Source organism: Conger conger, chromosome 12 (assembly GCF_963514075.1).
Source record: "Conger conger chromosome 12, fConCon1.1, whole genome shotgun sequence".
Taxonomy (NCBI): Eukaryota; Metazoa; Chordata; class Actinopteri; order Anguilliformes; family Congridae; genus Conger; species Conger conger.
In genome coordinates, this window is record NC_083771.1 from 103,470 (window position 1) to 170,684 (window position 67,215).

Consider the following 67,215-nt stretch of genomic DNA (forward strand, 5'->3'; position numbering starts at 1 on the left):
GCAGGAGATGCCTGAAATACGGGCACATGTCAAAGGACTGCAGCTCTTTTGTTTGTTTGGCATGTGGGGAGGAAGGCCATGCGGCACGCGAGTGCCCCAGAGGAAGGAAGTGCCACCTGTGCGGGAGCCTGGAACACCTGATCCGGGACTGCCCCGCCCGGAGGCGCACTTACGCCGAGGCAGCCGGAGGACAGCCAGCTCCCCCTGGTGGAGGGGAGGAGGAAGCGCAGCGGGGACGGGAGCAGGGCAGTGCTGCTCCTGATGATGCAGCGCCCCCTGGAGGAGCGGAGGACGAAGCCCAGGGACAGGGAAGCAAGGCAGCAGGGGAAGAGCAGAGAGAGGATACAGAGCTGGTGTTGGAGGCAGCTCCTGTGGCAGAGAAGGCGGTCGAGGAGGTGGTGGAGGAGTCGGAGCTGGAGGCCTCGGCTTCAGAGGTGCCGTCATCGGGAGAGGTGCCCCCCACCCCATGTCCTCGGGGCAGGAGGAGAGAGGCGAAGGCAGGCAGAGCAGTGCCGGCCCCGGGTGGAGCAGAGGTGGAGGGCCAAGCAGAGGCTGCAGGAAAGGCACCCCCAGAGGGAGCCCTTGTGTCAGGGGCAGCTGGGGCTGAGGAAGGAGGCCTGGAGGGAGGGGTGAAGCGCAGCCGCACCCTCACGTGGGCGGAGGCCACAGAGGAGCTGGCGGTGGAGAGCACCAGCGGGGAGAGCGGATCTCCTGGGATGGAGAAGAAGAAAAAGAAGAAGAAGAAGGTCAGGCTCGGCGTGGTCAGGGGGGGATTGCACCTGGACTCTGGGGACTCCACTGATGTGTCGAGCAGTGAGAGCCTGGTGTGGGACATGGCTTCCCCCCTGTCCGAGTGCGGGTACGACGAGGGGCCGGTCAAACAGAGGGCCCCGAACGAGGTACCGTTTTTAGATTGCGAGGAGGGAGGGGGAGGGAGGGGGGGGGGTTTGGCCTGTGAGAGGGAGGTTTATTGTTTGGTTTCCTCAGTTCTGTATCATGGCAGAAAATGTAACGGTACTGACATGTAATGTGAGGGGTCTGAGGAACGATGGAAAGAGAAGGGGGGTTTTTCATTTTTTGTCACGAAAGAGGTTTTTTGTTTGTTTTGTGCAGGAGGTGCACCTGAGGTCCAGTGAGGACGCTCACAAATTTTCTTTTGAGTGGAAGAAGGGGTTTTCTTTTTGGAGTGTGGGAGGGGCTCATTCTTCCGGGGTGAGAATTTTGTTTGGAGGGAGGGATATAAGAATAAGAAATGTGTTTTCTTGGGTTCAGGGGAGGGTCCTCGTGGTGGACGGGGATTGGAGGGGAAGAAGGCTGAGGCTCGTGAACGTATATGCTCCAGCCTTGGTGCAAGGGAGGAAAGATTTCTTTGTGTCCCTGGAGCAGGTGTGTGCCACGAGTAGGGTGGTAGTGATGGGGGGGGATTTTAACGTTTCTTTTGAGGCGCCGGATTTCACGGCGGCACATCTGAAGGGTGTGTTGGGGAGGTTCTCCTTAAACGACAGGTTTAGGGAGGTGTGGCCAAGGGACCCGGGGCTTACCTGGGGGAACAGCAGGGGGGCCAAGTCCCGCCTTGATTATGTTTTTGTTTCGGGGGGGCAGAGGGTGAAGGCGGCGGAGGTGATCCCGCTGTTTTTTTCGGATCACAGCGGGGTGGCGGTGACAGTGGGGTGGGATGCGCCAGCTTTTGGGAGGGGGTGCTGGCGCATGAACACGCAAGTGCTAGAGGAGGAGGCCTTTTGCGTGCGTTTTGGGGAGGCGTACAAGGGATGGAGGGCGCTGAAGCCCTTTTTCAGTACCGCGGTAGAGTGGTGGGAGGTAACAAAGGCCCGAATTAGGGCTTTTGTTATCAACTACTGCAGGGGAAGGAGGAGGAGGGAGCAGAGGTACTCCCTTAAGCTCCAAAGGGAGCTAGAGGGGCTATATGTGCGGTGGAACAATGGGGAGGAGTTTGATGAGGGGAGGTGGGAGGGGTTAAAGGCAGAGCTAAGGGCGCTGCACGAGGGGAAGGCGCGCTCCCTGGTTTTTAAGAGCCAGGGAGAACTAAATGAAAAAGGGGAGACGGTTTCGGCCTACTTTTTTCAGAGGGTAAGGGCGATGAGGGTGAGGAGGGTGATGGAAGGGTTGAGGGGGGAGGACGTGAGGGTGCAGAGAGAGGTAAAGGAGATGCAGAAGGTGGCCTCCCGGTACTATGCCGAACTCTTTGGGGAAAGGGAGGTGGATACGGTGGCCGCAGAACGTTTCTTGGGGTTGGTGGAGCAGAAGGTGCCGGAGGGAGTGAGGGCGGTCTTAGAGGTGCCCTTCAGCTTGGAGGAGCTCGGAAGGGCACTCTCTGGGATGAAGGGAGGGAAGGTCCCGGGGAAGGATGGGAGTTTTATTGTAAATTCTGGGAGATGGTGGGCCCAGACTTCTTGGACGTAGTGGGAGAGATGTTTGAGAAGGGGGAGCTCGGCCCCTCGATGAAAGAAGGAGTGGTGGCCATGCTGTACAAGAAGGGCTATGAGCTTGACATAAAAAACTGGCGCCCAATAATACTTCTGGGCGTAGATTACAAGCTCATCGCCCGGGCACTGGCAGGCCGGCTGAGGTTAGCCATGCCGTTCCTGGTGGGGGAGGACCAGACCTGTGGGGTAGAGGGGAGAACAGCAGTGTGGAATCTCCAGCTCACGCGGGATGTCCTGTGTTGGGTGGAGGAAAGGCACATCCCGCTTGCTTTGATTTCTCTCGATATGGAGAAGGCATTCGATAGGGTAAGTCATAGGTTTTTGTTTGGGGTTTTAGGGCGTTTGGGTTTTGGGGTAAAGTTTTTAAGGTGGCTGCACTTGATGTATAGGGGTGTAGGGAGTAGGGTAGGGGTTAACGGGCACTTGGGGGACATGGTGTGGCAGAAGGGGGGGGTAAGGCAGGGGTGCCCTTTGTCGCCACTCCTTTTTGTTTTGTATTTAGAGCCAATGGCGGAGGCAATTAGGAGGGAGGGAGGGATAAAAGGGGTGCCAATGCCAGGGGCGGGGGGGTGAGATTTTGAAGTTGGCAATGTATGCGGATGATGTTTGTTTGTTTATGGATGGGGACAGGAGTGTGCGGAGGGCGATGGAGGTGGTGGGGGATTTTGCCAGGGGGGCGGGGGCCGCTATTAACCTGGCAAAGTCCACGATTAAGTATTTAGGGGCGTGGAAGGGGAGAAGGGATGGACAGGGTGGGCTGCAGGTAAGTATAGGGCCAGTGAAGGTCCTGGGGGTAGAGTTTGGAGAGGGAGACAGGCGGGACGCAGCGAGGAACTGGGAGAGGAGGGTGGCGGGGGTGAAGAGCAAATTAGGCCTCTGGACGACACGCCGGCTCACACTGTCCGGGAGGGTCCTCGTCCTAAAGGCCGACATTCTGCCGGGGCTGATTTATTTGGCCTGTGTTTTTCTGTTGCCTGTGCGGCTGAGGAGGGAGCTGGTGCGGGCCGTGTAAGTTTTTGTGGGGGGGTTATGAATATGTGAGGAGGGAGGTGATGTACATGGCGGTGGAGGAGGGAGGGAGGGATGTGCTTCACCTTCCCCTCAAGCTAGATGTTTTGTTTTTTTGTAATTTGTGTGTTTCTTTGGTTTCCCCCCAGGGTCATAAATTTCAGTATTTTGTTCGTTTTTGGTTTTCGTCGTGTGTGCGGTTTTTGGTGGGGTGGGACAACAGGGTGCCGAGGGGGCAGGTGGCCCCTGCTCATTATGTGCAGGTAAGGCGCTAGGCCAGGAGGTACGAGGAGTGCGCGGACAGGGAGCTGGTGCTGCACCACAGGGCCCTGTACAAGGCCCTAAAGGAGCGGCTGAGGCCGGTGGGGGGGACAGGAGTGCCAGTGGGGCGGGAGGTGTGGGCGGCGATCCAGCCGAAAGGACTGGAGAACCGCCTGAGGGACTTGAACTGGCTGGTGGCCTACGGGAGGCTGCCAGTGAGGGACGTCCTGTATCGGCATAGGCTGACCCAGAACAGGTTCTGTCCCAGGGAGGGCTGTGGGAGGGAGGAGGAGACCATGGCCCATGTCTTCTGGGGATGTCCCTTTGCCCAGGAGGTGTGGCAGCGGATGGGGAGGAGGTACAGGAGGGTAAGGGGGGTGACACGGGAGGGAGTGTTTTTTGGAGAGGGGTTGGGGAGGGAGAAGGGGAGGGCCGGGTTTCAGACGCTGCTGCTGCTGAGCCTGACAAAGCAGAAGCTGTGGGGGGAGAGGGGGGAGAGGGGAGCGGTGAAGACGGGGTGGACAGGGAGGGGGGTGGTGCGGATGGTGGATGCGGAGGTGGAGCGGCGCTTCCGATGGGAGGTGCAGAGGTGGGGTTTCCACGCTGCATGGGAGCGATGGAAGGGGGTGAGTTAGGGTTTTTGAAGGGTTTTGTGTGGGGGGACTATGTATGAGTGTGGGCGTGGCTGGTGGGAAGAGTGCAGGTGAGAATGGGGGAGTAAATGAGGGAACGAGTGTGGGCGCGGCTGGTGGAAAGGGCGCTGGTGAGAATGTGAGAGAGAACGAGGGAGAGGCAGGTGGAGAGAATGTGAGAGTTAATGAGGGAATGAGTGTGGGCGTGGCCGGGAAAGAAGGTGCAGGTGAGGAGGTGGAAGTGAAGGAGGGGGAGAACAGGGAGAAAGAAATGGCCTGTGAACCCGTCGAGTCTCTGTACTCTGACTCCGACTCTGACGCAGTCTTCATGGAGACTGTAACAGAGGGGGAGAGTGATGAGGAAATGTTGGTGGAAGGAATTGTCCGTAAAAGAGGTGCAGAGACTGGAACTGAAGGGGCGGAGAGAAAGAAAAGGGGGGTGAGGGAGAGGTGGGGCCTGATGGCTGGGCTGTCAGACAGCGGGTCATCGGGCTCCTCCCCAATCTACCCGGAGCAGGGACAAAACCAGGCCCCCTATATCTCCGAGACGGAACCATCGTCATCTGCTGGGTCACCAGCAGGTGGCGGTGGGGTTTTAAAGTGATGGTGAGTATGGCATTTCTTTTAACTTCGTGGTGTTTTTAACTCTTTCTGCCTGTTTTAACCCTCACTTTTTAATTAAAAAAATATATATATATTAATAAAATGGCTTCCCAGCACATGCCCCTCACGGTGGCAACCATTAATGTGTGCAGCGTGAGGACATTAAAGCGGGAAAGATCTGTGTTGTGTTCTTTGGAAAGTGTGCAAGCAGATGTGATTTGCCTACAGGAGTGTGGGCTGCCATATCGCTCCTCCTACAGGATGTGGGAGGACCTATGGCAGCAGGGGCCGTCTCTCTGGAGCGGCTCCCACTCCAATCGGAAAGGAGGAAAGGATGGGGGAGGTGCTAAATTTTATAGAGGGGGTGGTGCAGGACAGAGGCAAGTTGGAGGGAGGAATTGGGAGGGAAGATCTAAATTAGTTTTAAGTCTTTAAAAAAAGGCAAAGCACCGGGCTTAGATGGGCTGCCACAGGAATTTTATGGGAAATTTTGGTATTTATTGGAATCGGACCTTTTAAATATTTTTAACGAATTTGACAACTTTAAAATTTTAACCAAGAGTTTTAGAGAGGGGGTGGTCACATTGATTTTTAAAAAAGGGGATAGGTCCAATATTAAGAATTGGCATCCGATCACCCTTTTAAATTTCGATTTTAAACTCTTAAGTAAGATTTTAACCCTGAGGATGAGGACGGTTTTACCTGACGTGATCCACCCGGATCAAACTTGTGCTGTGGCTGGAAGGAGGATCACGGACAGCCTCGTACTGGTAAGAGACGCCATCTGTTATGCGAGAGACAGAAACATTCGGCTCGCCGTGCTAAATTTAGATTTTGAAACGGCGTTCGATCGAGTCTCGCACCAGTACCTGTTCAAGGTGCTGGGGAAAATGGGCTTTTCGGCTGGGTTCTTAGCACGGGTGGGGCTTCTGTACACGGGGATTAGAAGCAGAATCCTGGTGAACGGGGTCCTCTCCAAGGCAGTAGATGTCCGCTGCGGTGTCCGCCAGGGCTGTCCGTTATCGCCACTTCTGTTTGTGTGCTGTATAGAGCCACTGGCACAAGTGTTGAGAAGGGATACCCGGATATCAGGGCTGGGCATTCCAGGGAGCGGTGGGCAGGAGGCCCGCTGCATTTTATATATGGATGACGTGACCGTACTTTGCACTGACCAGCCTTCCATTGACCGGACTGTTGACAGGACAGTGTGGTTTGGGAGGGCCTCAGGGGCAAGACTTAACAAAGACAAGTGTGACCTAAAACTGTACGGACGTTGGACAGGGACCGAACTCTCTGGAATGCCAATGACGGCAAGACCTGACCAAGTGAGAATCCTCGGGGTCCATTTTAATTCTGACGGACGTGGGGATGGGAACTGGGAAGGGATTTTAAGAACAACAGAAAAACGGCTGGGGTTTTGGAGACTGAGGGAACTATCGCTGGAGGGCAAAATTCTCATTTTAAAATCAGTGATTTTACCCTTGTGGCTGTTTGTGAGTGTTGTGTTTGTGCCGTCTCGTGCCGTGTTGTCTCGTCTTGATCGTGCTGTGTTTTATTTTTTATGGGGCACAAAATGGGAGCGGTTGCCCAGAACGGTGGTAAAAAAGGAACCAGAGAAGAGTGGGAAGGGGGTTCTGGATTTTTACACTGTGCTGTGGTGCCACTTTGTGGCGCTGCAGGTGTCCTTGTGTCTGTCCCTGTCTTGTAAAGCGTCTTTTTTTGTCAAGTTTTTTAGCGGGGCCGATTTTAAAAGCATTGGGGTGGTGAAGGTGCCTTTAACGGTGCCTTTGGCTTTTAAAATGGTGGGAGGGTATGTGAAGATGAAGGCCTTTTTAAAGAAGATGGGGTTGGAAGGGGTGGGAGCGGGGGTTTTAACTAACCACAAGTCTCTCCTGTCCTTTGTGCAGGGTAGGGATCCGGTGAGCCAGGTGCGTGAGCTGGCAGTAGGCCAGCCGGAAGAAGTTTGGAACGCTGTGGCCCACCCAGATCTGCTGCACCGTCATAGAGACCTGGCCTGGCTGGCGGCGCATGGGGTCCTCCCGGTCCAAGGAGTGCTGCATGCCCGGAGACTGGCCAGGACTGCAAAGTGCCCTTGGCCCAGGTGTGAAGAGGAGGAGTCGGTCCGCCACTGCCTGTGGGACTGCCCGGTGGCAAGGACCCTCTGGACACAGTGCGGGCCCCTGATCCAGCTGCTGCTGGGAGCGGGACTGACCCTGCAGTGCCAGATGGTGCTGTACGGCGTGGGCAGGGGAAGGACCTCACGTCAGTGGAGGGGCCTGTGGCTGGCCATAAACTGTCTGAAACAGGCCATCTGGACTGCCCGCACTGTGTGGCTGAAAGAGAACAGGGCCGGAGGCACTGAGGAGGGTGGCGTTTGCCTCCCTCAGAGACTACATGTGGCGTGACCGGCGGAGAAGAGGAGTGGACTGGGCCAAGGGGGCATGGGGGCATGCAGCCTGGACAATGATCATGGGGCCGGGAGGGCCAGCCTGACCGGCCTGGATCTGTTATGACGAGGTAACAGGGGCGGTGTGAAGGCAGGTTGTTTAAGAGCGCCCACCGCTGCCGGTACAAAGGTCGTCTGTTGTAAGGATCTTGTCGGTTATTTGAAACAGTTTTGTGTGGTTTTAGCAATAAATAAAGGGAAGGGCAAAGGGTCTTGGTGGGATTTTTAATGAAATTACATGCATTTTATTTGTATCTATGTATATGATTTTACTAGAGTGTAATTTTGTTATTTAAGATTTGTTATGTATTCCTGTAGTAACTTGCCCTTGAAAAAATAATGTATTGTCAATTTTTTATGTATTGATACAATAAAAACCTTTAAAAACAAAAAATCTGTTCTTATCAGTTTAATATCTGATACGTCCCCTATCAGGGGACTATATATTAAACGGATTTTTGGCACAGGGAGTCGGAGAAGGAGCTTGCTCCGTCCGCTTCAAGCATCGACCCGTTATTGCAGTGCGTTCGGGAACGGTGCGCCTCTCCAAGTTTTGTGCAAAAAAAGGTTGTGTTTTGTTGTCCTTTACTAGGTGGGTGGGTTGCCCTGTTCTTCCCCCTTTTTGTTTGTTTTTTTGTATGTATGTAAATTGTGTTGTAAATAGGCTGAATATGTGCCCTTGTTGTAAGTGTGCTTGCCTCTGTTTTTTAGCAAAATGATGTAGTAGTTTTGTGTGCGGGACGTAACTGTTTGTTGTCATTGCGCTGTCTCGCTTTTCCCACCTTCCCTCTCGGATTGTCCGGCCGGCTGGCGGCAGTGGCAACCCCGGGTCAGTGGGAGTGGCTGGGAAGGGGGCTGGAGGCGCCTGGTGCGCTGAAAGGTCACATTTCGCTCGGGTTTCTCTTCAGCACGCACAAATCTTTCGCCTTTAACTAAAGATTTCCATGGAGAGGAACGCACCTGAGTGTGTGCTATTTTTGGATGCTCCGTCCACACGACGGGGCAGCTTCGAACGGTTTAAGGACAGACGGCAATGTGCGACAGGTATGCGGGTTGCTTGCGAGTCGCCGATGAGCCGAGCCGACTTGCTCGTTTCTGGCTTATTGCCTGCTTGCCGCGTGCGATTGATGCCCCGCTCGCTAAATAGCTTTGGTCGCTGCCTAGAGAGCAGCTATTCAGTAAGTAACTCGGTAGTAAGTACGTAATAGTGTCCTCGGTATGTGTTGAGTGTTTTTGGCGGCTGCGCCTGCCAGTGGAGGACACTGTATCTTGGTGGGAGGAGCAAGCTGAGTCCGGCCAGTCAGTGCGTGTGCAGGGTTCTTGGGAAGGCGGGGAGGGGGGCCGGCCCCTGGGCCAGGTGGCATCTGCCCCGAGCGCGGTCCGGGGCCACCGGGAGGGCGCCGTCGGCAGGGGCCAGTTTGTGGTTATCGCTTCTCGGCCTTTTGGCTAAGATCAAGTGGTTGGTGGTGGTGAGAAGCGACTAAACTGTAAGTATGTCTTCGAATAATTGGCGAGCAGTGAGAAATACGGCGAGGATGAAGTGGGCAGGAGTCCCTGGGGGCATGCCACAACGAGAAGAGTTTGTGAAGTCATTCATTTTGGAGAAGTTTCTCTTGTCAGAGAAGGAAATCCTGGGAATTCAGCGGAATGGAAGGGAGGAATTTGTGGACGTCGCCTTCAGGGGGGCGGATCCGTTCAAGGCCTTTATGGAGCGGTGCAAGAGGGAAGACCTGGGGCCATGGAGAGTGGAGTCCATGGAGAGGAGGAACCACAGGGTAGTGATTGTCAATCTTTTTGACATGAACGTGCCAGACGAGGCGGTCACGAGGTACCTAGAAAGGTACGTCAGGGTGGTGGCCGGACCCAGATACCGGAGGGACACCTACGGATTCTGGAACGGCCAGAGGGTGTACGAGGTCCTGCTCCGAGAGAGTGACCATGGCTACGAGGGCTACCTCCATCCTCCAGCCCTCTGCATGGTCGAAGGAGTGAAGGGCCACATTATGTACTCCAGGCAGCCTCCTTTCTGTCGACGGTGCATGGAGGTGGGCCATGTCGACGCGGGGTGCAGGTCGGTGGTCTGCTACAATTGCAGACAGCAGGGGCACATGGCGGCTGAGTGCAAGGAGCCACGCACCTGCAACACCTGCGGCTCCGGGGACCACTTTATGAGGGCATGCCCTGAGCGCCGCCGCACCGACGCCGATGCAGCCAGGGAGAGAGCAACGCCTACACCAGGGCCAGCGGGGGCTGAGAGGCCTAAGCCAGGCGCAGCAGAGCAGGAGAGGCCTACACCAGGCCCAGCAGGGGCAGGGAGGCCTACACCAGGCCCGGCAGAGGCTGAGGGGCCTATACCAGGCCCAAAGGAGGCAGAGAGGCCTAAACCAGGCCCAAGGGAGGCGGAGGGGCCTACACCAGGCCCAGCGGAGGCGGAAGGGCCTACACCAGGCCCAATGGAGGCTGAGGGGCCTACACCGGGCCCAACGGGGCCTAGCACCGTGGAAGGCCCGATCCCAGACACCGATCTGGGTCCCGACAGCATGGAGGGGAGGGAGACGGCTGATGAAGGCAGTGAAGGGTTCCGACATGGAGTTGTCCACGGAGGAGGAGGCCGTCATCAGGCTGAGGGGAGAAAGGAAGGCGAGGCCTGAGATGGCTGGAGCTCCATCAGGGGGGAGGAAGGCTAAGGCCAAGGCCCCGACCAAAGCCATGGCTAGGCCCAAGGACTGGGCCGAAGAGGTGGAGAAGGAGATGGGGGACGCGGAGGCCCCGATGCCGACGGAACCCGAGCGTGTGATGGAGAAGATTTTCGGAAGGAGGTAGGCTGAGAGCCTGTATATCCGTTTAACATAACTTCTCAAATGGAGAAAACTTTCATGTCCTTGAACACCAGAGGCATAAAAGACCGAGATAAGCGAGCGGCACTGTTTTTATCTTTTAAAGAGGTGTCGTTTGATGCGATGTTCCTGCAGGAGTGTCATTTGGGAGGAGGGAGGAATGTAGCCATGTTTTGTAAGGACTGGGATATGGGGCCTTCGGTCTGGTCAGTGGGCAATGTCCACGCCGATGGTTTGGGGATTCTGTTTAAGGGAAGGGGGGTGGTGGTTGAGGAATTCCTGTCGATTGTTCCAGGGAAACTGTTGTGTGCTGATGTTTTGTGGGGAGGGGAGAAGTTTAGGCTCATAAATGTGCATGCCCCATGTAATATTTCTGAGCGTTTGTGTTTTTTCAAGATGTTGCCGGTTTTATTGGCGACAAATCGATGTATTGTTTTGGGGGGGGATTTTAATGTGTCGGTGGACGAGGGGATAGTGGGAGGGAGAAGGGATTTTTCAGTTCTGTATTTAAAAAAAGAGATTTTGGTTAAGTTTTCTTTGTTTGATTGTTTTAAAGAAGATGGCCGACAGGGGGAGGGATACACGTGGTCAAACTCCAGGGGCTGTAGGAGGAGGTTGGACTATTTTTTTGCCTCAAAAAAATGGAGGGTGGAAAGTTTTGTGGTGCTTCCCAGCTGGTCCTCAGACCATAGTGTAATAAAGTGTATTTTGGGGGGAGGGGAGGCTAGAAAACAAAGGAGATGGCTTTTTAATGCCGATCTCCTCAAAGATTGGGTGTTTTGTGAACAATTTACGGAATTTTATTTGGGGTGGAGGGTTTTCAAAGCCCAGTTTTCCTGTGTGCTGGAGTGGTGGGAAATGGTGAAACATAGGATAAAAGAGTTTTGCATAGCCTATGGCATAGCGAAAAGGAGGGAAGAGAGAGAGAAGGTGTGGGCACTGAAGGGAGAGCTGCAATACTGGGTGGGGGTGGCAAACAGGGGAGGGAGGGTGAACGCAGAGGAAGTAAAGGGTTTAAAAGAAAAGATAAAATCTTATTACATCGAGAGAGCAAGGCGTTTTGCCTTCCTGGCAAGGGTGGAGCGGAGGGAGAAGGACGAGAAGGTAACGCCTTTCTTTTTTAAAACGGTGAGAGCGCGGCAAAATGAGGGGTGGATCGAGGCGATAATGACAGGCCAGGGGGAGGTAAGGAAGCTGGAGGAGAAGCTGGACGCCGCAGCGCTTTTTTACTCGGTGTTGTTTGGGAGGGAGGAGAGGGACACAGAGGAGGGGGACAGGCTGGTGGCGCAGCTCTGGAGGAAGGTAGGGAAGGGACAACAGGAAGCTCTGGGGAGGAGGATAAGGATGGAAGAGGTAAGGGAGGCCTTGTTCTCTTTAAAAGCGGGGAAAACGCCAGGGAGAGATGGGATTACCAGGGAGGTATATACCCACTTCTGGGGGATAATGGCTGAGGATCTGGTGGAAGTTTTTAACCGGGCGGGAGAAGTGGGGAAAATGCCCGTATCGATGAGGGAGGGGGTAGTGCATCTGTTGTACAAGAAGGGGGAGAGGAAAGATCTGGGGAACTGGCGGCCAGTCACTCTCCTCTGCACCGATTACAAGGTGCTGGGGAAGGTGCTGGCCAACAGGGCCAAGGGGGTGTTCTGGGACCTGACCAAACTTGTGCTGTCCCAGGAAGGATGGGGTCCCAGAACCTGATTCTTTTAAGGGATCTTTTGAGCTGGGCGAGAAGCAGGAAAGTTGGGGTAGGGGTGATTGGCCTGGACCAACAGAAGGCTTTCGACCGGGTCGACCACGCCTTCCTGGTGCAGGTTTTGGAGAGGATGGGTTTCGGGGAGGGCTTCATTACCTGGGTGAAGACCCTCTACAACGGGGCCTTCAGCCGGGTAAAAGTAAATGGGGCCATGAGTGCACAGGTGATGCAGGGTAGAGGGGTGAGGCAGGGGTGTCCCCTGTCCCCGCTATTCTACGTCTGCGTTATAGAGCCCCTGGCAGAGCTGATGAGGCAGGACGGGGTGTTCAGGGGCCTGCAGATCCCGGGCAGCGGGGGGGAGAGGGTAAAGCTGCTACAGTACGCGGATGACACCACAGTGGTGGTCTCATCAGAGAGGGATGTAGAGAGGGTCATGGGCCTGGTGGGCCAGTACTGTCGAGGGTCAGGGTCAAAAATTAATTTTACCAAGTCGACAGTGATGGTGACCGAGGGATGGAGAGGGAGAAGGGGGGAGGAGCATGGCCTGGTAGAGTGTGAGGAGGGGATAAAGGTGCTGGGGGTCCGTTTCAGCGGGGAGAGGGCGGACAGGCTGAACTGGCAGCAGTGCCTGGAGAAGGTGGAGAAGAGGTTAGGCGTGTGGAGGGAGAGGGCGCTGACATTTTCAGGTAAGGTACTAACGGTGAAAGTAGACATTTTACCGAGGATCATTTATTTAGGTAGGGTTTTTCCGATCCCAGCGGTATATAAGATCAAACTAAACCGGTTGATTTTTAATTTTCTATGGGGAGGGAGGCTAGAGCCGGTAAAAAGGGACATCGTATTTTTGCCGGTGGAAAAGGGCGGGAGAGACCTAGTAGACGTGGGCCTGAAGGTAGAGGTCTTGTTCGTGAAGAGCATTTACGACGCCTTGGTGGGAGATGAGGGCCACAAGTGCCGGCACCTCATGAGGATGTGGGTGGGGACGGCCATGAGGGAGCTGGTGGGGTGGGACAACAGCGGGCCGAGGGCGGAAGACATCCCGTGGCATCTCTCTTTTTAAGATCTCATAGAGAGATCATCGTGGCACAGGGGCTGGGGGACCATCGGGCCCTCTACAAAGAGATCCTGGGCAGGAGGACAAGAGCGGCAGAGAGGGAGGTGCAAAGGAGCGGAGCGCAATGGAGGTGGTTGTCGGCCAAGTGGCTCCCAAACCGGGCGAGAGACCTGAACTGGATGGGCGGTCTGGGAAGGCTACCGGTGAGGGAGAGGTTGCACAGGGCCGGCACGGCCAGGAGCCCTTTGTGCCCCAGGGGCTGTGGGAGGGAGGAGACAGGAGGGCATGCCCTGTGGGAATGCCCCTTTGCAAGGGTCTTTTGGGGGAGGGCAAATAAGGGGGTGTTTCTCCCGGTCTGGGCCACAGCGGTGGACAAGGCTGGGGTCATGAATGCAGCTGGGGTGAAGAGTCGGAAGGCTGAGGAGAGGGAGGTGTTTGGCCTCCTAGTGAGCTGGGGGAAGCTGGCCCTGTGGGACAGCAGGAATCAGAAGGTCAGGAACCCCAAAAGTAGCATGACGGGGGTGCAGTGCTGCAGGGGGTGGGAAAGGAGAGTAATGGTGGAGATAGGGGTGTGTGCCCAGGTAGAAGGGAAAAAAAGGGGCGAAAAGAAATGGGAAAAGGTGAAGGTCGCCTTGAGCCTATAAAAGGCAAATGTGTAAATAGTGTAAATAAAAGTGTAAATAGTGAATGTATATGTGTTGTCTGTAGAAAAGATGTTGGGTCTGTACAGTGTGTGTGTTATGTGTATGTAATGTGAATATGATGTAAAATTATATTTGTGTAAATAAAAATTTCTTATACAAAAAAAAAAATCTGTTCTTATCAATTTAATATCTGATACGTCCCCTATCAGGGGACTATATATTAAACGGATTTTTGGCACAGGGAGTCGGAGAAGGAGCTTTTCCCACCTTCCCTCTCGGATTGTCTGTCCGGCCAGCTGGCAGCAGTGGCAACCCCGGGTCAGTGGGAGTGGCTGGGAAGGGGGCCGGAGGCGCCTGGTGCGCTGAAAGGTCACATTTCGCTCGGGTTTCTCTTCAGCACGCACAAATCTTTCGCCTTTTACTAAAGATTTCCGTGGAGAGGAACGCACCTGAGTTTGTGCTATTTTTGGATGCTCCGTCCACAGGACGGGGCAGCTTCGAACGGTTTAAGGACAGACGGCAATGTGCGACAGGTATGCGGGTTGCTTGCGAGTCGCCGATGAGCCGAGCCGACTTGCTCGTTTCTGGCTTATCGCCTGCTTGCCGCGTGCGATCGATGCCCCGCTCGCTAAATAGCTTTGGTCGCTGCCTAGAGAGCAGCTATTCAGTAAGTAACTCGGTAGTAAGTACGTAACAGCGTACTCGGTGTGTGTTGAGTGTTTTTGGCAGCTGTGCCTGCCAGTGGAGGACAGTGGATCTTGGTGGGAGGAGCCAGCTGAGTCCGGTCATTACGGTAGCTCGCCGACCGGCCAGTCAGTGCGTGCGCAGGGTTCTTGGGAAGGCGGGGAGGGGGGCCGGCTCCTGGGCCAGGTGGCGTCTGCCCCGAGCGCGGTCCGGGGCCACCGGGAGGGCGCCGTCGGCAGGGGCCAGTTTGTGGTTATCGCTTCTCGGCCTTTTGGCTAAGATCAAGTGTAGTATCTGTTCTTATCAAACGGAGATAACTTTCGCGATCCAGGGATTGTGCGTGTGGGACCATGGATGCTCCAGGACCGGAGATGGCAGGAGGAACCTTACGGAGGAGGAATACAATTCGGCTGCAGGTTGCAATGGAGGAGAGACGGAAGGTGGATCTGCAGTTCATCGTAGTAAGGCTGTTTAAAGATTTTTTCAATGTTGGAGTGGAGCGCATGTATTGTGTGCAGGACTACCCGAGTAGGGGGCTGTTTGATGTGACGCTGGACAGTGAGGGCCTGTGTCTCGAAATTTTTGAGGCCTACAAGGAGAGGAAGGAGGCTGAAGTACTAAAGGGGATTAGCATGGAGCCGCTGTTTTCAAGTGACGTGAAGCTGGTTACCCTGCTTACTTACAACCCGTTTGTGACGGCGAGGGAGGTGGAGGTGTTTCTCGGAAGATACTGCACCGTGCTAAGGCCGGAGGTGAGGATGAGAAATCTTTTCGGGGTGTGGAACGGGAAGAGGCAGGTTCTGGTGAGGCTTAGGCCGGAAGAAAAAGCGGTGGGCGGTGTGAGGCATCTGCCTGCAGTATTTTCCATCGGGCCGGATAAAGGGTTTCTAACCTATTCCGGCCTACCTACATACTGCAGGAGGTGCCTCAAGTACGGACACATGGCAAAAGACTGCAGCTTCTTTGTGTGTTTGGCATGTGGGGAGGAAGGCCATGCGGCAAGAGAGTGCCCGGCAGGAAGGAAGTGCCATCTGTGTGGGAGTGGGGAACACCTGATCCGGGACTGCCCGGCCCGGAGGCGCTCCTACGCCGAGGCAGCAGGAGGACAGCCGGCTCCCCCTGGTGGTGGGGAGGAGGAAGCGCAGGGGGAGGGGCAGCAGAGCCAGGCAGAGGAGCGGGGACGTGAGCAGGGCAGTGCTGCTTCGGCCGATGCAGCGCCTCCTGGAGGAGAGGAGGAGGAGACGCAGGCACCTGGAAGCGAGCGAGCTGGGGAAGAACAGTCGGCGGAGGCGGCGCAGGGCTCAGGGGCAGCTCCTGCAGCAGAGGGGGTGGTGGAGGAGTCGGAGTTAGAGGCCTCAGCTTCGTCGGTGCCTTCATCTGGGGAGGTGCCCCCCACCCCGCACCCTCAGGGCAGGAGGGGAGAGGCGAAGGCAGGCAGGGCAGTGCCAGCCTCAGGTGGAGCAGAGGTGGGGCGGAAGGCAGAGGCAGCAGAAGAGGCGCCCCCAGAGGGAGCTTCTGCGGCGGTGCGCGCAGGGGCAGCTGGCGGTGAGGAAGGAGGCCTGGAGGGGGGGGTGAAGCGCAGCCGCACCCCCACTTGGGCGGAGGCGACGGAGGAGCTGGCAGTAGCGAGCACCAGCGGGGAGAGCGGGTCTCCAGGGCTGGGGGAAAAGAAAAAGAAGAAGAAGAAGAAGGTCAGGCTGGGCGTGGCCAGGGGGGACTTTCACTCGGACTCTGAGGACTCCCTAGGCAGGTCGGGCAGCGAGAGCCGGGTGAGGGACATGGCTTCCCCACTGTCCGAGTGTGGGTATGACGGGGGGATGGTCCAGCTGAGGCCCCCGAATGAGGTACCCTTTTTGGAGTATGAGGAGGAAGGGGGAGGGAGGTTTGGGGGGTTCAGCCTGTGATGGTGGGGTTTTAGTTTCTGTTTTGTTTGTGTCATGGCACAATGTCTGAGAATAATGACGTGTAATGTGAGGGGGTTGTTAAATGGGGAAAAGAGGAGGGGAGTTTTTCATTTTTTGTCTACGCAGAGTTTTACGTTTTGTTTTTTGCAGGAGGTGCATCTGAGGTCCAGTGAGGACTCTCAGAAATTTACTTTGGAATGGAAGAAGGGGTTTTCTTTTTGGAGTGTGGGTGGGGCCCATTCCTCGGGGGTGGGAATTTTGGTTAGAGGGAGGGAGATAAAAATTGTGAACGTGTTCTCGTGGGTGCAGGGGCGGGTTCTTGTGGTGGACGGGGACTGGAGGGGCATAAAATTGAGGATGGTGAATGTCTATGCTCCAGCCCATGTGCAAAGGAGAAAGGAGTTCTTTCTGTCTTTGGAACAGGTGTGTGCCACAAACAGGTTTGTAGTGATGGGGTGGGATTTTAATGTTTCGTTTGAATCACCGGATTGGTCGGTGGCACATCTGAAAGGTGTGTTGGGGAGGTTCTCCCTGAAAGATGGGTTTAGGGAGGTGTGGCCAAAGGACCCAGGGCTTACCTGGGGGAACAGCAGGGGGGCCAAGTCCCGTCTCGATTTTGTTTTTGTTCCGGGGGGGCAGAGGGTGAAGGCGGCCGAGGTGATCCCCCTTTATTTTTCGGACCACAGCGGGGTGGTGGTGACAGTGGGGTGGGATGCGCCAGCATTTGGGAGAGGGTGCTGGCGCATGAACACACAGGTCTTAAAGGAGGAGGCCTTTTGCGTGCGCTTCAGGGAAGCGTACGCAGGGTGGGCAAAACTGAAGCCTTTTTTTAGCTCGGCGGTGGAATGGTGGGAGGTGACGAAGGCCCGAATCAAGGCCTTTGTTATCGCGTACTGCCGGGGGAAAAAAAGGAGGGAGCAGAGGTACTCCCTTAGGCTTCAGAGAGAGCTGGAGGGGCTCTACATGAGATGGAACAACGGGGGGGAGTTTGACGAGGGGAGGTGGGAGGCCTTAAAGGCAGAGCTTAAGGCTCTGCACGAGGACAAGGCACGCTCCCTGGCTTTTAAGAGCCAGGGAGAGGAATATGATAAAGACGAGACCTGCTCCTCGTATTTCTTTCAGAGGGTGAGGGCGATGAGGGCAAAGAGGGTGATGGAAGGGCTGAGGGGGGAGGACGGGAGGGTGCATAGAGGAACGCAGGAGATGCTAAAGGTGGCCTCCTGTTACTACTCGCTCCTCTTCGGGGAAAGGGAGGTGGACAGGAGTGCCTCCGAGCGTTTTCTGGGCTTGGTGGAGGAGAGGGTGCCGGAGGGAGTGAGGGCAGTCCTGGAGATGCCTTTCAGCTCAGAGGAGCTCAAGAAGGCACTCTCCGGGATGAAGGGAGGGAAGGTCCCGGGGAAGGATGGGCTTCCCAAAGAATTTTATTTTAAATTCTGGGAGCTGGTGGGCCTGGATTTTTTGGAGGTTGTTGGGGAGATCTACGAGAGGGGGGAGCTCGCCCCTTCGATGAAGGAGGGAGTGGTGGCCTTGCTATATAAGAAGGGCGATGAGCTTGATTTGAACAACTGGCGCCCGATAACACTTCTGGGCGTCGACTATAAGCTCATCGCCCGGGCACTGGCGGGCCGGCTGAGGTTGGCCATGCCATTCCTGGTGGGAGGGGATCAGACCTGTGGGGTGGAGGGCAGGTCCGTAGCATGGAACCTCCAGCTCACGAGGGACGTGTTTTGTTGGGTGGAGGAGAGGAACCTTCCATTAATTTTTATTTCTTTGGACATGGAGAAGGCATTTGACAGGGTCAGCCATGGGTTTTTGTTTGGGGTTTTGGCGCGTTTGGGCTTTGGGGTGGGGTTTTTGAGGTGGCTGCAGCTCCTGTACAAAGGGGTAGGGAGTAGGATAGGGGTCAATGGGTTTTTGGGGGAGATGGTGGGGCAGAAGGGGGGGGTAAGGCAGGGTTGCCCCTTGTCACCGCTCCTCTTTGTTCTATACATTGAGCCGATGGCCGAGGCAGTGCGGAGGGACGGAGGGATAAGAGGGGTTCCAATGCCAGGAGCAGGGGGTGAGAGCGTGAAGGCAGGGCTGTACGCGGACGATGTCTGTCTGTTTTTGGAGGGGGACGGGAGTGTGCGGAGGGCAATGGAGGTGGTGGGGGACTTTGCCAGGGGGGCGGGGGCTTCTGTTAACCTGGCAAAGTCCACCATGAAATATTTAGGGGCGTGGAAGGGTAGAAGGGATGGACAGTGTGGGCTGCAGGTAAGTATAGGGCCAGTGAGGGTCCTGGGGGTAGAGTTTGGAGAGGGAGACAGGCGGGACACTGTGAGGAACTGGGAGAAGAGGGTGGCGGATGTGAAGGCCAAATTAGGCCTCTGGTCAACACGACGGCTCACACTGTCCGGGAGGGTGGTAGCGGTAAAGGCCGACATTTTTCCGTTTTTAGTTTATTTGTCGTATGTTTTTCCTTTGCCCGTGCGGCTTAAGAGGGAGCTGGTGCGGGCGGTGTTCAAGTTTTTGCGGGGGGGGGGTTACGAGTATATAAGGAGAGAGGTGATGTATATGGCGGTGGAGGAGGGAGGGAGGGATGTGTTACATGTTCCGCTTAAGTTAGATGTGTTGTTTTTTTGTAATTTGTGTGTTTCCTTGGTTTCCCCGGTTTGTCATAAATTTCAGTATTTTGTTCGTTTTTGGTTTTCGTCGTGTGTGCGGTTTTTGGTGGGGTGGGACAACAGGGTGCCGAGGGGGCAGGTGGCCCCTGCTCATTATGAGCAGGTAAGTCGCTGGGCCAGGAGGCACAAGGAGTGTGCAGACAGGGAGCTGGTGCTGCAGCACAGGGCCCTGTACAAGGCCTTAAAGGCGCGGCTGAGGCCTGTGGGGGGGACAGGAGTGCCGGTGGGGCGGGAGGTGTGGGCGGCTATCCAGCCGAAGGGCCTGGAGAACCGCCTGAGGGACCTGAACTGGCTGGTGGCCTACGGGAGGCTGCCAGTGAGGGACGTCCTGTACAGGCACGGGCTGACCCAGAACAGGTTCTGTCCCAGGGAGGGCTGTGGGAGGGAGGAAGAGACCGTGGCCCATGTCTTCTGGGGCTGCCCCTTTGCCCAGGAGGTGTGGCAGCTGATAGGGAGGAGGTACAGGAGGGTAAGGGGGGTGACACGGGAGGGAGTGTTTTTTGGAGAGGGGTTGGGGAGGGAGAAGGGGAGGGCCAGGTTTCAGACACTGCTGCTGCTGAGCCTGGCGAAGCAGAAGCTGTGGGGGGCGCGGGGGGAGAGGGGGGCGGTGAAGACGGGGTGGACAGGGAGGGGGGTGGTGCGGATGGTGGAGGCGGAGGTGGAGCGGCGCTTCGGATGGGAGGTGCTGAGCTGGGGTTTCCACGCTGCATGGGAGCGATGGAAGGGGGTGATATAATGTTTTTTGAGGGGTTTGGTTGTGGTTCTGTTTTTGTTTCTGTTCTTGGTTGTGTTGCTGGTTTCTGTTCTGTTTTTGTTTGTATTGAAATGTGTTTGTACAGTGGGAATGTGTTGGGACTTTGGGGACTTTAGGGGAGGGGGGGGTTTTGAGTTTACTTTTGTCAAGACGATGTGATTTGGGTTTTGTTGTTCAGTGTTGTAAGGGAATGTGATGTGTAATGTGTTTGGTGCGGACCAATAAATTAATTTAAATACAAAAAAAATAAATAAAAAAAAATCTGTTCTTATCAGTTTAATATCTGATACGTCCCCTATCAGGGGACTATATATTAAACGGATTTTTGGCACAGGGAGTCGGAGAAGGAGCTTGCTCCATCCCCTTCAAGCATCGACCCGTTATTGCAGTGCGTTCGGGAACGGTGCCCCTCTCCAAGTTTTGTGCAAAAAAAGGTTGTGTTTTGTTGTCCTTTACTAGGTGGGTGGGTTGCCCTGTTCTTCCCCCTTTTTGTGGGTAAGGGGCTCTGGCGGATGAATATCAGCCATCTCCAAGACCCCCAGGTGCGTCTCTCCTTCTCGAGAAGATACCTGGAGTGGGTGAGTCTGAAACATCTCTTTGACTCCCCGGTGGAGTGGTGGGAGATGGTGAAGGAGCGAGTGCGGGGCTACTTCCGGGCAGTCGGGCGGAGGAAGGCGAAGGAAGGGAGGGCAGTTTTTGAACGCCACAATGCTGCCCTCCAAAGACTAAGCCTCCTCCAGTCCCGAGGCCTGGATGTCAGCAGCGAAATTGCACAAGCTCGGCAGAGCCTCACCACCCTCTACCGGGAAGAGCGGAAGAAACAGACCTTCCGCTCCAAACTCCAGGGCCTCCAGGAGGATGAGAAGTGCACGCGGTTCTTCTTCCGCAGGGCACGAACCAAGACGAATAACATCTTGTCTCTCTATAACAGCAGAGGGGTGGTGGTGTCTGAAGAGGCGGAGGTCCGGGAGGTGGCCAGGGAGTTCTACGAGGGCCTTTACAGCGAGAGGCCCTCAGACGGGGCTCTCATGGACACCTTCCTGGGCTGCCTGGACAGACGCCTGGGAGATGAGCAGATGGAGGCGGAGTTGAGCACTGAGGAGCTCACCAGGGCCGTGCACTCCCTGAATACACACAAAGCTCCGGGCCCTGACGGAATCCCAGCTGAGTTTTACCAGGCTCACTGGGATCTCCTGAAGGGGGACGTGGCGGAAGTGTTCAGGGCTGCGTACAGGGAGGGGCGGTTAGGCGCCTCACTGAGACAGAGCTCAGTAGCTCTTGTCCCAAAGAAGGGGGACCTGAAGGACCTCCGCAACTGGCGGCCGATCAACCTCCTCTCAGTCGATTATAAGATCATGGCGAAGGCGCTGATGGGGAGGTTCCAAGGCCTGATAACATCGGTGATCGGACCGGACCAGACCTGCAGCGTGCAGGGGAGGTCCATAAATGACAACCTGCTCCTCACGAGGGATCTAATCATCCACTCCGGGGAGTGGAGGTCCCCCTTGTGCCTTCTCAGTCTCGATCAAGAGAAGGCATTTGACCGGGTGAGTCATGTGTGCTTGGAGAGAGTGCTAGAAAAAATGAACATTCCTGGCCCCCTCCTGCGCTGGACAAAGATCTGTCTGACAGACATAACGGGCAGAGTGGTTGTCAATCGACAGCCCTCTGCCCCGTTCGATGTCAGGTCTGGCGTCAGGCAGGGGTGCCCTCTAGCATCTCTCCTGTACGTCATCTACCTGGAACCGTTCCTCCAGGCCATCAGGGCCAATCCAGGGGTGGTGGGCTATCCACTCCCTGGAGCGGGGGGGGGAACGGCTAAAGGTGATGGCGTACATGGACGACATTGCCATCGTCGCCACAGACAGTCGTTCTATCGCTTGTGCCACCAAGGTGTTGGACGACTTCTGTGTGGCCACTGGCGCCCTGGTCAACAGGGACAAGAGTGAACTGTTTCTGTCTCCATATTGGAGTGAGGAGCTGACCGTTTCCTTCCCTGTACGTAGGAATACCATCAAGCTCCTGGGGGTGACCTTCCAGGCTGACGGAGGAGGGAGAACCAGCTGGGAGGGAGCCCTCCGCCACGTCCAAAATAAAATCAGGAGCTGGAGTGCACGGCCCTTGACCATGGCGGGTAAGATCCTTGTCCTGAAGGCAATTGTCCTACCCATTCTGCTCTATGTGGGGAGGGTGTTTCCCCCAGACAAAGCCACCGGGAAGCTAATCACCCGGATGGCTTTCCGCTTTGTCTGGGGGAGCACCATGGAAAAACTTAAACGCGTCACCCTCCTCAAAGAGGAGCGGAATGGGGGGCGGGGGGTCCCAGACATTGTCAACATCATTATGGTGCAGGGTCTGGCCACCCTTGTCCAGAATGCAGGGAAGGTGGGTAAGGCCTCTGGTACCTTTGCCAGGTACTATGCCACCCCCTTCCTCAGAGCAATGGGCTTGGGTGTGCTGGACCTCACCATACCTTATAGCTGGGACCCCCCCTACGTCTACCGAGCCCTGAAGGACTTTGCCTACAGGACGGATCTGCCCAGGGCTGGCCTAACCTCGTGGAGCTATAAAATGATTATGGCTCATTTAAGATCTGGAGAAATTGTAACGCTCCCGAGGGGGGGGCCAGACCTGGACCCGCAAGTCATCTGGGCAAATGTGACACATAAGTGTCTCACAAACAAACAAAAAGACATTGCCTGGATGACAGCCCATAGGTGTCTCCCCACCAGAACATTTATGTATCGCCGGCACTTAGCCCTGACTGAACGCTGCCCCCACGGATGCACTGACTCAGAACACATTCACCACCTGTTCTGGGAGTGCTCCGTGGCCAGGCGGGTCTGGGGCCTTGTTTGTTCCTCTGTCTCCCTAAGCAGGTTCCTGCCGAGGTCCTCCCTGATGGCTGAGGGCATCCTCTACGGTCCGCCGGGGGGATGCAAGACCACCGTGCTCCAGCGTCAGTGGAGGATCATCAACACCGTGAAGCAGGTCCTATGGGAGACGAGGAACATCAAGGTCTACCAGAAAACATCTGTAGACCTGGTCACTCTCCGGAGGAGGATCCAAAACCTCCTCCAGGACGGCATTCTGGTGGACATGCACACTAACAAGAACCTGGCGAGAGAGAAGTGGGGGGTGGACCACTGGAAAGAACTTATCATATAGTCCACCCCCCTCCAAGGGACACAGAAGGGACACAGAAGCCTCTCGGGACAACCAAACCTGAGCGGAATGGACTCTTTCTTTACTATTTTCTCGTCCTTTAATTCACCTTAGTTTCTTTATTGTTGAAATTGATTTTGTTAAGTTTTGTAAGGTCTCTTTGTAATATTTTGTAATCACTCTTTCTTTAAGTTTGTTTTCATTCCTTTGATGTCTTTGTTTCATTAGTTTAAGTTCTTGATTAAATGATTATTTTGTGTTAATTAGTGTGTTTTAAAAAAAGAAAAAGAATTTTAAAATGTAAAGAAATGTAAAAAAACCAATAAAACCACATTTTACTAAAGATTTCCGTGGAGAGGAACGCACCTGAGTTTGTGCTATTTTTGGATGCTCCGTCCACAGGACGGGGCAACTTCGAACGGTTTAAGGACAGACGGCAATGTGCGACAGGTATGCGGGTTGCTTGCGAGTCGCCGATGAGCCGAGCCGACTTGCTCGTTTCTGGCTTATCGCCTGCTTGCCGCGTGCGATCGATGCCCCGCTCGCTAAATAGCTTTGGTCGCTGCCTAGAGAGCAGCTATTCAGTAAGTAACTCGGTAGTAAGTACGTAACAGCGTACTCGGTGTGTGTTGAGTGTTTTTGGCGGCTGTGCCTGCCAGTGGAGGACAGTGGATCTTGGTGGGAGGAGCCAGCTGAGTCCGGTCGTTACGGTAGCTCGCCGACCGGCCAGTCAGTGCGTGCGCAGGGTTCTTGGGAAGGCGGGGAGGGGGGCCGGCTCCTGGGCCAGGTGGCGTCTGCCCCGAGCGCGGTCCGGGGCCACCGGGAGGGCGCCGTCGGCAGGGGCCAGTTTGTGGTTATCGCTTCTCGGCCTTTTGGCTAAGATCAAGTGGTGTGTGGTGGAGAGAAGCGACAGTAAGTATGTCATCTAGCAATTGGAGAGCCGTAAGAAACACTGCAAGGGTGAAATGGGCAGGAGCCCCAGGGAGCATGCCCCAGAGGGAAGAATTCGTGAAGAGTTTTGTTTTGGAGAAGTTCTCTCTGTCAGAGAGGGATATTTTGGGCATCCAGAGGAACGGGAGAGAGGAGTTCGTTGACATGGCCTTCAGAGGACCAGAAGCATTCCAGGCATTCATGGAGAGATGCAAAAGGGAAGATCTGGGGGCTTTCCGGGTGGAGTCCATGGAGAGGAGGAACCACAGGGTGGTCATCATCAACCTGTTCGACATGAACGTGCCAGATGAGGCGGTCGGGAGGTACCTGGAGAGGTTCGCCAGGGTGGTGGCCGGACCCAGATACCGGAGGGACGTCTTCGGCTTCTGGAACGGCCAGAGGGTGTACGAGGTCCTGCTGCGGGAGAGTGACCATGGCTACGAGGGCTACCTCCATCCTCCGGCCCTCTGCATGGTCGAAGGAGTGAAGGGCCACATCTCCTATTCTAGGCAGCCTCCTTTTTGTCGGCGATGCATGGAGGTGGGCCACGTCGACGCGGGGTGCATGTTGGTGGTCTGCCACAACTGCCGGCAGCGAGGGCACATGGCGGCCGAGTGCAAGGAGCCGCGCACCTGCAACGTCTGCGGCTCTGGGGACCACTTCATGAGGGCATGCCCTGAGCGCCGCCGCACCTACGCCGACGCAGCCAGGGAGAGAGCAGCGCCTACACCAGGGCCAGCGGGGGTGGAGAGGCCTGCACCAGGCCCAACAGAGGCTGAGAGGCCTACACCAGGCCCAACAGAGGCTGAGAGGCCTACACCAGGCCCAAAGGAGGCGGAGAGGCCTACATCAGGCCCAACAGGGGCTGACGGGCCTACACCAGGCCCAAAGGAGGCGGAGAGGCCTACATCAGGCCCGGCGAGGGCTGAGAGGCCTGCATCAGGCCCGGCAGAGGCTGAGGGGCCTATACCAGGCCCAAAGGAGGCAGAGGGGCCTACACCAGGCCCAGCGGAGGTGGAGGGGCCTACACCAGGCCCAATGGAGGCGGAGGAGCCTACACCAGGCCCAGCGGGGCCTAGCACCGAGGAGGGCCCGATCCCAGACACCGATCTGGGTCCCGACAGCATGGAGGGGAGGGAGACGGCGGAGGAAGGCAGTGACGACTCCGACATGGAGTTGTCCATGGAGGAGGATGCCGTCATCAGGCTGAGGGGAGAGAAGAGGAAGGAGAGGCCTGAGATGGCTGGAGCTCCACCGGGTGGGAGGCAGGCTAAGGCAAGGGCCCCTACCGAAGCCATGGCGAGGCCCAAGGACTGGGCCGAAGAGGTGGAGAAGGAGATGGGGAGTGCGGAGGCTCCACTGCCAACGGATCCGAGGGTGGCCATGGAGAAGATTTTCGGACGGAGGTAGGCCGGAGGCCAATAATTACATTAATACACTCTTAGTAATGGAGAGGACTTTCATGTCTCTAAATGCCAGGGGCATAAAGGAACGGGACAAAAGAGTGGGACTGTTTTTATCATTGAAAGAGGTCCCTTTTGATGTATGTTTCCTGCAAGAATGCCATTTGGGAGGGGGGAAGGACGTGGCTATTTTTAGAAGGGATTGGGTTTTGGGGCCTTCAATTTGGTCAGTGGGCAATGTACACGCGGATGGCTTGGGGATTTTGTTTAAGGGAAGGGGGGTAATGGTAGAGGAATTCCTGACCATAGTCCCAGGAAAGCTCCTGTGTGTGGATGTTTTGTGGGGGGGGGAGAAACTACGGCTCATAAACGTGCATGCCCCGTGCAACATTTCTGAGCGTTTGGCTTTTTTTAAGTTGTTGCCGGATTTGTTGGCCACGAATAGAGGTATAATTTTGGGAGGGGATTTTAATGTGGCTGTGGATGAAGGGATAGTGGGAGGAAGGAGGGATTTTTCAGTTAGTTATTTAGAAAAAGAGATTTTAGTTAGGTTTTCTTTGTTTGATGGGTTTAGGGAAAATGGCCGACAGGGGGAGGGGTTTACATGGGCGAACTCCAGGGGCTGTAGGAGAAGGCTGGATTATTTTTTTGTTTCAAAGGCGTTTAAGTTAAAAAATTTTGTGCTGGTGCCAAGCTGGTCCTCCGACCATTGCGCAATAAAATGCATTTTAGAGGGAGGGGAACGGGAGAAAAGCAGGATGTGGAGCTTTAATGCTGAACTCCTGGAAGATGCGGTGTTTGTGGAGCAGTTTGTAGAATTTTATTTGGGGTGGAAGGCCTTCAAAGCCCAATTTTCCTGCATCTTGGAGTGGTGGGAGGTGGTGAAGCAAAGGGTGAGGGAGTTCTGTGTGGCCTATGGTATAGCGAAGAGGAGGGAAGAGAGAGAGAGGGTGTGGGCACTGCAGAGCGAGTTACAATACTGGGTGGGCCTGGCAAACAGGGGAGGGAGGGTAAGGACAGAGGAGGTCAAGGCCTTAAAAGAGAACATAAAAGCACACTATATAGGGAAAGCAAGGCGGTTTGCCTTCCTGGCAAGGGTGGAGAGGAGGGAAAGGGACGAAAAGGTAACGCCTTTCTTTTTTAAAGCGGTGAGGGAGCGCCAAAATGATGGATGGATGGAGGCGATAATGACAGGCCAGGGGGAGGTTAGGAAGCAAGAGGAGAAGCTGGACGCAGCAGCGCGTTTCTACTCTGTGCTGTTTGGGAGAGAGGAGAGGGACACAGAGGAGGGGGACAGGCTGGTAGGGAAGCTCTGGAGGAAGGTAAGGGAGGGACAGCAGGAGGCCCTGGGGAGGAAGATAGGTCAGGAAGAGGTAAGGAAGGCCTTGTTCTCCCTAAAAGTGGGGAGGACTCCAGGGAGGGACGGGATCACCAGGGAGTTGTACACCCACTTCTGGGGAATAATGGCCGAAGATTTGGTGGAGGTTTTGAACCGGGTGGGAGAAGTGGGGAAAATGCCCCTATCTATGAGGGAGGGGGTAATAAACCTTTTGTTCAAGAAGGGAGAGAGGACAGATCTGGGGAACTGGCGGCCAGTCACACTCCTCTGCACCGACTACAAGGTGCTGGGGAAGGTGATGGCTAACAGGGCCAAGGGGGTGCTGGGGGAGGTTCTGGGGCCGGATCAAACCTGTGCGGTCCCAGGAAGGATGGGGTCCCAGAATTTGATCTTGCTAAGGGATGTGCTGAGCTGGGCGAGGAGCAGGAAAGTGGGGGTAGGGGTGATCGGTTTGGACCAGCAGAAGGCGTTCGACCGGGTGGACCATGCCTTCCTGGTGCAGGTGCTGGGCAGGATGGGGTTCGGGGAGGGCTTTATCGCCTGGGTGAGGACCCTCTACAACGGGGCCTTCAGCCGGGTGAGGGTGAATGGAGCCCTGAGTGCGCAGGTGAGGCAGGGTAGGGGGGTGAGGCAGGGGTGTCCTTTGTCCCCGCTTTTATACGTATGTGTCATAGAGCCCCTGGCGGAGCTGATGAGGCAGGACAGGGAGTTCAAAGGCCTGCAAATCCCAGGCAGCGGGGGGGGGAGGGTAAAGGTGCTGCAGTATGCGGACGACACCACAGTAGTGGTCTCCTCAGACGGGGACATAGGGAGGGTCATGGGCCTGGTGGGCCAGTACTGTAGGGGGTCGGGGTCGAAAATAAATCATAGCAAGTCGGCAGTGATGGTGACCGAGGGATGGAGAGGGAGAAGGGGGGAGGAGCAGGGCCTGGCAACGTGCGAAGACGGGATGAAGGTGCTGGGGGTTCGATTCAGCAGAGAAAGGGCGGATAGGCTGAACTGGCAGCAGTGCCTGGAAAAGATAAAGAGGAGGGTGGGCTTGTGGAGGGCGAGAGCGTTGACTTTGACAGGTAAGGTACTAGTGGTGAAGGCAGACTTGTTGCCACAATTAATTTATTTAGGGAAAGTTTTTCCGATACCGGCGGTGTGCAGGGTGAGGCTGAACCGGCTGATTTTTTATTTCTTGTGGGGAGGGCGGTTGGAGCCGGTAAAGCGGGATGTGTTATTTTTGCCGGTGGAGAAAGGGGGAAGAGGCCTAGTGGACGTGGGCTTAAAGCTGGATGTTTTACATCTAAAGAGCATTTTCGACACACTGGTGGGAGATGAGGGCCACAAGTGCCGGCACCTCATGAGGATGTGGGTGGGGACGGCCATGAGGGAGCTGGTGGGGTGGGACAACAGAGGGCCGAGGACACCCCGTGGTGTTATACAAGGGCAATGATGGTCTGGAGGGCAAATAGAGAGCTCATCAGGGCACAGGGGTTACAGGACCATAGAGCCCTATATAATGCGATCCTGGGTAGGAGGACGAGGGAGGCAGAGAGGGAGGTGGAAAGGTGTGGAGGGCAGTGGAGGTGGTTGACGGCCAGGTGGCTCCCAAACCGGGCAGGAGACCTGAACTGGCTGGGAGGCCTGGGAAGACTACCAGTGAGGGAGAGGATGTATAGGGCTGGCACTGCCAGGAGTCCGCTGTGTCCCAGGGGCTGTGGGAGGGAGGAGACGGGAGGGCACGCCCTATGGGAATGCCCTTTCGCAAGAGTGTTCTGGGGAAGGGCAAACAGGGGGGTGTTTCTCCCGGTATGGGCCACAGCAGTGGAAAAAGAGGGGGTCATGAGGGCTGCTGGGGTGGAGAGCCTGGAAGATGAGGGGAGGGAGGTTTTCAGCCTCCTAGTGAGCTTGGGGAAACTGGCCCTGTGGGACAGCAGAAATAAAAAGATGTTGAATCCCTCAGATGGCATGACAGGAGTGCAGTGTGTCAAGGGGTGGGAGAGAAGGGTGGAGATGGAGATGAGGGTGTGCGCCCGGGGAGAGGGAAAAAAAAGGGGTGAGAAGATATGGGAAAAGGTGAAGGACGCCTTGAGCCTGTAAAGAGGCAAAAGTGTAAATAGTGTACATAAAAGTGTAAATAATGAATGTATATGTATTGTCTGGGGGGTATACTGTTGGCGTTATGTGTATGTAATGTAAATAAAATGTAATTTGTAAAATAAAAGTTTCTTAAACAAAAAAAAAAAAAAAAAAAAAAAAACTGTTCTTATCAGTTTAATATCTGATACGTCCCCTATCAGGGGACTATATATTAAACGGATTTTTGGCACAGGGAGTCGGAGAAGGAGCTTGCTCCGTCCGCTTCAAGCATCGACCCGTTATTGCAGTGCGTTCGGGAACGGTGCGCCTCTCCAAGTTTTGTGCAAAAAAAGGTTGTGTTTTGTTGTCCTTTACTAGGTGGGTGGGTTGCCCTGTTCTTCCCCCTTTTTGTTTGTTTGTTTGTTTTTTTTGTATGTATGTAAATTGTGTTGTAAATAGGGTGAATATGTGCCCTTGTTGTAAGTGTGCTTGCCTCTGTTTTTTAGCAAAATGATGTAGTTTTCTGTGCGGGACGTAACTGTTTGTTGTTATTGCGCTGTCTCGCTTTTCCCACCTTCCCTCTCGGATTGTCTGTCCGGCCGGCTGGCAGCAGTGGCAACCCCGGGTCAGTGGGAGTGGCTGGGAAGGGGGCCGGAGGCGCCTGGTGCGCTGAAAGGTCACATTTCGCTCGGGTTTCTCTTCAGCACGCACAAATCTTTCGCCTTTTACTAAAGATTTCCTTGTCCTGAAGGCAATTGTCCTACCCATTCTGCTCTATGTGGGGAGGGTGTTTCCCCCGGACAAAGCCACCGGGAAGCTAATCACCCGGATGGCTTTCCGCTTTGTCTGGGGGAGCACCATGGAAAAACTTAAACGCGTCACCCTCCTCAAAGAGGAGCGGAATGGGGGGCGGGGGGTCCCAGACATTGTCAACATCATTATGGTGCAGGGTCTGGCCACCCTTGTCCAGAATGCAGGGAAGGTGGGTAAGGCCTCTGGTACCTTTGCCAGGTACTATGCCACCCCCTTCCTCAGAGCAATGGGCTTGGGTGTGCTGGACCTCACCATACCTTATAGCTGGGACCCCCCCTACGTCTACCGAGCCCTGAAGGACTTTGCCTACAGGACGGATCTGCCCAGGGCTGGCCTAACCTCGTGGAGCTATAAAATGATTATGGCTCATTTAAGATCTGGAGAAATTGTAACGCTCCCGAGGGGGGGGGCAGACCTGGACCCGCAAGTCATCTGGGCAAATGTGACACATAAGTGTCTCACAAACAAACAAAAAGACATTGCCTGGATGACAGCCCATAGGTGTCTCCCCACCAGAACATTTATGTATCGCCGGCACTTAGCCCTGTCTGAACGCTGCCCCCACGGATGCACTGACTCAGAACACATTCACCACCTGTTCTGGGAGTGCTCCGTGGCCAGGGGGGTCTGGGGCCTTGTTTGTTCCTCTGTCTCCCTAAGCAGGTTCCTGCCGAGGTCCTCCCTGATGGCTGAGGGCATCCTCTACGGTCCGCCGGGGGGATGCAAGACCACCGTGCTCCAGCGTCAGTGGAGGATCATCAACACCGTGAAGCAGGTCCTGTGGGAGACGAGGAACATCAAGGTCTACCAGAAAACTGTAGACCTGGTCACTCTCCGGAGGAGGATCCAAAACCTCCTCCAGGACGGCATTCTGGTGGACATGCACACTAACAAGAATCTGGCGAGAGAGAAGTGGGGGGTGGACCACTGGAAAGAACTTATCATATAGTCCACCCCCCTCCAAGGGACACAGAAGCCTCTCAGGACAGCAAACCTGAGCGAAATGGACTTTCCTTTTTCTTGGTGTTTTAATCCACCTTTGTTTTCTTTGAATCACATATTGATTTTGTGTTTTGTGACTATTTTTTTTTAATCACTTTTTCTTAAAATTTGTTTTTCATTCATTGTTTTGATGTCTTTGTTCCCTTTGGTTTAAGTGTTTGTTCTAAATGATTTGTTTTGTGTTATTGAGTGTGTTTTAAAAAAGAAAAAAGATTTTAAATTGTTCAGAGAAATTATAAAAACCAATAAAACTACCTTTTACTAAAGATTTCCGTGGAGAGGAACGCACCTGAGTTTGTGCTATTTTTGGATGCTCCGTCCACAGGACGGGGCAACTTCGAACGGTTTAAGGACAGACGGCAATGTGCGACAGGTATGCGGGTTGCTTGCGAGTCGCCGATGAGCCGAGCCGACTTGCTCGTTTCTGGCTTATCGCCTGCTTGCCGCGTGCGATCGATGCCCCGCTCGCTAAATAGCTTTGGTCGCTGCCTAGAGAGCAGCTATTCAGTAAGTAACTCGGTAGTAAGTACGTAACAGCGTACTCGGTGTGTGTTGAGTGTTTTTGGCGGCTGTGCCTGCCAGTGGAGGACAGTGGATCTTGGTGGGAGGAGCCAGCTGAGTCCGGTCGTTACGGTAGCTCGCCGACCGGCCAGTCAGTGCGTGCGCAGGGTTCTTGGGAAGGCGGGGAGGGGGGCCGGCTCCTGGGCCAGGTGGCGTCTGCCCCGAGCGCGGTCCGGGGCCACCGGCAGGGCGCCGTCGGCAGGGGCCAGTTTGTGGTTATCGCTTCTCGGCCTTTTGGCTAAGATCAAGTGTAGTATCTGTTCTTCGCGGGAGCGATGTCTTTGGAGGACGAAGAGGTGCCGACCCACCGGGTGCGGTTGAGGAATACCGTCAGGTTCGAGGTTTCGGAAGGGATGAGAGAGACGGTGACGCTGGATTTTTTCGTGGAGAAGATCATCAAAGGTCTGTTTGCTTTGGAGCCTGATTCTGTTTTTTGTCTACAAGATGTGCCAAGTAGAGGCCTGTTTGATTTAACTTTTGTTACGGAAGTGGACTGTTTGAATTTCTACCACCGATTCAAGGAGGCTAGGGATAATGCAGTTTTGAGAGGAGTCACGGTCTGGCTGCTGTATTCCAGGCCCCTCAGGCCTTTAGTGATTCATTTGTATAATCCTTTTGTGTTGGAGTCGGACATTTTATGTTTTTTGCACCGCTATTGCGCAGAAGTGAAGGAGGGCTCCAAAGTGAAGAACAAGTATGGGTTTTGGACTGGAAAGAGGCGTTACATGGTTAAATTCAAAACGGATTCGCTTAGCGCTGGTGGGTACAAACACCCTCCTGGGAGTTTTGCCATAGGCCCGGATAGGGGATATCTCTATTACCCGGGAATGCCAGTATACTGCAGGCGTTGCGGCCTATACGGTCACTTGAAAGAGGACTGTAAGGCAAGCAATTGTAGGAATTGTGGAGCTGAGGATCACCAGGCCAAGGAATGTGCCGCGCCTAAAAGCTGCAGCCTTTGTTCCAGCACGCTGCACCTGTTTCGGGCGTGCCCGGAACGGAGGAAGACCTACGCGGAGGTAATGGGAGGGGCTGGTTGTGAGGTGGAGGACGAGGCCGTGGATCCCCCTGGTGGTGGAGGAGAGAGGAGCGCCAAGGGGACTCATCCTGTTACCGGAGGAGAGGGCAAGAGAAAGGCAAAGCACGAGCCAGGACCGGATTCCCGGAGGGGGTCCCTTGATGAGGAAATACCAGGCCCGTCGAAAGTCCCTGCCTGCGCGCGTGCTGTTGTTGGCTCGGTTCCTGTAGCTCCTTTGTCGGCTGGGGCGTCTGCACGGCCTCTGAAAGGAGGCCCTGCTCCTGCTCCTGCTCAGGCTGCACCTGAACCAGGTGGAGGGAAGGGACGGCACAAGGCGTTTTCCACTGCAGCGCTAGCTCCGGTCGCTGGCCCGGCTCCCGATCCGGTTCCGGGCGTGGTTATTCCGGAGAGCCCGGACAGCCCGGTTCATTCCGGGTTAGCGCAGCGCTTCCGCAGGGCAGCAGCGGCTGCTTTTCGAGGCAAGCAGGTGGGAGGGAAGGATCTTCCGGCTCCGGTCCCTGATCCAGCTCCAGTCCCCGAACCAGCTCCAGTCACCGAACCAGCTCCAGTCCCCGAACCAGCTCCAGTCACCGAACCAGCTCCAGTCCCCGAACCAGCTCCAGTCCCGAATCCAGCTCCAGGTCATGGTCCAGCTCAGGCGGAGGTGGATATTGCTGGGTTGGCCTCCGGGGATCTGGGAACCCCGCTTGCTTGGGGGGACACGGAGCCTGCAGAGGACAGCATGCAGTGGGCAAGAGTGGCAGGGAGGAAGCGGGCCTCTTTCGAGGACTCCGATCCCTCCAAGCTGCACAAGTCTGGCTCGGAGGTCAATTTGTCGAACCGCTATGCGGCTCTGACATACGTGGCTGAGGAGTCGCTGCTGGAGGACAACTCGGACATGGGCCTGGGAGGGGAGTCCCCCCTCGAGTGGGACATGGAGGGGTTTGTATTGGATGATAGGGAGGAAAGAGAGTAAAGGGGATTTGGTCATGTACACTGGAAACATGGCGGAACTCAAAATAACGACCGTCAATGTGAGGGGGTTGCAGAATAAAGAGAAGAGGGGGGCGGTATTTGCACACCTCTCATTGTTGGATTTTCATATCTGCCTCCTGCAAGAGGTGCATCTGAGGGATGGGGCAGATTGTAAACGGTTTTCTAAGGAGTGGGGGAGAGGGGAGTCAAGATGGAGTGTGGGGGGAGTTCATTCCACTGGAGTGGGGGTTTTGTTTGGTGGGAGGGATTTTAAGATCGTACATTGTTTGTCTGCCGTGCAGGGCAGGGTGTTATTAGTTGATTTTGACTGGGGGAATACAAAATACAGGGTGGTCAACGTGTACGCCCCCGCTGACCCGGTTGGCAGGAGGGAGGTGTTTTCGGGGTTTGACGCATTGCTGTGCTCGACAAGGTTTTTGATTTTGGGGGGGGATTTCAATACCAGTATTGATAAGGGGAAGGATGCGAGCCTCAGGGGATTATGTTCTGTTGTACAGGGGTTTAATTTGGAGGATGCTTATCGGGTTGTGAATAAGCAGGGCCCTGGCGTGACCTGGGTGAACACAAGGGGGAGCCAGAGTCGCATCAATTATATTTTTTTACAGAAGGGGCAAAGAATAAGTTTTGGTTTTGTGACTCCAGTGTGGTTTTCTGACCACTTGGCACTTACTGTGGGGGTTTTAGTTTCCAGTAGGACCTTTGGCAGGGGGTACTGGAAACTGAACGAGGGGATAGTGGGGGACGACGAGTTTAGGAAGCAGCTGCAATGGGCGTACCAGGGCTGGCAGAACCTGAGGCCGCTCTATGGGTCTTGGGTGGACTGGTGGGAGAGCATCAAAAGGCGGGTGGGAATTTTAGCAAGGAGGTATATGAAGCGGAAAAGGGATAAAGATGTGGGGGAGTTTCGGGCTGTGAGAAGGAGGCTGCAAGACCTTTATGAGGAGTGGAATAAGGGTTGTGAGCTGAGGGTGCAGGAGGTGGATGAGCTGAAGCAGTGGCAGAGGAGGTGGTGCGAGAAAAGGGCAGGCATTTTTTGTTTCAAGGCATGGAAAGAGCGCTTTGAGAAGGACGAGAGGTGCAGTGCCTTCTTTTTTCAGACGGTGAGGGCGGCGACGGCCAGGACAGCTGTAGGTGGGCTTAGGGGGCAGAAAGGGGAGCTGCACACGGACAGCGGGGAGATGTTAGGGGTCGCCGCATCTTTTTACCAGCAGCTGTTTGGCGAGCAGGAGGTGGACCAGCAGTGGGGGGATCACTTTCTGGGGTTCCTCGACAGACGAGTTCCGGAGGCTGTGAGGGCGGAGCTAGAGCTCCCGTTCTCCAAACAGGAGTTGTGGGAGGCCCTGAAAGGGATGAGCAGGCGGAAGGTCCCTGGCAAGGACGGGATGGGCAGGGAGTTTTATGTGGAGAACTGGGAGTTGCTGGGGGCTGAGTTCTTAAAGGTGGTGGAGGAAATATTTGCGGGAGGGCAGTTAAGCCCTTCTATGAGGGAAGGGGTGGTGTCCCTCCTGTATAAGAAAGGAGACCCTGAGGAGCTGAGCAACTGGCGGCCCCTGACTTTGTTAGGGGTCGACTACAAGATAATTGCTCGGGCCCTAGCTGCAAGGTTGGGCAAGGCCATGCCGCACGTGATCCATAGCGATCAGACGTGTGGGGTGGAGGGTAGGTCTGTGCTGTTCAACCTGCAGCTGGTTAGGGATGTGGTGAGCTGGGTGGAGGACAGAGGCCTTCCTCTGGTCCTGGTGAGTCTGGACCAGGAGAAGGCTTTTGACAGGGTCTGCCATAGTTTTTTGTTTAGAGTTTTGGAGAGGTTGGGTTTTGGCGCCAATTTTAGAAGGTGGGTAAGTATACTTTATTCCGGAGTTGGCAGCCAAGTTAAGATAAACGGGTTTTTAGGAGATTTTGTGTTGCAGACAAGGGGCGTGAGACAGGGTTGCCCCCTGTCCCCCCTGCTGTATGTTTTGTATTTGGAGCCCCTGGCAGCTGCAATGCGTGCGGATAGGAGAGTGGAGGGGGTGTGGCTCCCAGGTAGTGGGGGAGCAGTTTTAAAGATGTCAGCATATGCAGACGACATGACGTTGTTTGTCACTAGCGACAGGAGTGTAGAGTGTGCTCTTGAGCTGGTAGGCCAGTTTGGGAGGGCATCTGGGTCTGCATTAAATATAGGTAAGTGTAAGATTAAATTTTTCGGAGCCTGGGCAGGAAGGAGGGACAGTCTAGGTGGGATGGAGGTCTGCGCTGGCCCTTTAAGGGTGCTGGGGGTGGATTTTATGGAAGGGGACAGTAGCGGGTTGAATTGGGGCAAGAGGATTGCGATGGCCAGGAGGAAGCTAGGCTTGTGGCAGCAGCGGCCTCTGTCCCTCATGGGGAAGACCACGGTGCTGAAGGCCGAGGTTCTTTCGTCTTTGGTTTTTTTGAGTTTGGTGTTTCCTTTGCCAGCTAGGCAGCGTAAAAGCCTGACGAGGGCTGTTTTTCGTTTTCTGTGGGGCTCGTATGAGTACGTTCAGCGAGCCCGCATGTATCAGCCGGTATTGGAGGGAGGGCGTGACGTGCCGTGCTTAGGGCTGAAATTTGACACCCTTTTCTTTTGCAACTTGTGTACGGCGCTCACTGCCCCACTGCAGCACAAGCACCAGTATTTTGTGCGGTTTTGGTTTGGGGGGTTTATGAGGCAGCTGTGTGCGTGGCAGAATCTGGTGCCGAAGGCAGAGACCAGGCCCAGCCACTATTGGCACGCAATGAGATGGGCGAGGAGAAATGAGGAGTGCCAGGACCCGGGTTTGGCCGTCTCGCACAGGGACTTGTACAGCGTGCTGAGGGCTAAACTGAAGCCGGGGGAGGTGGTGGGAGTGCCGAAAGTGGTATGGGGAAAGGTTCAGGCGAAGAGGCTGGGGAACAGGCTCAATGACCTGAACTGGTTGGTGGCATTAAACAGGTTGCCAGTGAGGGACACGCTGTACCGCTATGGCATATCCCGCAATTGTTTCTGCCCCAGAAACACGTGTTTTGGGGTTGAGACGGTTGACCATGCGCTTTGGAGCTGTGGGTTTGCACAGGCGGTGTGGGGGGACATTAAAAGCAGGTTCCCGGTTCTGCAGGGACTCACACAGAAGGGAGTGCTCTTCGGAGAGGGGCTGCAGGGGGTCAGAGGCAGGGACGTTTTTGTGGTGCTTCTCACAGTATCGCTGGTGAAGAAGGCCCTGTGGGACGCTCGCTGCCTGGCAGCGAGGTGTAGCGTGGAAGGGAAGGTGGAAGGAGTAGTCAGGTGGGTTAAGACTGAGTTGGGGTGGAGATTTCGGGTGGAGGAGGAAAGGTGGGGATTCCATGCCGCTAGGGAGAAATGGAAGAGTATTTGGGAGGGTTTACAGGAGGGGTGAGTATAGGTAAGTAAGGAGGTATAGTTTTGTCTTGTTGTGTATGTAAGTATATAGGATGGTTGTGACTGTATATGTGGGGGTGTAACAGATGTGCAAATATGTTTTAGTTAAATAGGTGTGTGGGACTGTGTTGGGGGAGGGATGAAGGGATTTTGTTTAAGACGGGATTGTGTTATGTACAGGAAGGGAACTTTGTTGGGAGGGATTTTGTGTTCTGAGTTAGATTTAGTTTTTTGAGCGGCATGGAAGTGGGTGGGCCTGGGTTGGCATGTGGAAATGTAAAAATGTATTGATGAATTGTATGGTTCTTGTTTGTGAAATAAAGTCTCATTCTCGGCCTTTTGGCTAAGATCAAGTGTAGTATCTGTTCTTATCAGACGGAGACAACTTTTGCGATCCAGAGTTTTTTCGTGCGGGACCATGGATGCTCCAGGACCGGAGATGCCAGGAGGAACTTTACGGAGGAGGAATACAATTCGGCTGCAGGTTGCGATGGAGGAGAGACGGAAGGTGGATCTGCAGTTCATCATAGTAAGGCTGTTTAATGACTTTTTTAAGGTTGGCGTTGAGAAGATGTACTGCGTGCAGGATTACCCGAGCAGAGGTCTTTTTGATGTTACTTTGGAGAGTGAGGGCCTGTGTCTGGAGGTTTTCGAGGCCTACAAAGAAAGGAAGGAGGCAGAGATTTTAAAGGGGATAAATATGGAGCCGCTGTTTTCGAGTGATGTGAAGCTGGTTACCCTGCTTACTTACAACCCGTTTGTGACGGCGAGGGAGGTGGAGGTGTTTATCGGAAGATATTGCACCGTGTTGAGGCCGGAGGTGAGGATGCGGAATCGGTTTGGGGTGTGGAACGGGAAGAGGCAGGTCCTGGTGAGGCTTAGGCCAAAAGAAAAAGCGGTGGGCGGTGTGAGGCATCTGCCTGCAGTATTTTCCATCGGGCCGGATAAAGGGTTTCTAACCTATTCCGGCCTACCTACATACTGCAGGAGGTGCCTCAAGTACGGCCACATGGGAAAAGACTGCAGTTTCTTTGTGTGTTTGGCATGTGGGGAGGAAGGCCATGCGGCACGCGAGTGCCCGGCAGGAAGGAAGTGCCACCTGTGTGGGAGTGGGGAACACCTGATCCGGGACTGCCCAGCCCGGAGGCGCACCTACGCCGAGGCAGCAGGAGGACAGCCAGCTCCCCCTGGTGGTGGGGAGGAGGAAGCGCAGGGGGAGGGGCAGCAGAGCCAGGCAGAGGAGCGGGGACGTGAGCAGGGCAGTGCTGCTCCGGCTGAAGCAGCGCCCCCTGGAGGAGTGGAGGAGGGAGTGCCGAGAGGGGGAAGCAAGCCAGCGGTGGAGGTAGCTCCTGTGGCAGAGAAGGCGGTTGAGGAGGTGGTGGAGGAGTCGGAGCTGGAGGCTTCAGCTTCATCAGCGCCAGCATCGGGAGAAGTGCCCCCCACCCCACGTCCTCGGGCCAGGAGGGGAGAGGGGAAGGCAGGCAGAGCAGTGCCGGCCCTGGGTGGAGCAGAGGTGGTGGGCCAAGTGGAGGCAGCGGGGAAGGCACCCCAAGAGAGAGCCTTTGGGGCAGTGTGCGCAGGGGCAGCTGGGGCGGAGGAAGGAGGCCTGGAGGGGGGGGTGAAGCGCAGCCGCACCCCCACTTGGGCGGAAGCCATTGAGGAGCTGGCGGTGGAGAGCACAAGCGGGGAGAGCGGATCTCCGGGGGAGAAGGAGAAGAAGAAGAAGAAGAAGAAGAAGGTTAGGCTCGGCGTGGTCAGGGGGGGATTACACCTGGACTCTGGGGACTCCACTGATGTGTCGAGCAGTGAGAGCCTGGTGTGGGACATGGCTTCCCCCCTGTCCGAGTGTGGGTACGATGAGGGGCCGGTCCAGCAGAGGCCCCCGAATGAGGTACCGTTCCTGGATTGTGAGGAGGAAGGGGGAGGGAGGGGTGGGGGGTTTTGGCCTGTGACGGCGGGGTGGGGGCTTTTGTGTTTGTTTTTGTTTTTCTCTCTGGAAGGGAAGAAGGGGTTTCTTTTTTGGAGTGTGGGAGGGTGGGAGTGATGGAAGGGGGGATATAAGGTTTTTGAAGGTTTTTGTTTGTGGGTTTGTTTGTGCTGCCTTTGTTTTTGTATGGCGTTTTCTGTTCTGGTTTTGTTTGGTTTGAAATGTGTTTGTACAGTGGGAATATGTTGGGACTTTGGGACTTCAGGGGAGGGAGGGGTTTTGAGTTTACTTTTGTCAAGAGGATGTGTTTTGGTTTTTGGTGTTTAGTGTTTGTAAGGTAAGGCGATGTTGGAGTGGAGGGATAAAATGTTTTTTGAAAGTTTTTGTTTGTTGGTGCTGCTTTTGTGTTGTATGGTTGTTTCTGTTCTGTTTTTGTTTGGTTTGAAATGTGTTTGTACAGTGGGAATGTGTTGGGACTTTGGGACTTCAGGGGAGGGTGGGGTTTTGAGTTTACAGTTGTTAAGAGGATGTGGTTTGGATTTTGTTTGTTTATTGTTTGTATGTAAATGAAATGAGTTTGGTGCGGACCAATAAACTAATTTAAATATAAAAAAAATCTGTTCTTATCAGTTTAATATCTGATACGTCCCCTATCAGGGGACTATATATTAAACGGATTTTTGGCACAGGGAGTCGGAGAAGGAGCTTGCTCCGTCCGCTTCAAGCATCGACCCGTTATTGCAGTGCGTTCGGGAACGGTGCGCCTCTCCAAGTTTTGTGCAAAAAAAGGTTGTGTTTTGTTGTCCTTTACTAGGTGGGTGGGTTGCCCTGTTCTTCCCCCTTTTTGTTTGTTTGTTTGTTTTTTTTGTATGTATGTAAATTGTGTTGTAAATAGGGTGAATATGTGCCCTTGTTGTAAGTGTGCTTGCCTCTGTTTTTTAGCAAAATGATGTAGTTTTCTGTGCGGGACGTAACTGTTTGTTGTTATTGCGCTGTCTCGCTTTTCCCACCTTCCCTCTCGGATTGTCTGTCCGGCCGGCTGGCGGCAGTGGCAACCCCGGGTCAGTGGGAGTGGCTGGGAAGGGGGCCGGAGGCGCCTGGTGCGCTGAAAGGTCACATTTCGCTCGGGTTTCTCTTCAGCACGCACAAATCTTTCGCCTTTTACTAAAGATTTCCGTGGAGAGGAACGCACCTGAGTTTGTGCTATTTTTGGATGCTCCGTCCACAGGACGGGGCAACTTCGAACGGTTTAAGGACAGACGGCAATGTGCGACAGGTATGCGGGTTGCTTGCGAGTCGCCGATGAGCCGAGCCGACTTGCTCGTTTCTGGCTTATCGCCTGCTTGCCGCGTGCAATCGATGCCCCGCTCGCTAAATAGCTTTGGTCGCTGCCTAGAGAGCAGCTATTCAGTAAGTAACTCGGTAGTAAGTACGTAACAGCGTACTCGGTGTGTGTTGAGTGTTTTTGGCGGCTGTGCCTGCCAGTGGAGGACAGTGGATCTTGGTGGGAGGAGCCAGCTGAGTCCGGTCGTTACGGTAGCTCGCCGACCGGCCAGTCAGTGCGTGCGCAGGGTTCTTGGGAAGGCGGGGAGGGGGGCCGGCTCCTGGGCCAGGTGGCGTCTGCCCCGAGCGCGGTCCGGGGCCACCGGGAGGGCGCCGTCGGCAGGGGCCAGTTTGTGGTTATCGCTTCTCGGCCTTTTGGCTAAGATCAAGTGGTTTGTGGTGGAGAGAAGCGACAGTAAGTATGTCATCTAGCAATTGGAGAGCCGTAAAAAACACTGCAAGGGTGAAATGGGCAGGAGCCCCAGGGAGCATGCCCCAGAGGGAAGAATTTGTGAAGAGCTTTGTTTTGGAGAAGTTCTCTCTGTCAGAGAGGGATATTTTGGGCATCCAGAGGAACGGGAGAGAGGAGTTCGTTGACATGGCCTTCAGAGGAACAGAAGCATTCCAGGCATTCATGGAGAGATGCAAGAGGGAAGACCTGGGGCCATGGAGAGTGGAGTCCATGGAGAGGAGGAACCACAGGGTGGTGATTATAAACCTCTTCGATATGAACGTGCCGGACGAGGCGGTCGGGAGGTACCTGGAGAGGTTCGCCAGGGTGGTGGCCGGACCCAGATACCGGAGGGACGTCTTCGGCTTCTGGAATGGCCAGAGGGTGTACGAGGTCCTGCTCCGGGAGAGCGACCATGGCTACGAGGGCTACCTCCATCCTCCGGCCCTCTGCATGGTCGAAGGAGTGAAGGGCCACATCTCATATTCCAGGCAGCCTCCTTTTTGTCGGAGGTGCATGGAGGTGGGCCACGTCGACGCGGGGTGCATGTTGGTGGTCTGCCACAACTGCCGGCAGCGAGGGCACATGGCAGTCGAGTGCAAGGAGCCGCGCACCTGCAACGTATGTGGCTCCGGGGACCATCTTATGAGGGCATGCCCTGAGCGCCGCCGCACCTACGCCGATGCAGCCAAGGAGAGAGCAGCGCCTACAGCAGGGCCAGCAGGGGCTGTGAGGCCTGTACCAGGGCCAGCAGAGGCTGTGAGGCCTACACCAGGCCCAACAGAGGCAGACGGGCCTACACCAGGCCCAAAGGAGGCGGAGAGGCCTACATCAGGCCCGGCGAGGGCTGACAGGCCTGCATCAGGCCCAGCAGAGGCTGAGGGGCCTATACCAGGCCCAAAGGAGGCAGAGGGGCCTACACCAGGCCCAGCAGAGGCTGAGAGGCCTACACCAGGCCCAGCGGAGGTGGAGGGGCCTACACCAGGCCCAACAGAGCACAGCAAGGCGGAAAGCAGGAAGGGGGAGCAGAGAGGGCCTGCACCGGGCTCAGCGGGGCCTAGCACCGAGGAAGGCCCGATCCCAGACACCGATCTGGAGCTCGGCAGCAGGGAGGGGAGGGAGACGGCGGATGAGGGCAGCGACGACTCCGACATGGAGCTGTCCATGGAGGAGGATGCCGTCATCAGGCTGAGGGGAGAGAAGAGGAAGGAGAGGCCTGAGATGGCTGGAGCTCCACCAGGGGGGAGGCAGGCAAAGGCCAGGGCTCCGGTCAAGGCCATAGCCAGGCCCAAGGACTGGGCCGAGGAGGTGGAGAACGAGATGGGGGACTCGGACGCTCCATTGCCGGCGGAACCCAGGATGGGGATGGAGAAGATTTTTGGACGGAGGTAGGCTGAAAGCCTCAGTAAAAATATTATTGCTGTAATGGAGAAAATCTGTATGTCTTTAAACACGAGGGGCATAAAGGAAAAGGATAAACGGGCTGCACTGTTTTTATCCCTAAAAGAGATGCCTTGGGATGTGTTTTTTCTGCAGGAATGTCATTTGGGAGGGGGGAAAGATGTAGACGCGTTTAGGAAGGATTGGGTGATGGGGCCTTCGGTTTGGTCAGTGGGGAATGTCCATGCTGACGGTTTGGGGATTTTGTTTCGAGGTAGGGGTGTGTTGGTAGAGGAATTCCTGTCGGTAGTACCAGGGAAACTAATGTGGGTAGATGTTCTGTGGGGAGGGGAAAAATTTAGGCTGATAAATGTGCATGCCCCGTGCAACATTTCTGAACGTTTTAAGTTCTTTAAGGTTTTGCCAGATTTGTTGGCGACAAATAGAAATATTATTTTGGGGGGGGATTTTAATGTGTCTATGGACGAGGGGATGGTGGGAGGGAGGAGGGATTTTTCGGCCCTTTATTTGAAAAAAGAGATTTTGGACAAATTTGCTTTGTTTGATTGTTTTAGAAAAGATGGCCGACAGGGGGAGGGGTTTACCTGGGCAAACTCCAGGGGCTGCAGGAGAAGGTTAGATTATTTTTTTGTTTCAAAAAAATTTAAGTTGAAAAATTTTGGGGTGTTGCCTAGTTGGTCCTCAGACCATTGTTTTATAAAGTGTATTTTGGAGGGAGGGGAGCCTGAAAGGAAAAGGGTTTGGGTTTTTAATTCGGAGCTCCTGGAAGACTTTTGTTTTGTTGAGCAATTTAGGGAATTTTATTTGGGGTGGAAGGCCTTCAAAGCCCAGTTTGTATGTGTTCTGGATTGGTGGGAGGTGCTGAAGGTAAGGATAAAAGAGTTCTGTGTGGCATACGGGATAGCAAGGAGAAGGGAAGAGAGAGAGAGGGTGTGGGTATTGCAGACTGAATTGCAATACTGGGTGGGCGTGGCAAACAGGGGAGGGAGGGTAAGGACAGAGGAGGTCAAGGCCTTAAAAGAGCAAATAAAGGCGTACTATGTGGAGAAAGCAAGGCGGTTTGCCTTCCTGGCGAGGGTGGAGAGGAAGGAAAAGGACGAGAGGGTGACGCCTTTCTTTTTCAAGGCGGTGAGTGCGCGCCAAAGCGAGGGATGGATGGAGGCGCTAGCTACAAACCAGGGGGAGGTAAGACGGCAGGAGGAAAAGCTGGATGCAGCAGCACGGTTTTATTCTGTGCTGTTTGGTAGGGAGGAGAGGGACACAGAGGAGGGGGACAGGCTGGTGGCGCAGCTCTGGAGGAAGGTAGGGGAGGGACATCAGGAAGCTCTGGGGAGGAGGATAGGGATGGAAGAGGTAAGGGAAGCCTTGTTCTCCCTAAAGGCGGGGAAGACTCCAGGGAGGGACGGGATCACCAGGGAGCTATATACCCACTTCTGGGGTATAATGGCGGAGGACCTGGTGGAGGTGTTTAACCGGGTGGGAGAAGTGGGGAAAATGCCCCAGTCAATGAGGGAGGGGGTTATACACCTGCTTTTCAAGAAGGGAGAGAGGAAAGATCTGGGGAACTGGCGGCCAGTCACGCTCCTCTGCACCGACTACAAGGTGCTGGGGAAGGTGCTGGCCAACAGGGCCAAGGGGGTTCTTTTTTTTTTTGGGAGGGGGGGGGGGGGATTTAGACAGGGATAGGGGTATCAGAAGGGGGGGGCGGGGTAAATCAGGAGGGGGGACTAAGGTAGAGTTTGAACAGGTGTGTTTTGAGTCTGCGTCGAAATAGGGGGAGGGATTCTGCTGTCCTGACAGTGGTAGGCAAGTCATTCCACCACTGAGGAACCAGAACGGAAAACAGGCGTGAACGTGCAGCTCGACCGCCAGGTGCCCGTAGAGAGGGAATCGTAAGGCGACCAGAGCTGGCAGACCGGAGTGGTCTAGCTGGGGAGTAGGGAGTGATCAGGGATTGTATGTAATGTGGGGCAGTCCCCTTAGCAGCCTGAAATGCCAACACTAGGGCCTTGAATCGGATGCGTGCGGGAATAGGAAGCCAGTGGAGGCCAATGAGAAGCGGGGTGACATGAGCCGACCTGGGCTGACTGGTGATCAAGCAGGCTGCAGCATTCTGGACCAGCTGGAGGGGCTTGATGGCGCACGCTGGGAGACCGGCTAGGAGGGAGTTGCAGTAATCCAGGCGGGAAATGACGAGCGCCTGGACTAGGAGCTGGGTGGCTTTCTCCGTCAGGAGATGACGGATGCGGCGTATATTAAACAGAAAGAACCTGCAGGTTCTGGCAGTGGAGGATACTTGTGGAGCCAGGGAGAGGCAGTTATCAAGAGTCACCCCAAGATTCTTTGCCGTACGGGAGGAGGAAACTACAAAGTCCTCCACAGTCAGTGAGAGGTCGATTGACGGAGAGGACTTAGCAGGGATGTAGAGAAGCTCAGTTTTGGCAAGGTTGAGCTTCAGGTGATGGGAAGTCATCCATGCAGAGATATCAGCCAAGCAGGCAGAGATCTGTGTGGTGATTTGGGTGTCAGGGGGGAAGGAAATGAAGAGTTGGGTGTCATCAGCGTAGGAGTGATAAGAGAAGCCGTGGGAAGAGATAACAGAACCAAGAGACATGGTGTATAGCGAGAAGAGGAGAGGCCCAAGAACCGAGCCCTGCGGGACTCCAGTTCGTAGGGGTTGAGGGTCGGAGAGTGCGCCCCTCCAAGTCACCTGGTAGGAGCGACCAGAGAGGTAGGAGGAAAACCAAGCGAGTGCAGAACCTGTGACACCCATCCCAGCCAGCGATGAGAGCAGAATCTCATGGTTGACTGTATCGAAGGCGGCCGACAGGTCGAGGAAGATGAGGACAGAGGAGAGGGATTTTGCTTTAGCAGAGTGGAGTGCCTCAGTGACCGCGAGCAGGGCGGTTTCAGTGGAGTGGCCACTCTTGAAGCCAGACTGGTTGGGGTCATGGAGATTGTTGTGGAGAAGATAGGTGGACAGTTGGGAGCAGACCGCCCGTTCCAGGGTTTTAGCGAGAAAGGGAAGAAGAGAGACAGGCCGGTAATTGTTCAGGGCAGAGGGATCGAGAGTAGGTTTTTTGAGGAGGGGAGTGACTCTGGCCCTCTTCAGGGAAGAGGGCATGGTGCCGGAAGAGAGGGAGGTGTTGATTAGAGAGGAGAGAAAAGGGAGAATGTCCTCAGATATAGATTGTAGGAGGGGAGAGGGGATGGGGTCAAGAGGACAGGTGGTTGGGCGGTGGGAAGTAAGGAGTTTCAGCGTGTCGGCGTCAGAGAGGGGAGAAAAGGAGGTTAGAGAGTTGGGGAGGGTAGGAGGGTCAGCAGGGGTGGAGGGTTGGGAGAAGGAATTGCGAATAGCATCGACCTTCTTTTCAAAGAAGGAGACAAAGTCATCAGGTGTGAGTGATGAGGGGGGTGGGGGGGGAGGGGGGTCCAGAAGAGAGGAGAAAGTTGAAAACAGTTTGCGGGGATTAGAGGCGGCTGCGTTAATCTGTGCGGTCCCGGGAAGGATGGGGTCCCAAAACTTAATTTTGCTCAGGGATGTGCTGAGCTGGGCGAGAAGCAGGAAGGTGGGGGTAGGGGTGATCGGCCTGGACCAGCAGAAGGCGTTCGACCGGGTCGACCACGCCTTCCTGGTGCAGGTTCTGGGAAGGATGGGGTTCGGAGTGAGGTTCATTTCCTGGGTGAGGACCCTCTATAGGGGGGCCTTCAGCCGGGTAAAAGTGAACAGAGCTCTGAGCGCGGCGGTGTCGCAGGGTAGAGGGGTGAGACAGGGGTGTCCTCTGTCCCCACTGCTCTATGTCTGCTTTATAGAGCCCTTGGCAGAACTGATGAGGCAGGACAGGGTTTTTAGAGGCCTGCAGATCCCAGGCAGCGGGGGAGAGACCTTAAAGCTGCTGCAGTATGCGGACGACACTACAGTGGTGGTCTCCTCAGACAGGGACATAGAGAGGGTCATGGGCCTGGTGGGCCAGTACTGTCGTGGGTCGGGGTCAAAAGTTAACTATAGCAAGTCGGCAGTGATGGTGACCGAGGGATGGAGAGGGAGGAGGGGGGAACAGCATGGCCTCGCAGTGTGTGAGGACGGGATGAAGGTGCTGGGGATCCGGTTCAGCAGGGAGAGGGCAGACAGGCTGAACTGGGAGCAGTGCCTGGAAAAGGTAAGGAAGAGGGTGGGCTTGTGGAGGGCGAGAGCTTTAACAGTGACGGGTAAGGTACTAGTGGTGAAGGCGGACTTTTTGCCGCAATTGATTTATTTAGGGAGGGTTTTTCCGATGCCGGCGGTGTGCAGGGTGAAATTGAACCGGCTGATTTTTAATTTCCTGTGGGGAGGGCGGTTGGAGCCGGTAAAACGGGAGGTTTTGTTTTTGCCAGTGGAGAAAGGGGGAAGAGGCCTCGTGGACGTGGGCGTAAAGCTCGAGGTGCTATATCTGAAGGGCATTGTTGATACCCTGGTGGGGGATGAAGGCCACAAGTGCCGGCACCTCATGAAGATGTGGGTGGGGACAGCCATGAGGGAGCTGGTGGGGTGGGACAACAGGGGGCCGAGGGCGGAGGACACCCCGTGGTACACAAGGGCAGTGCTCTTTTTAAGAACGCACAGGGAGATCATCATGGCGCAGGGGCTGCGGGACCATCGGGCCCTCTACAAAGCGATCCTGGGCAGGAGGACGAGGGAGGCAGAGAGGGAGGTGGAAAGGTGCGGAGGGCAATGGAGGTGGTTGACGGCCAGGTGGCTCCCAAACCGGGCAGGAGACCTGAACTGGTTGGGAGGTCTGGGAAGACTACCGGTGAGGGAGAGGATGCACAGGGCTGGCACTGCCAGGAGCCCTTTGTGCCCCAGGGGGTGTGGGAGGGAGGAGACGGGAGGGCATGCCCTATGGGAATGCCCTTTTGCAAGAGTGTTCTGGGGGAGGGCAAACAGGGTGGTGTTTCTCCCGGTATGGGCCACAGCAGTGGACAAAGAGGGGGTCATGAGGGCTGCCGGGGTGGGGAGCCTGAAGGCTGAGGAGAGGGAGGTTTTCAGCCTCCTGGTGAGCTGGGGGAAGCTGGCCCTGTGGGACAGCAGGAACAGGAAAATGCTGAATCCCTCAGATGGCACGACGGGGGGGCAGTGTTTCAAGGGGTGGGAGAGAAGAGTGGAGGTGGAGATGAGGGTGTGCGCCCAGGTAGAGGGGAGAAAAAGGGGAGAAAAGAAATGGGGAAGGGTGAAGGCCGCCTTGAGCCTGTAAGAGGCAAATGTGTAAATAGTGTAAATAAAAGTGTAAATAATGAATGTATATGTGTTGTCTGTGGAAAAGGTAAGGGGTGGGTATACAGTTGGTGTTATGTGTGTGTAATGTAAATAAAATGTAAAATGATATTTGTAAAAATAAAAGTTTCTTATATAAAAAAAAAAATCTGTTCTTATCAGTTTAATATCTGATACGTCCCCTATCAGGGGACTATATATTAAACGGATTTTTGGCACAGGGAGTCGGAGAAGGAGCTTGCTCCGTCCGCTTCAAGCATCGACCCGTTATTGCAGTGCGTTCGGGAACGGTGCGCCTCTCCAAGTTTTGTGCAAAAAAAGGTTGTGTTTTGTTGTCCTTTACTAGGTGGGTGGGTTGCCCTGTTCTTCCCCCTTTTTGTTTGTTTGTTTGTTTGTTTGTTTTTTTGTATGTATGTAAATTGTGTTGTAAATAGGGTGAATATGTGCCCTTGTTGTAAGTGTGCTTGCCTCTGTTTTTTAGCAAAATGATGTAGTAGTTTTGTGTGCGGGACGTAACTGTTTGTTATTGCGCTGTCTCGCTTTTCCCACCTTCCCTCTCGGATTGTCCGGCAGGCCGGCTGGCAGCAGTGGCAACCCCGGGTCAGTGGGAGTGGCTGGGAAGGGGGCCGGAGGCGCCTGGTGCGCTGAAAGGTCACATTTCGCTCTGGTTTCTCTTCAGCACGCACAAATCTTTCGCCTTTTACTAAAGATTTCCGTGGAGAGGAACGCACCTGAGTTTGTGCTATTTTTGGATGCTCCGTCCACAGGACGGGGCAGCTTCGAACGGTTTAAGGACAGACGGCAATGTGCGACAGGTATGCGGGTTGCTTGCGAGTCGCCGACGAGCCGAGCCGACTTGCTCGTTTCTGGCTGATCGCCTGCTTGCCCCGTGCGATCGATGCCCCGCTCGCTAAATAGCTTTGGTCGCTGCCTAGAGAGCAGCTATTCAGTAAGTAACTCGGTAGTAAGTACGTAACAGTGTACTCGGTATGTGTTGAGTGTTTTTGGCGGCTGTGCCTGCCAGTGGAGGACAGTGGATCTTGGTGGGAGGAGCCAGCTGAGTCCGGTCGTTACGGTAGCTCGCCGACCGGCCAGTCAGTGCGTGCGCAGGGTTCTTGGGAAGGCGGGGAGGGGGGCCGGCTCCTGGGCCAGGTGACGTCTGCCCCGAGCGCGGTCCGGGGCCGTCGGCAGGGGCCAGTTTGTGGTTATCGCTTCTCGGCCTTTTGGCTAAGATCAAGGGTAAGATCCATGATGGTTCATGGATCCCCTTGGGTCTCTGCCTTAGGCCTGGAGCTTATAAAACCGGCTCTCAAGCCAGGCTTCGGCCTGGTGGTGAGGAGCGATCGGGGGTTTTATTTTTTTCCCCCTGATTAGCGTAGCGCCCTTCGGGGATTGAATTGGACCCTTCGGGGTCATTGGATTGGACTTACTGATATTGGAATTTGGAAATTGGACTGGGATTGATTTGGATAATGATTCGGACAACGGCGCTGTTGTATATATGTGAATAGGCTTAGCTTAGTGTAGATTTAATAAAAAAAGGTAAAACTCTGAGCCAACGCTGAGGCCTTGACTCTGAGCTTCACCACAAAAAAAAAAAAAAAAAAAATCTGTTCTTATCAGTCTACAACTTTCGGCGATTCAAGGACTTGCGGGAGGATTTCGAGGGACCATGACAGCCCCAGGACCGGAAATGGAGGGAGGAGGATTAAAGAGGAGGAACACCATTCGGCTGCAGGTGGAGGCGGAGAAGAGAGGAACCGTTGACCTACGCTACATCATACTGAGGGTATTTAAAGATTTTTTTGGTGTGGGAGTCGAGCGCATGTACTGTGTGCAAGATCACCAGGGAAGAGGTCTATACGATGTTACATTGGAAAGTGAGGCGTTGTGTTTGGAGGTTTATGAGGCCTATAAGGAGAAGAGGAAAGAGGAGATATTGGAGGGCCTTTCCATGGAGCCACTCTTTTCAAGGGATGTGAAGCTGGTTACCGTACTAATGTACAACCCGTTTGTCACGGCAAGAGAGGTGGAGGTGTTTTTGGGGCGATACTGCACTGTGCTAGCGTCGGAGGCAGCTCCTGCAGCAGAAAAGGCGGGTGAGGAGGTGGTGGAGGAGTCGGAGCTGGAGGCCTCGACTTCATCAGTGCCGTCATCGGGAGAGGTGGGCCCCACCCCACGTCCTCGGGGCAGGAGGGGAGAGGCGACGGCAGGCAGAGCAGTGCCGGCCCCGGGCGGAGCAGAGGTGGTGGCAGGAAAGGCACCCCCAGAGGGAGCCCTTGTGGCAGGGGCAGCTGGGGCTGAGGAAGGAGGCCTGGAGGGAGGGGTGAAGCGCAGCCGCACCCTCACGTGGGCGGAGGCCACAGAGGAGCTGGCGGTGGAGAGCACCAGCGGGGAGAGCAGATCTCCAGGGGAAAAGGAGAAGAAGAAGAAGAAGAAGAAGAAGGTCAGGCTCGGCGTGGTCAGGGGGGGATTGCACCTGGACTCTGGGGACTCCACAGACGTGTCGAGCAGTGAGAGCCTGGTGTGGGACATGGCTTCCCCCCTGTCCGAGTGTGGGTACGACGAGGGGCCGGTAAAACAGAGGGCCCCGAACGAGGTACCGTTTTTAGATTGCGAGGAGGGAGGGGGAGGGAGGGTGGGGGGGTTTGGCCTGTGAGGCTGGGAGGGAGGAGGTTTTTTGTTTTTCGTCAGGTTTCAGTCATGGCAGAAAAATTAACTGTACTGACCTGTAATGTGAGGGGTTTGAGAAAGGATGGAAAGAGGAGGGGGGTTTTTCATTTTTTGACGGGACAGAGATTTTTCGTTTGTTTTGTGCAGGAGGTGCACCTGAGGTCCAGTGAGGACGCTCAGAAATTTGCTTTTGAGTGGAAGAGGGGGCTTTCTTTTTGGAGTGTGGGAGGGGTACATTCTTCCGGGGTGGGAATTTTGTTTGGAGGGAGGGAGATAAAAGTTATAAATGTGTTCTCATGGGTTCAGGGGAGGGTCCTCGTGGTTGACGGGGATTGGAGGGGAATCAAACTAAGGTTTGTGAGTGTGTACGCTCCAGCCTTGCTACAAAGGCGAAGGGGTTTTTTTTTGTCTCTGGAGCAGGTGTGTGCTACAAGCAGGTATGTAGTGATGGGGGGGGATTTTAATGTTTCTTTTGAGGCACCAGATGCTTCGGCAGCACACCTGAAAGGGGTGTTGGGGAGGTTCTCCCTGAAGGACGGGTTTAGGGAGGTGTGGCCAAGGGACCCGGGGCTTACCTGGGGGAACAGCAGGGGGGCCAAGTCCCGTCTTGATTTTGTTTTTGTTCCGGGGGGGCAGAGGGTGAAGGCGGCCGAGGTGATCCCGCTGTTTTTCTCAGATCACAGCGGGGTGGCGGTGACAGTGGGGTGGGATGCGCCAGCATTTGGGAGAGGGTGCTGGCGCATGAACGTCCAGATCCTGGAGGAGGAAGCCTATTGTGTACGCTTCAGGGAGGCGTACAGGGGGTGGAGGAAGCTGAAGCCTTTCTTTAACACGACAACAGAGTGGTGGGAGCGGACAAATGCCAGGATTAAAGCCTTAGCTATCGCCTACTGCCAGGGAAAGAAACGGAGGGAGCAGAGGTACTCCCTTAAGCTCCAAAGGGAGCTAGAGGGGCTCTATGTGGGATGGAACAATGGGGGGGAGTTTGATGAGGGGAGGTGGGAGTTGTTAAAGGCAGAGCTGAGGGCTCTGCACGAGGACAAGGCGCGCTCCCTGGCTTTTAAGAGCCAGGGAGAGAAATATGACAAAGACGAGACCTGCTCCTCGTATTTCTTTCAGAGGGTGAGGGCGATGAGGGCAAAGAGGGTGATGGAAGGGCTGAGGGGGGAGGACGGGAGGGTGCAGAGAGGAACGCAGGAGATGCTGAGGGTGGCCTCCTGTTATTACTCTCACCTTTTCGGGGAAAGAGAGGTGGACAGGAGTGCCTCTGAGAGGTTTCTGGGTCTGGTGGAGCAGAGGGTGCCGGAGGGAGTGAGGGCAGTCCTGGAGGTGCCCTTCAGCTCGGAGGAGCTCAGAAAGGCACTCTCCGGGATGAAGGGAGGGAAGGCCATAAAAGACCGAGATAAGTGAGCGGCACTGTTTTTATCTTTTAAAGAGGTGTCGTTTGATGCTATGTTCCTGCAGGAGTGTCATTTGGGAGGAGGGAGGGATGTAGCCATGTTTTGCAAGGATTGGGATATGGGGCCTTCGGTCTGGTCAGTGGGCAATGTCCACACCGATGGTTTGGGGATTCTGTTTAAGGGAAGGGGGGTGGTGGTTGAGGAATTCCTGTCGATTGTTCCAGGGAAACTGTTGTGTGCTGATGTTTTGTGGGGAGGGGAGAAGTTTACGCTCATAAATGTGCATGCCCCATGTAATATTTCTGAGCGTTTGTGTTTTTTCAAGATATTGCCGGTTTTATTGGCGACAAATCGATGTATTGTTTTGGGGGGGGATTTTAATGTGTCGGTGGACGAGGGGATAGTGGGAGGGAGAAGGGATTTTTCAGTTCTGTATTTAAAAAAAGAGATTTTGGTTAAGTTTTCTTTGTTTGATTGTTTTAAAGAAGATGGCCGACAGGGGGAGGGATACACGTGGTCAAACTCCAGGGGCTGTAGGAGGAGGTTGGACTATTTTTTTGCCTCAAAAAAGTGGAGGGTGGAAAGTTTTGTGGTGCTTCCCAGCTGGTCCTCAGACCATAGTGTAATAAAGTGTATTTTGGGGGGAGGGGAGGCTAGAAAACAAAGGAGATGGCTTTTTAATGCCGATCTCCTCAAAGATTGGGTGTTTTGTGAACAATTTACGGAATTTTATTTGGGGTGGAGGGTTTTCAAAGCCCAGTTTTCCTGTGTGCTGGAGTGGTGGGAAATGGTGAAACATAGGATAAAGGAGTTTTGCATAGCCTATGGCATAGCGAAAAGGAGGGAAGAGAGAGAGAAGGTGTGGGCACTGAAGGGAGAGCTGCAATACTGGGTGGGGGTGGCAAACAGGGGAGGGAGGGTGAACGCAGAGGAAGTAAAGGGTTTAAAAGAAAAAATAAAATCTTATTACATCGAGAGAGCAAGGCGTTTTGCCTTCCTGGCAAGGGTGGAGCGGAGGGAGAAGGACGAGAAGGTAACGCCTTTCTTTTTTAAAACAGTGAGAGCGCGGCAAAATGAGGGGTGGATAGAGGCGATAATGACAGGCCAGGGGGAGGTAAGGAAGATGGAGGAGAAGCTGGACGCCGCAGCGCTTTTTTACTCGGTGCTGTTTGGGAGGGAAGAGAGGGACACAGAGGAGGGGGACAGGCTGGTAGCGCAGCTCTGGAGGAAGGTAGGGAGGGGAAAACAGGAAGCTCTGGGGAGGAGGATAAGGATGGAAGAGGTAAGGGAGGCCTTGTTCTCTTTAAAAGCGGGGAAAACGCCAGGGAGAGATGGGATTACCAGGGAGGTATATACCCACTTCTGGGGGATAATGGCTGAGGATCTGGTGGAAGTTTTTAACCGGGCGGGAGAAGTGGGGAAGATGCCCTTATCGATGAGGGAGGGGGTAGTGCACCTGTTGTACAAGAAGGGGGAGAGGAAAGATCTGGGGAACTGGCAGCCAGTAACTCTCCTCTGCACCGATTACAAGGTGCTGGGGAAGGTGCTGGCCAACAGGGCCAAGGGGGTGTTAGGGGAAGTTCTGGGACCTGACCAAACTTGTGCTGTCCCAGGAAGGATGGGGTCCCAGAACCTGATTCTTTTAAGGGATCTTTTGAGCTGGGCGAGAAGCAGGAAAGTTGGGGTAGGGGTGATTGGCCTGGACCAACAGAAGGCTTTCGACCGGGTCGACCACGCCTTCCTGGTGCAGGTTTTGGAGAGGATGGGTTTCGGGGAGGGCTTCATTACCTGGGTGAAGACCCTCTACAACGGGGCCTTCAGCCGGGTAAAAGTAAATGGGGCCCTGAGTGCACAGGTGATGCAGGGTAGAGGGGTGAGGCAGGGGTGTCCTTTGTCCCCGTTGCTGTACGTGTGCATGATAGAGCCCCTGGCAGAGCTGATGAGGCAGGACGGGGTATTCAGGGGCCTGCAGATCCCGGGCAGTGGGGGGGAGAGGGTAAAGCTGCTACAGTACGCGGATGACACCACAGTGGTGGTCTCATCAGAGAGGGATGTAGAGAGGGTCATGGGCCTGGTGGGCCAGTACTGTCGAGGGTCAGGGTCAAAAATTAATTTTACCAAGTCGACAGTGATGGTGACCGAGGGATGGAGAGGGAGAAGGGGGGAGGAGCATGGCCTGGTAGCGTGTGAGGAGGGGATAAAGGTGCTGGGGGTCCGTTTCAGCGGGGAGAGGGCGGACAGGCTGAACTGGCAGCAGTGCCTGGAGAAGGTGGAGAAGAGGTTAGGCGTGTGGAGGGAGAGGGCGCTGACATTTTCAGGTAAGGTACTAACGGTGAAAGTAGACATTTTACCGAGGATCATTTATTTAGGTAGGGTTTTTCCGATCCCAGCGGTATATAAGATCAAACTGAACCGGTTGATTTTTAATTTTCTATGGGGAGGGAGGCTAGAGCCGGTAAAAAGGGACATCATATTTTTGCCGGTGGAAAAGGGCGGGAGAGACCTAGTAGACGTGGGCCTGAAGGTAGAGGTCTTGTTCGTGAAGAGTATTTACGACGCCTTGGTGGGAGATGAGGGCCACAAGTGCCGGCACCTCATGAGGATGTGGGTGGGGACGGCCATGAGGGAGCTGGTGGGGTGGGACAACAGCGGGCCGAGGGCGGAAGACATCCCGTGGTGCTACACGAGGGCAGCTCTCTTTTTAAGATCTCATAGAGAGATCATCGTGGCACAGGGGCTGGGGGACCATCGGGCCCTCTACAAAGAGATCCTGGGCAGGAGGACAAGAGCGGCAGAGAGGGAGGTGCAAAGGAGCGGAGCGCAATGGAGGTGGTTGTCGGCCAAGTGGCTCCCAAACCGGGCGAGAGACCTGAACTGGATGGGCGGTCTGGGAAGGCTACCGGTGAGGGAGAGGATGCACAGGGCCGGCACGGCCAGGAGCCCTTTGTGCCCCAGGGGCTGTGGGAGGGAGGAGACAGGAGGGCATGCCCTGTGGGAATGCCCCTTTGCAAGGGTCTTTTGGGGGAGGGCAAATAAGGGGGTGTTTCTCCCGGTCTGGGCCACAGCGGTGGACAAGGCTGGGGTCATGAATGCAGCTGGGGTGGAGAGTCGGAAGGCTCAGGAGAGGGAGGTGTTTGGCCTCCTAGTGAGCTGGGGGAAGCTGGCCCTGTGGGACAGCAGGAATCAGAAGGTCAGGAACCCCAAAAGTAGCATGACGGGGGTGCAGTGCTACAGGGGGTGGGAAAGGAGAGTAATGGTGGAGATAGGGGTGTGTGCCCAGGTAGAAGGGGAAAAAAGGGGCGAAAAGAAATGGGAAAAGGTGAAGGTCGCCTTGAGCCTATAAAAGGCAAATGTGTAAATAGTGTATATAAAAGTGTAAATAGTGAATGTATATGTGTTGTCTGTAGAAAAGATGTTGGGTCTGTACAGTGTGTGTGTTATGTGCATGTAATGTGAATATGATGTAAAATTATATTTGTGTAAATAAAAATTTCTTATACAAAAAAAAAAAAAATCTGTTCTTATCAGTTTAATATCTGATACGTCCCCTATCAGGGGACTATATATTAAACGGATTTTTGGCACAGGGAGTCGGAGAAGGAGCTTGCTCCGTCCGCTTCAAGCATCGACCCGTTATTGCAGTGCGTTCGGGAACGGTGCGCCTCTCCAAGTTTTGTGCAAAAAAAGGTTGTGTTTTGTTGTCCTTTACTAGGTGGGTGGGTTGCCCTGTTCTTCCCCCTTTTTGTTTGTTTGTTTGTTTTTTTTGTATGTATGTAAATTGTGTTCTAAATAGGGTGAATATGTGCCCTTGATGTAAGTGTGCTTGCCTCTGTTTTTTAGCAAAATGATGTAGTTTTCTGTGCGGGACGTAACTGTTTGTTGTTATTGCGCTGTCTCGCTTTTCCCACCTTCCCTCTCGGATTGTCTGTCCGGCCGGCTGGCAGCAGTGGCAACCCCGGGTCAGTGGGAGTGGCTGGGAAGGGGGCCGGAGGCGCCTGGTGCGCTGAAAGGTCACATTTCGCTCGGGTTTCTCTTCAGCACGCACAAATCTTTCGCCTTTTACTAAAGATTTTACATCGGTGATCGGACCGGACCAGACCTGCAGCGTGCAGGGGAGGTCCATAAATGACAACCTGCTCCTCGCGAGGGATCTAATCATCCACTCCGGGGAGCGGAGGTCCCCCTTGTGCCTTCTCAGTCTCGATCAAGAGAAGGCATTTGACCGGGTGAGTCATGTGTGCTTGGAGAGAGTGCTAGAAAAAATGAACATTCCTGGCCCCCTCCTGCGCTGGACAAAGATCTGTCTGACAGACATAACGGGCAGAGTGGTTGTCAATCGACAGCCCTCTGCCCCGTTCGATGTCAGGTCTGGCGTCAGGCAGGGGTGCCCTCTAGCATCTCTCCTGTACGTCATCTACCTGGAACCGTTCCTCCAGGCCATCAGGGCCAATCCAGGGGTGGTGGGCTATCCACTCCCTGGAGCGGGGGGGGAACGGCTAAAGGTGATGGCGTACATGGACGACATTGCCATCGTCGCCACAGACAGTCGTTCTATCGCTTGTGCCACCAAGGTGTTGGACGACTTCTGTGTGGCCACTGGCGCCCTGGTCAACAGGGACAAGAGTGAACTGTTTCTGTCTCCATATTGGAGTGAGGAGCTGACCGTTTCCTTCCCTGTACGTAGGAATACCATCAAGCTCCTGGGGGTGACCTTCCAGGCTGACGGAGGAGGGAGAACCAGCTGGGAGGGAGCCCTCCGCCACGTCCAAAATAAAATCAGGAGCTGGAGTGCACGGCCCTTGACCATGGCGGGTAAGATCCTTGTCCTGAAGGCAATTGTCCTACCCATTCTGCTCTATGTGGGGAGGGTGTTTCCCCCGGACAAAGCCACCGGGAAGCTAATCACCCGGATGGCTTTCCGCTTTGTCTGGGGGAGCACCATGGAAAAACTTAAACGCGTCACCCTCCTCAAAGAGGAGCGGGGGGTCCCAGACATTGTCAACATCATTATGGTGCAGGGTCTGGCCACCCTTGTCCAGAATGCAGGGAAGGTGGGTAAGGCCTCTGGTACCTTTGCCAGGTACTATGCCACCCCCTTCCTCAGAGCAATGGGCTTGGGTGTGCTGGACCTCACCATACTTTATAGCTGGGACCCCCCCTACGTCTACCGAGCCCTGAAGGACTTTGCCTACAGGACGGATCTGCCCAGGGCTGGCCTAACCTCGTGGAGCTATAAAATGATTATGGCTCATTTAAGATCTGGAGAAATTGTAACGCTCCCGAGGGGGGGGCCAGACCTGGACCCGCAAGTCATCTGGGCAAATGTGACACATAAGTGTCTCACAAACAAACAAAAAGACATTGCCTGGATGACAGCCCATAGGTGTCTCCCCACCAGAACATTTATGTATCGCCGGCACTTAGCCCTGACTGAACGCTGCCCTCACGGATGCACTGACTCTGAACACATTCACCACCTGTTCTGGGAGTGCTCCGTGGCCAGGCGGGTCTGGGGCCTTGTTTGTTCCTCTGTCTCCCTAAGCAGGTTCCTGCCGAGGTCCTCCCTGATGGCTGAGGGCATCCTCTACGGTCCGCCGGGGGGATGCAAGACCACCGTGCTCCAGCGTCAGTGGAGGATCATCAACACCGTGAAGCAGGTCCTGTGGGAGACGAGGAACATCAAGGTCTACCAGAAAACATCTGTAGACCTGGTCACTCTCCGGAGGAGGATCCAAAACCTCCTCCAGGACGGCATTCTGGTGGACATGCACACTAACAAGAACCTGGCGAGAGAGAAGTGGGGGGTGGACCACTGGAAAGAATTCATCATATAGTCCACCCCCCCAAGGGACACAGAAGGGACACAGAAGCCTCTCGGGACAACCAAACCTGAGCGGAATGGACTCTTTCTTTACTATTTTCTCGTCTTTTAATTCACCTTAGTTTCTTTATTGTTGAAATTGATTTTGTTAAGTTTTGTAAGGTCTCTTTGTAATATTTTGTAATCACTCTCTCTTTAAGTTTGTTTTCATTCCTTTGATGTCTTTGTTTCATTAGTTTAAGTTCTTGATTAAATGATTATTTTGTGTTAATTAGTGTGTTTTAAAAAAAGAAAAAGAATTTTAAAATGTAAAGAAATGTAAAAAAACCAATAAAACCACATTTTACTAAAGATTTCCGTGGAGAGGAACGCACCTGAGTTTGTGCTATTTTTGGATGCTCCGTCCACAGGACGGGGCAACTTCGAACGGTTTAAGGACAGACGGCAATGTGCGACAGGTATGCGGGTTGCTTGCGAGTCGCCAATGAGCCGAGCCGACTTGCTCGTTTCTGGCTTATCGCCTGCTTGCCGCGTGCGATCGATGCCCCGCTCGCTAAATAGCTTTGGTCGCTGCCTAGAGAGCAGCTATTCAGTAAGTAACTCGGTAGTAAGTACGTAACAGCGTACTCGGTGTGTGTTGAGTGTTTTTGGCGGCTGTGCCTGCCAGTGGAGGACAGTGGATCTTGGTGGGAGGAGCCAGCTGAGTCCGGTCGTTACGGTAGCTCGCCGACCGGCCAGTCAGTGCGTGCGCAGGGTTCTTGGGAAGGCGGGGAGGGGGGCCGGCTCCTGGGCCAGGTGGCGTCTGCCCCGAGCGCGGTCCGGGGCCACCGGGAGGGCGCCGTCGGCAGGGGCCAGTTTGTGGTTATCGCTTCTCGGCCTTTTGGCTAAGATCAAGGGTAAGATCCATGATGGTTCATGGATCCCCTTGGGTCTCTGCCTTAGGCCTGGAGCTTATAAAACCGGCTCTCAAGCCAGGCTTCGGCCTGGTGGTGAGGAGCGATCGGGGGTTTTATTTTTTTCCCCCTGATTAGCGTAGCGCCCTTCGGGGATTGAATTGGACCCTTCGGGGATTGTATTGGACCCTTCGGGGATTGAATTGTACCCTTCGGGGTCATTGGATTGGACTTACTGATATTGGAATTTGGAAATTGGACTGGGATTGATTTGGATAATGATTCGGACAACGGCGCTGTTGTATATATGTGAATAGGCTTAGCTTAGTGTAGATTTAATAAAAAAAGCCGAGCCGAGCCGACTTGCTAGTTTCTGGCTTATCGCCTGCTTGCCGCGTGCGATCGATGCCCCGCTCGCTAAATAGCTTTGGTCGCTGCCTAGAGAGCAGCTATTCAGTAAGTAACTCGGTAGTAAGTACGTAACAGTGTACTCGGTATGTGTCGAGTGTTTTTGGCGGCTGTGCCTGCCAGTGGAGGACAGTGGATCTTGGTGGGAGGAGCCAGCTGAGTCCGGTCGTTACGGTAGCTCGCCGACCGGCCAGTCAGTGCGTGCGCAGGGTTCTTGGGAAGGCGGGGAGGGGGGCCGGCTCCTGGGCCAGGTGGCCAGCGCGGTCCGGGGCCACCGGGAGGGCGCCGTCGGCAGGGGCCAGTTTGTGGTTATCGCTTCTCGGCCTTTTGGCTAAGATCAAGTGGTTTGTGGTGAGGAGAAGTGACCAATTCGTAAGTATGGCGAACAGTAATTGGAGAGCAGTTCGGAATACCGTGAGAGTAAAGTGGGCAGGAGCCCCAGGGAGAATGCCCCAGAGGGAAGAGTTTGTGAAGGCCTTCGTCTTGGAGAAGTTCTCGCTGTCGGAGAACGACATTCTGGGGATACAGCGGAATGGAAGGGAGGAGTTCGTGGATGTAGCCTTCAGAGGACCGGATGCATTTAAGGCGTTCATGGAGCGGTGCAAGAGGGAAGATCTGGGGTCATACCGCGTGGAGTCCATGGAGAGGAGGAACCACAGGGTGGTGATTATAAACCTCTTCGATATGAACGTGCCGGACGAGGCTGTCGGGAGGTACCTGGAGAGGTACGCCAGGGTGGTGGCCGGACCCAGATACCGGAGGGACGTCTTCGGCTTCTGGAATGGCCAGAGGGTGTATGAGGTCCTGCTCCGGGAGAGTGACCATGGATACGAGGGCTTCCTCCATCCTCCAGCCCTCTGCATGGTCGAAGGGGTGAAGGGCCACATCATGTACTCCAGGCAGCCTCCCTTCTGTCGGCGATGCATGGAGGTGGGCCACGTCGACGCGGGGTGCATGTTGGTGGTCTGCCACAATTGCCGACAAAGAGGGCACATGGCGGCCGAGTGCAAGGAGCCGCGCACCTGCAACGTCTGCGGCTCTGGGGACCATCTCATGAGGGCATGCCCTGAGCGCCGCCGCACCTACGCCGACGCAGCCAGGGAGAGAGCAGCGCCTGCACCAGGGCCAGCGGGGGCTGAGAGGCCTGTACCAGGCCCAACGGAGGCTGAGAGGCCTACAGCAGGCCCAGCAGAGGCTGAGAGGCCTACACCAGGCCCAACAGAGGCTGACGGGCCTACACCAGGCCCAAAGGAGGCGGAGAGGCCTACATCAGGCCCAGCAGGGGCTGAGAGGCCTACACCAGGCCCAACAGAAGCTGAGAGGCCTACATCAGGCCCAGTGGAGGCTGAGGGGCCTACACCAGGCCCAACAGAGCACAGCAAGGCGGAAAGCAGGAAGGGGGAGCAGAGAGGGCCTGCACCGGGCTCAGCGGGGCCTAGCACCGAGGAAGGCCCGATCCCAGACACCGATCTGGAGCTCGGCAGCAGGGAGGGGAGGGAGACGGCGGATGAGGGCAGCGACGACTCCGACATGGAGCTGTCCATGGAGGAGGATGCCGTCATCAGGCTGAGGGGAGAGAAGAGGAAGGAGAGGCCTGAGATGGCTGGAGCTCCACCAGGAGGGAGGCAGGCAAAGGCCAGGGCCCCGACCAAAGCCAAGGCGAGGCCCAAGGACTGGGCCGAAGAGGTGGAGAAGGAGATGGGGGATTCGGACGCTCCATTGCCGGCGGAACCCAGGATGGGGATGGAGAAAATTTTTGGAAGGAGGTAGGCTGAAGGCCAGCACCTTTTATTACATTTTAATTAATGGAAAAAATTTTCTTGTCTCTTAATGCCAGGGGCATAAAAGACCGGGACAAAAGGTTGGCGCTGTTTTTATCTGTAAAAGAGGCGCCATTCAATGTACTTTTTTTGCAGGAATGTCATTTGGGAGGGGGGAGGGATGTGGCCATTTTTCGTAAGGATTGGGATCTGGGGCCTTCAGTGTGGTCAGTGGGCAATGTCCACGCTGACGGTTTGGGGATTTTGTTTAAAGGAAGGGGGGTAGAAATAGAAGAGTTTCTGACGATAGTCCCAGGAAGGCTCATGTGTGCGGATGTTTTGTGGGGAGGGGAGAGAATGAGATTTGTTAATGTGCATGCCCCGTGCAATATTTCTCAGCGGTATGATTTTTTTAAACTTTTGCCAGAAGTTTTGGCTACAAATAGGAGTATTATTTTGGGGGGGGATTTCAATGTGTCTGTGGATGAGGGGATAGTGGGGGGAAGGAGGGATTTTTCAGTTCTTTATTTAAAAAAAGAGATTTTGGTTAAGTTTTCTTTGTTTGATTGTTTTAGGGAAAATGGCCGACAGGGGGAGGGGTTTACATGGGCAAATTCCAGGGGCTGCAGGAGAAGGCTGGATTATTTTTTTGTGTCCAAAATTTTTCAGTTGAGAAAATTTGTGGTGATGCCAAGCTGGTCATCGGACCATTGTTTAATTAAGTGCGTTTTGGAGGGAGGGGAGAACGGAAGAAAAAGGAGGTGGATTTTTAATGCCGAACTCCTAGAAGATTTTGGTTTTATAGAGCAATTTAAAGAGTTTTATTTGGGTTGGAAGGCCTTCAAAGCCCAGTTTTTATGCGTTTTGGATTGGTGGGAGCTGGTGAAAATCAGAATAAAGGAGTTTTGCATGGCCTACGGGATAGCCAAGAGGAGGGAAGAGATAGAGAGAGTGTGGGCACTGCAGAGTGAACTGCAATACTGGGTGGGCGTGGCAAACAGGGGAGGGAGGGTAAAGACAGAAGAGGTAAAGGCTTTGAAGGAACAAATAAGGGCCTATTATATAGCGAAAGCAAGGAGGTTTGCCTTCCTGGCGAGGGTGGAGAGGAAGGAAAAGGACGAGAGGGTGACGCCTTTCTTTTTCAAGGCGGTGAGTGCGCGCCAAAGCGAGGGATGGATGGAGGCGCTAGCTACAAACCAGGGGGAGGTGAGGCTGCAGGAGGAAAAGCTAGACGCTGCAGCGCGTTTCTATTCTGTGCTGTTTGGTAGGGAGGAGAGGGACACAGAGGAGGGGGACAGGCTGGTGGCGCAGCTCTGGAGGAAGGTAGGGGAGGGGCGACAGGAAGCTCTGGGGAGGAGGATAGGGATGGAAGAGGTAAGGGAAGCCTTGTTCTCCCTAAAGGCGGGGAAGACTCCAGGGAAGGACGGGATCACCAGGGAGCTATATACCCACTTCTGGGGTATAATGGCAGAGGACCTGGTGGAGGTGTTTAACCGGGTGGGAGAAGTGGGGAAAATGCCCCAGTCAATGAGGGAGGGGGTGATACACCTCCTATTTAAGAAGGGAGAGAGGAAAGACCTGGGGAACTGGCGGCCAATCACACTCCTCTGCACCGATTACAGGGTGCTGGGGAAGGTGCTGGCCAACAGGGCCAAGGGAGTTTTAGGGGAGGTTCTGGGGCCGGACCAAACTTGTGCGGTCCCGGGAAGGATGGGGTCCCAGAACCTAGTGCTGTTGAGGGATGTGCTGGCCTGGGCTAAAAGTAGGAGAGTGGGGATAGGTGTGATTGGCCTGGACCAGCAAAAGGCTTTTGACCGGGTCGACCACGCCTTCCTGGTACAGGTGCTGGACAGAATGGGGTTTGGAGGGGGGTTTGTTGCCTGGGTAAAGGCCCTCTACAACGGAGCCTTCAGCCGGGTGAAGGTTAACGGGGCTTTGAGTGCGCCGGTGAGGCAGGGTAGAGGGGTGAGGCAGGGGTGTCCCCTGTCCCCGTTGCTGTATGTGTGTGTGATAGAGCCCCTGGCAGAGCTGATGAGGCAGGACACGGTTTTTAGGGGCCTGCAGATCCCAGGCAGTGGGGGGGAGAGGGTAAAGGTGCTGCAGTACGCAGATGACACCACAGTGGTGGTCTCCTCAGAGAGGGACGTGGAGAGGGTCATGGGCCTGGTGGGCCAGTACTGTCGAGGGTCAGGGTCAAAGATAAATTATGGTAAGTCGATAGTGATGGTGACCGAGGGATGGAGAGGGAGGAAGGGGGAGCAGCATGGCCTCGCGGTGTGTGAGGACGGGATGAAGGTGCTGGGGATCCGGTTCAGCAGGGAGAGGGCGGACAGGCTGAACTGGGAACAGTGCCTAGAAAAGGTAAGGAAGAGGTTAGGCTTGTGGAGGGCGAGAACACTAACCCTATCAGGTAAGATATTAATAGTGAAGGCGGACATTTTGCCGCAACTTATTTATTTAGGGAGAGTTTTCCCGATCCCGGCGGGGTGCAAGATCAGTTTAAACCGGATGATTTTTAATTTTCTGTGGGGAGGGCGTTTGGAACCGGTAAAAAGGGAAATTTTGTTTTTGCCAGTGGAGAGGGGAGGGCGGGGTCTAGTGGACGTAGGCCTGAAGCTGGAGGTGTTACACCTAAAAAGCATCGTCGACACCTTGGTGGGAGTGGAGAGCCATAAGAGTAGACATCTCATGAGGATGTGGGTGGGGACAGCCATGAGAGAGCTGGTGGGGTGGGACAATAGGGGGCCGAGGGGGGAGGACATCCCGTGGTGCTACACGAGGGCAGTGCTGTTTTTGAGAGCATCATGGCGCAGGGGCTGAAGGACCACAGGGCCCTATATAAAGCGCTCTTGGGCAGGAGGGCGAGGGAGGTAGAGAGGGAGGTGGAGAGAAATGGAGGGCAGTGGAAGTTTTTGTCCGCCAGGTGGCTCCCAAACCGAGCAAGCGACCTGAACTGGTTGGGCGGTCTGGGGAGATTGCCGGTGAGGGAGAGGATGCACAGGGCTGGCACTGCCAGGAGCCCTTTGTGCCCCAGGGGCTGTGGGAGGGAGGAGACAGGAGGGCATGCCCTGTGGGAATGCCCTTTTGCTAAGGTCTTTTGGGGGAGGGCAAATAGGGTGGTGTTCCTCCCGATATAGGCCACAGCAGTGGACAGAGCAGCAGCCATGAAGGCTGTTGGTTTGGAGAGGGTGAAGGCTGAGGAAAGGGAGGTGTTCAGCCTCCTGGTGAGCTGGGGGAAGCTGGCCTTGTGGGACAGCCGAAATAGTAAAATTGTGAACCCCTCAGACGGCATGACGGGGGTGCAGTGCTACAAGGGTTGGGAAAGAAGGGTGGCGGTGGAGATAGTCACTAGTAACTCTATGTGGGATGGAACAATGGGGGGGAGTTTGATGAGGGGAGGTGGGAGTTGTTAAAGGCAGAGCTGAGGGCTCTGCACGAGGACAAGGCGCGCTCCCTGGCTTTTAAGAGCCAGGGAGAGAAATATGACAAAGACGAGACCTGCTCCTCGTATTTCTTTCAGAGGGTGAGGGCGATGAGGGCAAAGAGGGTGATGGAAGGGCTGAGGGGGGAGGACGGGAGGGTGCAGAGAGGAACGCAGGAGATGCTGAGGGTGGCCTCCTGTTATTACTCTCACCTTTTCGGGGAAAGAGAGGTGGACAGGAGTGCCTCTGAGAGGTTTCTGGGTCTGGTGGAGCAGAGGGTGCCGGAGGGAGTGAGGGCAGTCCTGGAGGTGCCCTTCAGCTCGGAGGAGCTCAGAAAGGCACTCTCCGGGATGAAGGGAGGGAAGGCCATAAAAGACCGAGATAAGCGAGCGGCACTGTTTTTATCTTTTAAAGAGGTGTCGTTTGATGCTATGTTCCTGCAGGAGTGTCATTTGGGAGGAGGGAGGGATGTAGCCATGTTTTGCAAGGATTGGGATATGGGGCCTTCGGTCTGGTCAGTGGGCAATGTCCACGCCGATGGTTTGGGGATTCTGTTTAAGGGAAGGGGGGTGGTGGTTGAGGAATTCCTGTCGATTGTTCCAGGGAAACTGTTGTGTGCTGATGTTTTGTGGGGAGGGGAGAAGTTTAGGCTCATAAATGTGCATGCCCCATGTAATATTTCTGAGCGTTTGTGTTTTTTCAAGATGTTGCCGGTTTTATTGGCGACAAATCGATGTATTGTTTTGGGGGGGGATTTTAATGTGTCGGTGGACGAGGGGATAGTGGGAGGGAGAAGGGATTTTTCAGTTCTGTATTTAAAAAAAGAGATTTTGGTTAAGTTTTCTTTGTTTGATTGTTTTAAAGAAGATGGCCGACAGGGGGAGGGATACACGTGGTCAAACTCCAGGGGCTGTAGGAGGAGGTTGGACTATTTTTTTGCCTCGAAAAAATGGAGTGTGGAAAGTTTTGTGGTGCTTCCCAGCTGGTCCTCAGACCATAGTGTAATAAAGTGTATTTTGGGGGGAGGGGAGGCTAGAAGACAAAGGATATGGTCTTTTAATGCCGATCTCCTTAAAGATTTTGTTTTTTGTGAACAGTTTACGGAATTTTATTTGGGGTGGAGGGTTTTCAAAGCCCAGTTTTCCTGTGTGCTGGAGTGGTGGGAAATGGTGAAACATAGGATAAAGGAGTTTTGCATAGCCTATGGCATAGCGAAAAGGAGGGAAGAGAGAGAGAAGGTGTGGGCACTGAAGGGAGAGCTGCAATACTGGGTGGGGGTGGCAAACAGGGGAGGGAGGGTGAACGCAGAGGAAGTAAAGGGTTTAAAAGAAAAAATAAAATCTTATTACATCGAGAGAGCAAGGCGTTTTGCCTTCCTGGCAAGGGTGGAGCGGAGGGAGAAGGACGAGAAGGTAACGCCTTTCTTTTTTAAAACAGTGAGAGCGCGGCAAAATGAGGGGTGGATAGAGGCGATAATGACAGGCCAGGGGGAGGTAAGGAAGATGGAGGAGAAGCTGGACGCCGCAGCGCTTTTTTACTCGGTGTTGTTTGGGAGGGAGGAGAGGGACACAGAGGAGGGGGACAGGCTGGTGGCGCAGCTCTGGAGGAAGGTAGGGAAGGGACAACAGGAAGCTCTGGGGAGGAGGATAAGGATGGAAGAGGTAAGGGAGGCCTTGTTCTCTTTAAAAGCGGGGAAAACGCCAGGGAGAGATGGGATTACCAGGGAGGTATATACCCACTTCTGGGGGATAATGGCTGAGGATCCGGTGGAAGTTTTTAACCGGGCGGGAGAAGTGGGGAAAATGCCCGTATCGATGAGGGAGGGGGTAGTGCACCTGTTGTACAAGAAGGGGGAGAGGAAAGATCTGGGGAACTAGCGGCCAGTCACTCTCCTCTGCACCGATTACAAGGTGCTGGGGAAGGTGCTGGCCAACAGGGCCAAGGGGGTGTTAGGGGAAGACCTAGTAGACGTGGGCCTGAAGGTAGAGGTCTTGTTCGTGAAGAGCATTTACGACGCCTTGGTGGGAGATGAGGGCCACAAGTGCCGGCACCTCATGAGGATGTGGGTGGGGACGGCCATGAGGGAGCTGGTGGGACAACAGCGGGCCGAGGGCGGAAGACATCCCGTGGTGCTACACGAGGGCAGCTCTCTTTTTAAGATCTCATAGAGAGATCATCGTGGCACAGGGGCTGGGGGACCATCGGGCCCTCTACAAAGAGATCCTGGGCAGGAGGACAAGAGCGGCAGAGAGGGAGGTGCAAAGGAGCGGAGCGCAATGGAGGTGGTTGTCGGCCAAGTGGCTCCCAAACCGGGCGAGAGACCTGAACTGGATGGGCGGTCTGGGAAGGCTACCGGTGAGGGAGAGGATGCACAGGGCCGGCACGGCCAGGAGCCCTTTGTGCCCCAGGGGCTGTGGGAGGGAGGAGACAGGAGGGCATGCCCTGTGCAAGGGTCTTTTGGGGGAGGGCAAATAAGGGGGTGTTTCTCCCGGTCTGGGCCACAGCGGTGGACAAGGCTGGGGTCATGAATGCAGCTGGGGTGGAGAGTCGGAAGGCTCAGGAGAGGGAGGTGTTTGGCCTCCTAGTGAGCTGGGGGAAGCTGGCCCTGTGGGACAGCAGGAATCAGAAGGTCAGGAACCCCAAAAGTAGCATGACGGGGGTGCAGTGCTACAGGGGGTGGGAAAGGAGAGTAATGGTGGAGATAGGGGTGTGTGCCCAGGTAGAAGGGAAAAAAAGGGGCGAAAAGAAATGGGAAAAGGTGAAGGTCGCCTTGAGCCTATAAAAGGCAAATGTGTAAATAGTGTAAATAAAAGTGTAAATAGTGAATGTATATGTGTTGTCTGTAGAAAAGATGTTGGGTCTGTACAGTGTGTGTGTTATGTGTATGTAATGTGAATATGATGTAAAATTATATTTGTGTAAATAAAAATTTCTTATACAAAAAAAAAAATCTGTTCTTATCAGTTTAATATCTGATACGTCCCCTATCAGGGGACTATATATTAAACGGATTTTTGGCACAGGGAGTCGGAGAAGGAGCTTGCTCCGTCCGCTTCAAGCATCGACCCGTTATTGCAGTGCGTTCGGGAATGGTGCGCCTCTCCAAGTTTTGTGCAAAAAAAGGTTGTGTTTTGTTGTCCTTTACTAGGTGGGTGGGTTGCCCTGTTCTTCCCCCTTTTTGTTTGTTTGTTTGTTTTTTTTGTATGTATGTAAATTGTGTTGTAAATAGGGTGAATATGTGCCCTTGTTGTAAGTGTGCTTGCCTCTGTTTTTTAGCAAAATGATGTAGTTTTCTGTGCGGGACGTAACTGTTTGTTGTTATTGCGCTGTCTCGCTTTTCCCACCTTCCCTCTCGGATTGTCTGTCCGGCCGGCTGGCGGCAGTGGCAACCCCGGGTCAGTGGGAGTGGCTGGGAAGGGGGCCGGAGGCGCCTGGTGCGCTGAAAGGTCACATTTCGCTCGGGTTTCTCTTCAGCACGCACAAATCTTTCGCCTTTTACTAAAGATTTCCGTGGAGAGGAACGCACCTGAGTTTGTGCTATTTTTGGATGCTCCGTCCACAGGACGGGGCAACTTCGAACGGTTTAAGGACAGACGGCAATGTGCGACAGGTCTGCGGGTTGCTTGCGAGTCGCCGATGAGCCGAGCCGACTTGCTCGTTTCTGGCTTATCGCCTGCTTGCCGCGTGCGATCGATGCCCCGCTCGCTAAATAGCTTTGGTCGCTGCCTAGAGAGCAGCTATTCAGTAAGTAACAGTGTACTCGGTATGTGTCGAGTGTTTTTGGCGGCTGTGCCTGCCAGTGGAGGACAGTGGATCTTGGTGGGAGGAGCCAGCTGAGTCCGGTCGTTACGGTAGCTCGCCGACCGGCCAGTCAGTGCGTGCGCAGGGTTCTTGGGAAGGCGGGGAGGGGGGCCGGCTCCTGGGCCAGGTGGCGTCTGCCCCGAGCACGGTCCGGGGCCACCGGGAGGGCGCCGTCGGCAGGGGCCAGTTTGTGGTTATCGCTTCGCGGCCTTTTGGCTAAGATAGGCGGTCAAATTGCTGCGTGGTCAAGGATTCGTCCGTTGAGGAGATTGATTTGTTGAATTTAAAAAAAAGTTTGTTCCTGAGATTGAAGACATCAAGGTAAGTGATTTATTGATTGGGGTGATTTAAGGGTTTGAGCCCTTCGGGGCTGGGCAAGAGCCCGGG

The 67,215-nt window shown here is 54.7% G+C and overlaps 1 protein-coding gene, 8 non-coding genes and 9 pseudogenes across 9 annotated transcripts in view; all 18 read left to right on the top strand.

Annotated features, from left to right (window-relative positions):
• The first annotated feature begins 7,768 nt into the window (after positions 1-7,768).
• Positions 7,769-7,941, top strand: LOC133106337 (U2 spliceosomal RNA; annotated as a pseudogene).
• A 341-nt stretch (positions 7,942-8,282) lies between these two features.
• On the top strand, positions 8,283-8,399 carry LOC133106114 (U5 spliceosomal RNA). Its single transcript, XR_009704291.1, has one exon. It is a non-coding gene; the product is annotated as a U5 spliceosomal RNA (small nuclear RNA).
• Positions 8,400-13,768: 5,369 nt separating this feature from the next.
• LOC133106586 (U2 spliceosomal RNA) lies at positions 13,769-13,920 on the top strand (annotated as a pseudogene).
• A 79-nt stretch (positions 13,921-13,999) lies between these two features.
• Positions 14,000-14,116, top strand: LOC133105715 (U5 spliceosomal RNA). The gene has a single exon (XR_009703909.1). It is a non-coding gene; the product is annotated as a U5 spliceosomal RNA (small nuclear RNA).
• A 445-nt stretch (positions 14,117-14,561) lies between these two features.
• Positions 14,562-14,695, top strand: LOC133106568 (U2 spliceosomal RNA; annotated as a pseudogene).
• A 5,157-nt stretch (positions 14,696-19,852) lies between these two features.
• On the top strand, positions 19,853-20,041 carry LOC133106507 (U2 spliceosomal RNA). The gene has a single exon (XR_009704523.1). It is a non-coding gene; the product is annotated as a U2 spliceosomal RNA (small nuclear RNA).
• An 8,629-nt stretch (positions 20,042-28,670) lies between these two features.
• Positions 28,671-28,864, top strand: LOC133106539 (U2 spliceosomal RNA). Its single transcript, XR_009704543.1, has one exon. It is a non-coding gene; the product is annotated as a U2 spliceosomal RNA (small nuclear RNA).
• Positions 28,865-29,220: 356 nt separating this feature from the next.
• LOC133106119 (U5 spliceosomal RNA) lies at positions 29,221-29,329 on the top strand (annotated as a pseudogene).
• A 1,796-nt stretch (positions 29,330-31,125) lies between these two features.
• LOC133106561 (U2 spliceosomal RNA) lies at positions 31,126-31,216 on the top strand (annotated as a pseudogene).
• A 5,404-nt stretch (positions 31,217-36,620) lies between these two features.
• On the top strand, positions 36,621-36,754 carry LOC133106587 (U2 spliceosomal RNA; annotated as a pseudogene).
• A 2,060-nt stretch (positions 36,755-38,814) lies between these two features.
• LOC133106452 (U2 spliceosomal RNA) lies at positions 38,815-38,993 on the top strand (annotated as a pseudogene).
• A 351-nt stretch (positions 38,994-39,344) lies between these two features.
• Positions 39,345-39,461, top strand: LOC133105716 (U5 spliceosomal RNA). Its single transcript, XR_009703910.1, has one exon. It is a non-coding gene; the product is annotated as a U5 spliceosomal RNA (small nuclear RNA).
• A 7,309-nt stretch (positions 39,462-46,770) lies between these two features.
• LOC133106332 (U2 spliceosomal RNA) lies at positions 46,771-46,951 on the top strand (annotated as a pseudogene).
• Positions 46,952-47,309: 358 nt separating this feature from the next.
• LOC133106590 (U5 spliceosomal RNA) lies at positions 47,310-47,426 on the top strand. The gene has a single exon (XR_009704552.1). It is a non-coding gene; the product is annotated as a U5 spliceosomal RNA (small nuclear RNA).
• A 6,780-nt stretch (positions 47,427-54,206) lies between these two features.
• Positions 54,207-54,390, top strand: LOC133106371 (U2 spliceosomal RNA). Its single transcript, XR_009704481.1, has one exon. It is a non-coding gene; the product is annotated as a U2 spliceosomal RNA (small nuclear RNA).
• Positions 54,391-65,303: 10,913 nt separating this feature from the next.
• Positions 65,304-67,215, top strand: part of LOC133142222 (tol-Pal system protein TolA-like) — a 3,640-nt gene continuing 1,728 nt past the window's right edge. Inside the window, exons 1-2 of the mRNA XM_061263306.1 lie at positions 65,304-65,382; positions 65,532-65,656. Of these exons, the coding sequence (XP_061119290.1) occupies positions 65,304-65,382; positions 65,532-65,656 (204 nt within the window). The remainder of the gene's footprint in view (positions 65,383-65,531; positions 65,657-67,215) is intronic.
• Positions 65,956-66,130, top strand: LOC133106427 (U2 spliceosomal RNA; annotated as a pseudogene).
• On the top strand, positions 66,482-66,598 carry LOC133105717 (U5 spliceosomal RNA). The gene has a single exon (XR_009703911.1). It is a non-coding gene; the product is annotated as a U5 spliceosomal RNA (small nuclear RNA).